General features: G+C 39.5%; 4 protein-coding genes across 5 annotated transcripts; 3 read left to right on the top strand and 1 right to left on the bottom strand.

Moving 5' to 3' along the window:
* The first annotated feature begins 10,511 nt into the window (after window positions 1-10,511).
* Window positions 10,512-18,428, top strand: opn7a (opsin 7, group member a). The gene is made up of 6 exons (XM_035906175.2): window positions 10,512-10,563; window positions 12,799-12,886; window positions 14,304-14,466; window positions 14,560-14,687; window positions 15,904-16,238; window positions 17,787-18,428. Exons 2-6 carry the CDS (start codon window positions 12,799-12,801, stop codon window positions 18,426-18,428), a joined length of 1,356 nt encoding a protein of 451 aa, XP_035762068.2. The 5' UTR covers window positions 10,512-10,563.
* A 1,550-nt stretch (window positions 18,429-19,978) lies between these two features.
* ripk1l (receptor (TNFRSF)-interacting serine-threonine kinase 1, like) lies at window positions 19,979-28,920 on the bottom strand. Of its 2 annotated transcripts, none has more exons than XM_006786424.3 (11): window positions 28,834-28,920; window positions 28,393-28,555; window positions 27,108-27,264; window positions 26,826-26,963; window positions 26,513-26,744; window positions 26,262-26,411; window positions 25,422-25,498; window positions 25,181-25,256; window positions 24,430-25,026; window positions 24,149-24,298; window positions 19,979-22,724 (listed from the first exon to the last, which is right to left on the bottom strand). In XM_006786424.3, exons 2-11 carry the CDS (start codon window positions 28,551-28,553, stop codon window positions 22,426-22,428), a joined length of 2,037 nt encoding a protein of 678 aa, XP_006786487.1. In that variant the 5' UTR covers window positions 28,554-28,555; window positions 28,834-28,920; the 3' UTR covers window positions 19,979-22,425. The 2 variants fall into 2 exon arrangements, with proteins under 2 accessions (XP_006786487.1, XP_035762067.1); XM_035906174.2 differs by having other exon boundaries at window positions 24,233-24,298.
* Window positions 28,921-31,263: 2,343 nt separating this feature from the next.
* Window positions 31,264-36,240, top strand: dusp22b (dual specificity phosphatase 22b). The gene is made up of 7 exons (XM_006786423.2): window positions 31,264-31,499; window positions 31,929-31,962; window positions 32,065-32,147; window positions 33,045-33,094; window positions 34,529-34,603; window positions 35,513-35,684; window positions 35,833-36,240. The coding sequence occupies exons 1-7, from the start codon at window positions 31,479-31,481 to the stop codon at window positions 35,971-35,973; spliced, it is 576 nt and encodes a 191-aa protein (XP_006786486.1). The 5' UTR covers window positions 31,264-31,478; the 3' UTR covers window positions 35,974-36,240.
* Window positions 36,241-36,978: 738 nt separating this feature from the next.
* On the top strand, window positions 36,979-45,519 carry irf4a (interferon regulatory factor 4a). Its single transcript, XM_035906110.2, has 9 exons — window positions 36,979-37,018; window positions 37,704-37,901; window positions 38,104-38,290; window positions 39,076-39,161; window positions 39,260-39,431; window positions 39,949-40,029; window positions 40,818-41,210; window positions 42,612-42,724; window positions 43,407-45,519. Exons 2-9 carry the CDS (start codon window positions 37,704-37,706, stop codon window positions 43,557-43,559), a joined length of 1,383 nt encoding a protein of 460 aa, XP_035762003.2. The 5' UTR covers window positions 36,979-37,018; the 3' UTR covers window positions 43,560-45,519.
* Window positions 45,520-60,948: the final 15,429 nt, after the last annotated feature.

Raw genomic sequence — 60,948 nt, 5'->3', positions numbered from 1 at the left:
AAAACTTCACCAGAAAGTTTTTCTCCATCCCGGGACAATATTGTGTAAGCATACAGGTACCGTAACTTCTTTTTGCACTGACAAAAACATGTTGGACTTATTTCAGTCAATAGTGGACACTAGTTGCACACAAATGTTTTGCTTTGGTAGAAACTTAAACAACTGAGTTAAATCAACACAACCTTTTCATATTCAGTAAACCTGTGCATTTTGAGTTCATATTACACGATTAAGACATGTTCAGATGGAGTAAGTTAAGCTCCTGGAATATTTTAATCCTTCACAATTCTGTCATTTTTTCAACACTATTCACTAACTTTTATCCAAATTCTACTTGGTCCCTTAAATACTACATGTTGTCTTCATATTGCCTACGGTTCAACAAAGTCTAAATTCTGATTACCATAAAAATTGAATGGGTCTACAACAACTACCATCCTCCTATCTTTATCCTAATTGCACGAGGGCTGGGAAATAACTCTAAAGTGATAGGTTACGAGGCAGGGTGCACCCCGAACAGGTCACCAGTCTATCACCTAGAAACAAACAACCATTTACACTTACATTCACGGATAATTTAGAATCATCAATTAACCTAACTCTAATAGCTTCATGACTTTTCACTGTGGCAGGAAACCAGAATACCCAGAGAGAAACCACTGCAAACTAGCCAGACTGTGGACTTGCACCCAGGACCTTCTTACTGTGGAGCAACAGCACTCACCAGCATGCCAACAATGTAGGAAATACAGGGAAGCTATGATTTCCTGTTGAATTTTATACAAATCTTTAAAGCCTGAGGCAATTGTGTTAAATACATGTGGGATGCTTACATAAATCCAAGGGCTGGCCCCCTTTTCTTTTTTTTTTTCTTTTTTTTTTTCTTTTATTTATTATTATTATTTTTTTTTTCTTCAGTGTGTTCCTCCTTCAATTAAATCTCAATCACAAACATGTGACTCTCCGAAATAAGGCTCACACCGTTAATTCAGCATTTTCACTCTGTACCACTGCTCCTTATCAGGCTGTGTGAAGCACAGTAAACAATTCAGTCGAGGCCTTGAGCCATAAACAGACATCACTCACAGACATTGTTTTCATAACCAAACTGCTTTAGACCCTGTCCCCTAAATCTACACAAATGCCCTCTGGGTGACATGAAATGCATTTAACCAATTAACAATCAATGGCTTCTTGTTGTTGTAACAGATTCTGTATTTGGACGTTTGTGTGCAGCATTTTTCGTATCAGCATAGCATTTGTTAGTAAAGCATTCTTCATTGCATCAGCGTGTGTGTATCACTCTTCATTGCACAAACATGTGTATGTGTATGTGTGTATGTGAGTGTGTGTGTGGATCACTTCTCAATGAATTGAATCAGCATTTTGATTTGTGTGCGTGTGTGTGTCATTTCTCAGTCAATCAACAAGTGCATATGTGTTCATATGTGTGTTTCTCTTGATTCTGAGTCAGTGTATGTAGATGTGTGTGTGTGTGTGTGTTTGTGTTCATCACTTTCCTGTTCTGGTGTTCTGGGTAAACCAGGGCCTGAAGCGTGCTCTGAGGTCTTGCCCTCCCCCTTTTCAGTCCGTTTGGGTCCATTGGTGCTGCTGCCCAAAGTTCTCTCCCTACTGGTTCTGGCCCCAATTGAGGCAGTCCTTTTCTCCAGTGTCCTGCATCTTCTCCTTGTCCAGCTCCTCCTTAACTTGACCCTTTTTGCTTCTGTAGCTCCTTCAGGGTTTGCTCCTGTGTTGGAGCTTCTCGTCAGGTTTGGCAACCTCCTGCTCCAGCAAGCTCCGGCCTGATTTTAAGTCCTGTATCTGGGACTCCAAGCCTGACTGATGGGTTCGATTAGCAGCCAGCTCCTCCTGAGCCATGCTCAGTTTCTGCTCTGATGTCTTGAGCTCTCACTGAGGGCAGAAACCTCAGAGTCTTTTCCGTACACGTCAGATTGAAGTTTATTGATGTTTTCCTTGCTTTGCTCCACGGCCTTCTGCAGCTCTGCTGTTCGGCTCTTCTCAGAGGTCAGCTCCTGACCGAGCCCCGACACCTGTGCCTTCAGCTTATGTTCTTCTGCTGCTTTTGTCCAATCTGAGGTGCCTTCTGACCTCAGTTACTCCTCGTGTCTCTGGCACGCCCTTTTTGCTGCCCGATCCTCCGTGTTGGTCCATCACTGTCCTGCACAGTTTTAATGCAGAGTTGTTAAGGTCAGCATTTTTTGCTTGGCCTCACTTTTCATCCGGGCTTAATAGGCGTCTCGTCACAGCTCTGTCAGCTGAAGCTGTCTGGAAATCTCCCCCGTGTAGTGAAACGGGCCTTGGATTTAACGTTCTCCGTCTCCGCTGCATGAGATAGCTTTCCTGCAGCACTGTTGACATTCTCAGGTTGTTGTTGTGAGTCCAGCTGCTGTAGCATTTGGTCAGGGTCACATCAAAGATGGTAGAAGGGAGAGCAAAGATGGTAGAGGGGAGAGCAGGAGTCCAGGTCAGCCTCGGCTTTCCGGGCCGACAAAGCAGCCTGTAATTAAGCATAAAGAGAAAAAACAAAAACAAAACAAAAACAGACGAACAGGAAAATGATGTTGTTTTGGCTGTGTTATTCAGAGAGGGGCCAGGCCCTGTGTCAGCCTTCTCCCCCCCTTTTTTTGTTTTTTCTCACTATATAATCAACTCATAACCCACCAAGTTGACAGGACAACACAGGTACACGTTAAAATTCTTAAGATCATGTTTAATAATTCAAAAAAGGAATTTTATTTCATTCAGTAATCTCTTGTATTATTCAATCAGAAAAAAAAAAACATGTCACAATTCGACTCTTTTAACCACTAAATTTATTATTTCATCACTGGTTTGTGATTTACCAGTGTCTGTCATTTTGAAGTCAAGTTATTGTCCTGCAACCCAGAGAGTTTAATTGTTAGTAGTGGATAGACTTTATCATTTAACATCAGGTGTATGTTAAGTTTCGCTGCTTTAAACTTGCTGGAAAATCTTCACGTGTTCATGAATGTAAGCTGTTTCTTCATTGCGTGTATGTGCGTTTGTGGGTGGGATATTTTAACTTTTTTCTCAAACAAGGCATTTCCCTAATTGTGTGTTTTTAATTTTGTTTCCCAAATTTTGATTTCCCACCTTAAATAACAGCATTCCATGTCTTCAGCCAGGAATTAGAGCTTGCTTGTGAGATTCAGGGACACATGGTGCCAAAAACAATTCAGTGAAAAACTTGCCTGAAAATTTCCAGTGATGGTAGCCGATAACTGGAGGAGAAGATGTCCTTTTAGCTTCTTTTTTGGGGTGGGGACAAAGTGAAAGGTCAAGCTGTAAAATTTTGAGCCAGAGCTTGGCCTGTCTGTCGTCCCAATTTTATTAATCTATCCTTTTGCTGCTGTACTCAGGTCTCCAGGTTGAGAGAAATCCACCTGTATTAAGAGACTAAAACATTCATTTACTATTTTTCTTAAAACATCCATTTGGGTCATCTGCCTAGATTTTACTCTCTCTCTTGGTGCATAGTTCACACAGTCAGGCAGTTGCCTTTTATGGGCATGCAAGTTTCCGGTCACTTACCCCCAGCAGCTGCGAAGCCGTCTCTCCCATATCAAAACTCAGCCAAACATTAAACATTCACCGTAGTCATTTAAAACTTTATTTGTAATATTATAATCAGCAAAATCAGCGTTTTAATTACAGGCATGTATCATTGTTTGCAAATCATACTTATAAAACTCAATAACACGCTAAACAGGAAGTTCTCTGTGGGCTTCACAGCAGCCACCTCATTTGCATGTTCACACACTATCTAAAAATAGCTCGCAGCGCTGCAGCGCACTGTCGTCACACACAGCCTCGTTTCACACTCAACTTTCTATTATATTACAAAGACGTCTTATATTTACAATCACTCTCAGGCCTGAAAGTTTTAGCGCCTACACAATTTTGACAAATTTAAGATAACGGGTCCAACCGAAGAAAGTCCAACTTTTTTGTAATCAATTAACCAGTATCAGCCTCTAACTGTATCTGGCCTCATCTCTAAAGTCCCTAACTCAATTTAAAGTGTCCAAAAAAGCGCAGATACCGTTCAACACGGTAAGTGGTGCAACCACTAGTTATTCTGGAGTGCCCCAAGCTCCACAGTGACCAACTGACTATCCCTCAAAGAGGACAAGGCCTAGGCGTCCCTGGCCTTGGCAAGCGTTACCTCTGAGCACTGCGCCTCCTAGTGGCCTCTAACCACCGTTCTCACAAAATTTATAATACTTTTAAACCGCCGTCAACTCTCTAAAACAAGAGTATGACTGACGCAGATGCAACGTTATGAACAATGGAGCCTCTAACTCTCAACATGGCCAACACAGATGCAATCCTTTAAACCAATGGAGCCTCTAACTCACAAAATGACCAATTCCCTATCAAACTACCTGAGCCTCTAACTCAGCATTATTTTCCTTTATCTTGAGCCTCTAACTCAGTATTATTTTACTTTACCTTGAGCCTCTAACTCAGTATTGTAACTTATAAGCTTATTTCAAGTTTCAAAACTCATGAGATTTTTCATCAAAATCAAAACAGGCCTTCACCAGTAATTTCAGTGAGTAGACTTTTAATTTATACAGTCCAATTTGGCACAGTTTGGATTTACATTCAACAGGTTGTGCCTCACCTTTAAATGTGCCGGCTTGCCCACTCATGTCAGACCACTGGCTCGTGCCTGCCCGTTCAACCACCTCGGACCGTCCAAACCTCCAAAACTTCCATCCCAATACCACAGGACGAGCCCCCAAAACTGTTACGGATTCAAATATTGAGGATGGATACAAGAGGAAAACCAAAATAACAACACTGGTCCGGCCGGGTCAAGTCAAACGATGATTTAATGAACACACGCGTGGGAGATGGACACCATACACAGACAGCATCAGATCTCAAAATGGTGGAGCCTTGATCAAACTCTTATAGCCTCTAGTGGCCCCCTCCTAATCATCAGAGCCTAAACATTCTTTCTCACACAGCGCCTAAGCTACGACCTTGGCTCCCTGTTTATCTGCTCCTGATGAAATGGGGCAGTATGCTCTGTTCTCTTCTAATCAGACAAATGAGACGATGACTTTCTGTGAACAGTATTTCTTATAACTCAGCAGTATAATGCATCATAAAACAATATCATTCATTCACAATAAATCAACAGTCTAATGTATTGCAAATCAGTTTACCAAATGTAATAATTATCACCTTCTTCTAGTTCAGGAGCATAATGCAAACTGAAACTACATAATAATTCACAATCTTTAATTAGGGGTCTAACATGGCATAAAATAATATCATAATCCCACACCCCGGATAAGTGGAAAATGGATGGGTGATAAATTGATGGATAAAATACACACACATATGCATACACATGCACATACGCACACCCACAAACATAAGAAAACAAAGGGAAAAAAAACATTTATTTCTAACATGCTTTGCCATTAAAAAGTTTGAGCTTTGTGATAAAAGATTTCTAGTTCTAAACATATACTTGTACACTCAATGCTTAATAGTCTTGAGGTTCTTATTGTCACTGAGAATAGCAATGTAGAACTGCAGGCTCTTGTTCTACTAAACTTTCAGAGAAACACAAAGACTCTACATCAGAACAGTACAGCAACAGTACTTTTAAAGAAAAACACTGAAAACTACATCTTACAAACACAGCAGTTAAGGACAAACCACAGCTTGGTTGCCATAATGATTACAGTACAGCTGTCTTTAAAGCTTAACATTGTGTAATGAATCAACTTAACATTAACAGTCTGTTGATTCATTACACAATCTGGTCACCCAATTTTGATGTTATCAGTCCATTGAATGGGTGTTGTTAACAGTAATTAGCCCCATAGATATAAACCAATATGGACTGTCTACACCTAATACGTGTTATCATCCACTGAATGAACTGAAGCAAGTGTTTTGGTTCAAAACTATAATTAGTCTAAGAAACCACTCCCTTTAAGCTGATACATCATATATATATTCATTCTTAGGTGTGGTGGCAAAATCTAAACCCTTATTATGGAATGGGTACACACTGGTTAGATCAATTCAAACAACAGTAACCTCCATAATTTGTCCACTGTTCAACAATAAATAAGCATTCATTCATACTCTACACAATTTTTCCTATTCTTAGTCAAGGAAAACCCAACTACAGTGTGTATCAGTGACAGCTGACATGCTCTGCAGATCATCAGCTTATCTCAAGACTAAACAGACAAACATTTGCAAGCGCTGAAAGTTTCCCATTCGCTAGAATGGAAACTGGACCAACCTAAAGAAAACCCGCAAAGACCCAGTAAGAACAGGCAAGCTATTGTCATGTCATGATCAAAGTCTGCAGCTTTTGCTGTGAAGAAACAAGATGCATGAAACCTCACGTAACCGTCTGCAACCAGTGATAAGCCCACTCTTTCATATTCAGCGAGCTGTGTTTTCTGCACCAGATCAAACTGTTTAATCATGAATAGTTTTCACTTTCCCTTTTAAAATATGGAAATTATAGTGATAAATGCAAACACTGGTAACATTTAAAGCAGTAATGTGCAACTTTGAAAATAACCGTCACAAATGCTGTCCTTTTTTCTTCTTCTCCCTTTCTAATAGCTGCTGTAATACTTTTGTATATGTTTAGTTAAATTCTTAAAATATGGGACTGAAACCCGGTATTGCCACATCATTAGTTGTACAGTCACATTAACCTATTATACAATCATTTTGTGCTGCATTGTTATCAGAAAGCATAAAGATCTCACTTCTTTTGCAAAATTACTTTTCCAGACCACTAAAAATGAATGCTATTGCCACAGTTATTGTAACAATTATGGCAGAAATCATTAATTTCATCACCTTTAAATGGAATATTTACAAATGTATGTGCAGGTCAAACTGCAAGATTGCTTTATTTTGTTCAATCAAGGATGCAAGTTGTACTAGAGGACTCGGGTGTTTTACTTGCACCGTCCTGCAGATGGCAATATAGCAAGCTAAAGACCCCTTGCTCTGATCACCGTGGTTCCTTGCATTAAGAAAACATGCTTTGGCAATTTCCAAATGAAAGTTTTTCTTTACCACTTTTGAGGAAAAAAAAAAATTGCTGTACGGACATACACATTCATGTGTCCTTGATAAGGGTCGTTTCTTTTCGAGTGCATTTCACTGTCCTTGATTGCAGTGGAACTAGGCCAAGCAAGACCAAGCAATCACCAAGCTGTCACACTCATGCAGCCTTTGTGTGCTTTGGTAGTTTTCAGCTATGGTGATTACATATTGATATTTCTTGGCTGCTGCTTTATATTACTTAAAAGAGGAGTTTGTGGGTTAGATAGAACTAATGGAGCTGAACTGATGCACCTCCAACTCTGGCCATATTTGTCTTGTGACTTACAGGCAGCAAAGAGGTAATATTTTATATGCAAAAAATATTCCCGGATGCAGAAAATTAACAATAATAACACAGAAGTCTGCAGCGCTGTCATTTCCCACAGAAGATTTTAGCACTGTATTACATCTCAGAAAATGCCTAATTTGTGACATTAAGACAATAGATGATGGTAGGTGGACAGCTTCTTGGTTGTGTGGAAAAGGCTCATGTGTATCCACTCATGTGGGAAGTATCTGCACAGCACTGTTAAAAAAAGTTTACTGTATGAGTTGTCTTTTGTGGTAAATTCTTGTCTGTCATAAAGAAGATTCTATGTTTATAAATTTGAATGGAGTTAAGCTTTCTGCCCATACATAATGCATCTGTAAAGCTTGAATAGAATCTATATTTGCTGCATATACACTCACCAACTACTTTATTTGGTGCACCTGTTTAGCTGTTCATTAACAAATATATAATCAGGTGGCAGTGTGCATTTAGACGTGTATAGACATGACCAAAACAACCTGCTGAAGTTCAAACCCAGTGTGAGAATGAGGAAGATAAGTGACTTAAATTATTTTGAATGCATCATAGTTATTTTTGTCAGATGGGCTGCTCTGACTGTTTTGGAAACTGCTGATCTGCTGAGATTTTTCCGCACAACCGTCACTGGTGTTTACAAAGAAACTTCAAAATGCCTCAGGTCAAAGATAAATGGGTAAATGGCTTTGATCAGAGGAACGGCAACAGTAATTCATATAACCACTTGTTACAAGGTATGCAGAAGAGCATCTCTGAATACACAGTGCATCAAAGCTTGGAGCAGATGGGCAACAGCAGCCACTCCTTTCAGGTAAGAACAGGAAACTGAAGCTATAATCACACGGCTCACTAAAACTGGACAATAAAAGATTGGAAAAACAAATAAAATATCCATGTGGTGTGACATCTCAAATGTTGTTTAACTATGAAAAAATATCATTTTGAGTCACACAGCATCATTATCAAAATGTCCTAATATATTCTACCCAGTCCTCTGCAGTCAGTGAATGTGGATGCAGAGTATGGCTTTACGTGATCAGGTAAAGTTTGTGTTAAGTGGTTCTTTTGTAATCTTTCTGTACCACTTTGATGTCCATGTTGGCATGTTTTATCCCATCATGGACATTAATTTCTCCCTACCCTCAGTGGCCATCTCAATTAATTCTTTTAGAACACAGTTATACCTTGAATGGAGCTTTCATCTCCAGCTTGTGTGTGTGTGTGCGTGTGTGTGTGTGTGTGTGTGTGTGTGTGTGTGTGTGTGTGTGTGTGTGTGTGTGTGTGTGTGTGTGTGAGAGAGAGAGAGAGAGAGAGAGAGAATTCATGTGAGAAAATAGAAAAGCTAGTGGCACCCAAGGCAACATTTTCACTGAGTGTAATTCTTTTGAGGATAATTTATTCCTGCCTTTAAGATGTGGAAAAAAATGTTTCCCTTTCTGGGGGGCATGCGATATTGATTTCTAATTAAAAGCAGCATACTATTGCTGAAATTGGCAACTATTAACTTTTAAAGTGAATTTCACAGATTTTAAATGAAGCTAATGCCACAAAATAACCACAGTGCTGGAACAATAAAGATTCTGATTTAACCTACTCACCCCCACAAGTTTACAGGTTTGTGCAAGGAAACAAGGATGGAAATTAGGACTTAAAGAAGTTAACCACTTCTTAGAAAGTCTGGCTGGCTGAAAGTACTGATCACTAAATTGTATGTGCACAAGCTGTGCCACGTTTGTTTTGTCTACAAGCAGAACACCATGACAGGCACCAACCACCTTGCAGCTGCATCTCAGTGCAGAAGCTTCAAGAATGCAGGTGCTGAACATGGTCCATTCAGACTCAATGTCCCTGTCTCCCTCGAACGCTGTCAAAGCTCTGCCACAGGTGGGAGTTGAAGATCTTGCTGATGGGGGGTCTCTGCCAGGCGTTCCTAGCACACCATTACTATCCGTTTAGGCGCAGCAGGTCTGTCCAGAATTCTCCTCTGCCAGCTGATCCAATTCAACACCACGTGGTCATCAGTTGACAGCTCACCACCTCTCTTCACCTGAGCGTCCAGAACATATGGCCGCAGATCTGATGATACAATTACTAAATCAATCATCGACTTGCAGCCTAGGGTGTCTCGTGCCACGAGCACTAATGGACACCCTTATGTTTAAATATGGTGTTTGTTATGGGCAACAAACTGTGGTTTGTACAAAAGTCTCTGAGTAAGATGATAGAGTCCCCAGGTGGAGCACCTACAACCACCCCACTCAGGGATTCCAACAAGGTCAGGTCAAAATTGTTGTTAAGCGCATAAGCACAGATGGCAGTTAGGACCCATTCCCTGGCCTAAAGGTACAGGGAACAAACCCTCTTGGCCACCGGCAAAAACTCCAATGTACAGGCGGCAAACCAAGATGATACTACCCAAGCAAACTGCCGCATGGTAGGGTCTCCCATAGCAAATTTGTCCTCATTCACAAATCCACAAATCTCCAGGAGTGAAAGGGTCAGGGAACAGTTCACCATGACCAGGATGGGGTTGCCAGGGCCCCACCCCGGAGCCAGGCCCAGGGAGGGTGCCCAAGGAGGATGCCAATGACCGAGAGTATGATGGGCGGTCCTTAGTCAATAGAGCCCGACCTGGCACATCCTGAAAAAGGGACACTGGCTCAACCTCCTGTATGCCCACCACCTGCAGGAGGTGCTGTATGGATCAGGTGCAGTGTGTGCTGGCTGGAGATGTAACATATAATATAATTCTAATAATAATGGCCCAACATATTGCTCCAAAACTGTTAGCACCCCTGCAATTCTATGTTTCCTTTGCGGTCTCTGGACCTAACCACCTGATGCGTCATCTGCCTCAGTATAGTCTACTCACATGTTTTTTCACTTCCTGCAAGATTTTTTTCTTTTACACTGAGAAATATTTTTTTGCAGGTGGGAGGATTCTCAGCTTTAGTGACCAGTGCCCCCTTTGCCCCCTTGAGGATGGACCCACCGTATTGACGTCATTGATTGGTGCAGTTTTGAGGACTGGCGCTGCAGCCTGTTGTAGTGAATGAAGCTGGTCTCGTTTCACTGACTACTCATTTCCAGCCTGTGTGATAACGCACAAGGTAAGACGAAATGTATTGTAATTAGCTCAAACGAAAGACAAAATTATCAGAAATGTAAGTCTAAATTGTGACAATGTTGACTTCCATTTGTTATGAAAACCACCAAACCTGTAAACGTTTATTTGCAACTGGTTGACCTGCGGGGCTGGGAGACAGGCGCTGAACGATCTTTAGATGTTCTTTGAATAGCATTTGAATAGCATGCAAAAGTGAAAAGTGAAACTGAAAAATGGTGAAATTCATACAGAAAGACTGGATGATTTTTCATCACTAATATCACAAAGATTCAGCTTTTCATCACTCGTTAGGGGTGCATTTTCCTTTTATCTAATTTCGGTTAGGACATATTCCATCCCACCACTGCTTAGATAAGCGACAAAAACATGAATGTATATAATTCTACAGGCTACACTCCCTTTAAACTTACCTAATTTACCCTAATTAACTACCCTTAGTGCTTCTAAATGATGCTAGCCGTGTCTGTTCAAACCACCTGCCTTCTCTCTGAGAGAAGAAAAAGGGGGGAAGCATGGAGAAGTTTAACAGTGCAAACTCCTCTCTGTTCTTAGGTGAGTAAATGTGTGGGAGGTGATCGTTTGAAGCTCCCAAAAAAATCAGTGATAAACAACACGGGTTTGCAGTTTTGTGAGCTAATAAAGCGTATATAACGGTGCGCCTCTGTGAGGTTTGCGCCTTTACGCACGGAGCTGGATTATAATTACTGCTTTTATCCGGCCGTGCCTCAGGCACATCTGTGATCTGTTAAGGACAGTAACTTGAGCAATACTTGAGCTGCAGGAGGCGTGTTATTTTGATGTACTTTGGATTTGATGAATCTCTGCTGATCCATCGCTAAATTTGTCTTTTCACCTGTTCCATCCGCTTGCAGTTTCACAAATGAAAGGTACACACGCCAAATTATGTATTGACACTGCGTTCATATTAAAATAATAATTAATGAATAGTTTATGGACATTAATTATTTTAATTTTATTTTCGAATAACCTGACGTAAACCTTAAACGTTACACACTGTAGGTTTTTGTAGCACAACTGCCATCTAGCGTCAGACTGTTGTGCTTGACATGAACAGTAAACATCAGGATTGCATGAACACAACCACTATTGTTATTGATGTAGATTGTTTTTAATTGCACATATTAAGGTTCGCAGAGAAAAGCAGAGCAGTTCTGCAGTGTTGTTCACGGGTCTGTTGGATGTGTGTTTTCCTGATACGACTTGTTTATTGACCCTGATTTCATCTATTGATTTAGACCTGTCGGTCACTATCTGATTTTGGTTGCTGAAGCAGAATGGATGCATGAAAAATGGGAGCGCTGATGATACTGGCAGCTTATACAGGCATGTAAATATACAGGTCCTCCAAATATTTTACGATGCTGAAAAGAATTACACAGCCATGCATTTTGTTATTGTTTTATTAGTCCCCTCTGACACAAGCTTATGAAAGACATAATTCCATATGTGTATATGAAACAGCTTTTTTTTTAGTTGAAGAACATTACATGTGTATAATTAACCTTACATTTATAATATAAATCATTGTCAATGTTTTAATGTGACAAAATTCAGCGTCTCTCTCTAGATTTATTCCATGTTACTGTTTAAGTTCCTTATTTACACATCCAATGTCATCATTTCTTTGAAATCTATCTACTTTACATCCAGATGTTTAATCAAAGCATGTACTAATTATACCGATTGCTTGTTTTTCTTCTATGAGCTTTTTAAAACATAAATAGTGAAATACTTCAAAATAGTAAAAAAAGTATTGAATATTTTTTAATTTTCAAATGAAATAATGAAAAATGTAAATAATCAGATGAATATAATGAGATTAAAAAGTACATTAAGTATTAAGAGCTATGAAACTGCAATACCTCACATTATGGAATTACAGTAAATGTACCTGGATCCATTCCATCACTGGTGGTCTGTGGAGCTATATAGTAAATAGGGAAAAAAGCTCCCCTGTGTTGACATGGCTCTTTCTACCTGGGTCTGCTCTGAGCAGTTAGTGTAAGAGCTACTTTAAGGTAATGTGTGAAAACCATCTACTTATTGCACTGAAAGACTAAAATATTTGATGTGATGTTCTACAAAAACATCACAGTTTTGGATACGTTTTTCACAAGACACAATCAGAAGGTCTGAAATTTTGCACATGCAATATGTGAGAACAGTTAACAGAAAAGTTTCTAAAATCTGTTTACAGATGGGGTTGTTAAATGACGACATTGCATTCCACTCTAGCATACCAGCACCACTGGATATAACCGTGGCTGTGGTCTACTCTGTTTTTGGTGAGTTAAATCTAGTTTACAATACTATCAATGAGTTTTCTCCAAGTTCTGCTCAAGCTGAAATGAATAGCAGCATGAAGCAAGGCATCCTGCAGCGAAGCCTTGCAAGTTCACTTTTATTTTTAACTGTGTTGCTGTGTGTTATGCATTCCACTCCCACCTATATATACCCACATCCACTGTGTACTCATCCATCTGCATTTACTGTTTGTATTACAGATGTCATACATGTTGTGTGTATTTTTTATATATATAGAACCAGTGATTTTGTCAGTATTAATGAAGCTACTCTACATTTAATATTTTTAGAGAATCATCAGCAATTCTATGTATTTGTATATGTTGCTAGGTAAATATGATAAAGCAGTATCCAGTGTTATGCCTGTAAGACAGTAGAAGTGTGAGTGTCTTATTATTCTGTAGAACCATAATACTTTGAAAGTTATATATATGATGAAGATGAACGGCTTAAATTCAAACCAACCATCAGAATGAGGAAGAAAGTTGTTTTAAATGGTTTTGAATATCACATGGTTGTTGGTGCTGGACAGGTTAGTCTGAGTATTTCACTGATCTACTGGGACACAACCCACACAACCACCTCTATGGTTTATGGAGAATACACGGCATGTTGAACCTTGAAGCAGATGGGCTACAGAAGCAGAAGACCGCACCGGGTGTCACTCCTGTCAGCTAAGAACAGGAACACTGCCTGATGTGATAAGTCTTGCTTTCCGCTGCAACATTCAGATGGCATGGATGGGTCACAATTTAGCATAAAGAACATGAAAGCATGGATCCATCCTGGCTTGTATTAGATACTGGAGGTGGTGTAATGGGGTGGGAGATTTTGTTCTTGGGCCTCTCAGTGCCAACTGGCCATCGTTTAAACTTCACAGCCTACCTGAGTATTGTTGCCGACCATGTCCATCCCATTATGAGCACATTTCCTGATGGCTGCTTTCAGGCGGATAAACTGCCATGTCAGAAAGCTCAGATCATGTCAAACTGGTTTCTTAGACATGATCTGAGCTTTCTGTACTGAAATATCCTCCAGTGCAATCAGATCTCAAACTAGTAGAGCACCTTTGGCATGTGATTGAATGGGAGGTTTGAGCACATTATGCTGGTGCTTCGTTGTGGTACACTTTATCTAGTACACTTTGTGTTGTGTTTGTTTTAATGCACTTTATGTATTTACTTTATTATGTGGCTTTATGTTTTTTGGACAGATATAAAAGTCATATCTAATGTATTCTAGGCAAAAAGCATTATCCAATACGTTTGTCTTGTTTTAAACGGACAGCGAATTTGATGAAGCAATTTCTGAAAAGTCAAAACAAAATCCCTCCCATTGTCACCATCCCATCAGTATTTTATTCACATTCAGGGTTTTTGTTCTGGTTTATTTTTGCAGGAGTATGTTCACTATTTGGCAACAGCACACTGTTGTACATCTCTTACAAGAAAAAGAACATCCTGAAACCCGCTGAGTACTTCATCATCAACCTTGCTGTCAGTGACTTGGGCCTGACTCTGTCCCTCTACCCCATGGCGATAACTTCAAGTTTCTACCACAGGTACAAAACTTAGCGCCTACTCCTTCTCAATCATTGATCTTTGAGCTATGTCTTTGCTTTGAGCTGTCCTCTTTCTCACGCCCTCCCACACAGGTGGCTCTATGGGAAAACAGTGTGCTCCGTATACGCATTTTGTGGCATGTTGTTTGGCATCTGCAGTCTGACCACTCTAACCCTGCTAAGCATGGTGTGCTTTGTGAAAGTATGTTATCCGCTCTACGGTAAGTCTTCAAAGAGGCTGTTTTTGCTCAGTGAAATGACACGGGATTAACTACCCTATTCCCAAGTGGCTGATTGTTGATTTATCTGTGGAAGGAAATGAGCCCTCTGTAAAGCACTGCACATTAGCTTTTCCTTGTTAAGTGACAAGTCAAAGGGCTGCGCTCAATACGTACTGCTTGTGATGTTGGTTAACACTGTGCAACTGGGTTTTCTATTTGGTCCCCATCCCAAAAAAGTGCATTTCTTTCAGTGCCTTACAAAAAAGTAGGACAATTTAGTTGCTGGGACAAAAGTAATTTTAAAGTATGAGCCTACAAATAGAGATATTCACATTAATTGCTTTAAAGTTGTAATATTTAACCTTGCATATTTAAATAAGTGCTTATTTTATTTTCAGTCACTGACAGACATAATATCTGCGTAGTATATAAGGCTGACGTAACATCACTCGTCATTTGATGAACTTAGATTGCTTTAGAGGGCTCATCTTTTGTCTTCTGCTGCAGCTTAATGAGGCCTCGAGTCACCTAACCTCTTTATGTTCTACCTGAGCTCCTGTGGAAATTAGCAGTCTGTATAATTACCCAATGTACTTTTACTACTCCAGTGAAACTGGTACAGCCTACTTATCACCAAACTAAAATAAAAAAAGACCTGTAAAATGCTGTGGATATGCACAGAACCTTCTCTGGGGACTCAGCTCTCTCTGAAAAATGTTTAACCATTTTCACTTCTTAAGAAACAGGTCATTGCCAATGAATGAGAATAGGCATAATTAGCCTCCTGGAAGGAGAACTGGTTTTCCTGTGAGGCGCTCTTTCAGCAGACTGGCTTACAAGCCTGTGTAGAGATTGCAAAAAATTTGAACTTCTTCAGGTTACCTTATGTTATCTTTTGATAACATAAGGTAACAGAATGCAAAGGAATGCAACATAATAAAAACACCTTTCTTGGAAGTCCAAAAAAGCCATTGGGAAAAGCTAAACACTTGTGAATTCAGATGCAGTTCTTCATCACTATGCTGTATAGATGCTAGATTGTGGAGTATAAGCATCTTAGAGCACACAGAGTATTTTTCACATGGTAAAGCATCATTTACCATGCCATCATTTAAAGTATAAAAATGCACTGATCCACAAATGCAGTTGTGTGTCAGTGAAATAAATAATAACTCCCATTCACATCATAAAATATTAACACAGTCTGTTTTTACAGGAAACAGGTTTAACTCTGTTCACGGCCGTCTGCTTATTGCCTGTGCTTGGGTCTACGCCCTGCTGTTTGCATGCTCCCCACTGGTCCACTGGGGGGAGTATGGACCAGAGCCTTATGGCACTGCCTGTTGCATTGACTGGCGCCTGTCCAATCAACTCAGCACAGCACGATCTTACACTGTGGCACTGTTCATCTTCTGCTACATCCTTCCATGCTGTGCTATCTTAGCATCTTACACAGGAATCCTGGTCGCAGTGCATGCATCTCGCAGAACTATGGAGCAACATGCATTGAGGCCAACTCACATGAGCAGCATCCAGATAGTTATTGTTAAGGTGGGTTAAGGTAAACTTCACTTAAACACTTCTGTGGACTGTTCCACCATGTTCTCCCCATAATGTGCTACATGTGTGTTATGTGTTTAAATATGTTATATTGAATGATTATACAGTACTAGCCAATCACTTAGTAATAAGTAAAAAATTAAAGATTTAGTCAATTTATTCATACCTGCAGTTTTTTTCCACCTGCACTTTCAAGTTTAATTTAAAGTGCAGGAAGACAAAAAAACTTGCATAGTGTGATCACCCAGTTATTGGTGGAAAGGCCAGGGTTTATGGGTAGCTTATAAAAACACTGCCTTAGAGAGAAGAGTCCTGTTTCTCGCCTCGATTTGTTGTAGAAATTGACAGTGACCTCAATATATCCCCCTCATGATGCAGTTTCTCATTAAGAGAGAAGTTCTGGTTTCACTGTGATGGATACTGCTGCCTTTGCTGATTAATCATCATATTCTCTTCTCTGTAAGAACATCTGAGATTCATTTAAAAAAAAACTCATCATAAGGAGTGAGAAGAATACTTTTTAAATCTTTGTGGTCTCTGCATGTTCTCTTTTAAATACAAATTGTTCATGTGGGGGTATAGTGGTAGATCTCCTCACCCAGCTTTTTTCTTTAAATTGACAAAATTTGTTTTTTTTTTCCACCACAGTCTAGAGAGAATGGCAAGGGGTGTCAAAAGCACAAAATTAAATACAGGGAAGGCCAGCAGTGATTGCACAGGCTAACAAAAACACATGGGAGAAAATCTCAAAATGTAAAAGTGTGTCTTCATTTTCTTCCAAGGACACCATTATTCAAATTTGTCTTTACAACAAATAGCCGTTTGTTTCCAGTGCTGTAAAATAGTATTTGCTCTCTTCATGATTTTGTAGGTTTCTTTTTTAAATAGTATATTTGTCATACTTAGTGTCATGAAACCAGCTGTGTGCAGGCAGGAGAGAACCCAGAAGCAGACTCATGGAAATGGGACGTAACTCAAAAAATGGCTTTATTTACAGAAAGGGGAAATAAACAATACACAACTAAACCATATTTTACTGTTGTTACTATCTTCCTTTTCTGACATGCTGTGTTACTCATGTCAGAAAATGCAATAATACGACTCAAACCTTCAAGAAAGCTTAGCTTTTGTCTCATCAGCCCACAGTCCAGTTTTCCCTAAAGTCTTGGGGACCAACGAGATGTTTGTTGGCAAATAGAAGACGAGTCTTTCTGTTCTTTTTGGTCAGTAGTGTTTTTAAACTTGGAACTATCCCATTGATGCCATTTTTGCCCAGTCTCTTTCTAATTGTTAAATCATGAACTTTGTAACCCTTTCAGGATCTTTTAGCCTGCTTCACTTTGTCACACATATTATATTTAAGTAATACAACCTGTATTTAAGTGATTTCTTCATTCAGTAGTCTGGCATAAGGTAATGTTTTTCAGATAGTTGGGAAAGTTGACAAGTTTTACAGTTGTGTTTGTTTGTTTGTTTTATTAATTGGATTTGGTGAAAAGAAATGTTGAATTACACTTTCTGTGTTCTTTCTCCTGCTAGCTGAGTGTGGCTGTCTGCATTGGTTTCTTTGCGACATGGAGTCCATATGCTGTCGTATCCATGTGGGCTGCCTTTGGACACGTCGAAAACATCCCTCCCATGGCATTTGCCATGCCAGCCATGTTTGCAAAGTCCTCCACCATCTACAACCCAATCATCTACCTGATGCTAAGACCAAACTTCCGCAGGATGGTATGCAACGATCTGGGTGCACTATGCCAGGTCTCTATGAAGGGCTGCATCTGCAGCCAGTGCCAAGTAAAGTGCTGCTTAAAGCCAAAGATCAGGGTCAGACTTCGTGCACTCCACAGACAGACCATTCACTTTGCTTCATCCAACTCCCCTGCTCAACCACCAACAGTGACATTAAAGGGTCAGAGCTGTGAGAAGGGCAAGGATGTGTTTGAGTGCTTCAAACACAGCCCTCAAATATTTGGTGTCACTAAGCCAGCTGCCAGTAGAAAGTTATCACAGGATCGAGACATTCCAGTTCCTCTAACGCACGTGCAGGACGCAAAAAGTGAGTGCCGAAAAGAGAAATCCCTTATAACCACCTCATGGGGGAAAAGAACTTTAGAAAGGGATAATTTCTGTATAAATTTGGAGATGGTTCAAAGGCATGCAAAAGTGGCCTGGCCCTGATATTTGTTTAGATTTGTGAGCGTATTCACGAACTGTATCAATATTTTCAGGCAAGGTAATTGTTTTTCCTTTGATTATTTATCACAGCAGCACACCCCTGTGTATAGATAGAAACTGAGAGTCAGCACTTCCTTTACTGTAACATTACAAACAGTGTTCACACTGACCACTTGCAGGTACTGTAATAGTGAATGGTGCTTTGTGAATTATCTATGTATGTGATCTAGAAAATGAAATATTTGTGCATAATACTGTTTTTAAGTTATTATACAGTCTATCTCAATAACACAAACTTCAAATCAGTCTGAGTAGAGAATACTCAATACTCAATATTTTATGCAACAATATTTTTTTTACTTGTATATACTCATGAGCCACTTCATTAGGTGTATATGTATTCAACTGCTCTGTCATGCAAATACCCGATAAGCCAGTTACATGGCAGCTATTCAATACATGGTCAAGTCAACCTGCTGAAGTTTAACCTGAGCTTGAGAATAGGAGAGACAGGTGATTTTATTTGGTTTACAGAGTATGGTCTGAAAAAGAGAAAGTATCCAGTGAACTGCAGTCGTTTGGGTGAAAATGCCTTGTCAGAGGAGAATAGCTAGTCTGCTGTGAGCTGACATTATAGCAACAGTGACTTCTTGTTAAAACCAAGGTATGCAGAAGAGCATCTCTGAACACTGAAGCAGATGGGCTTATCATACTGTGTGTCACTCCAGCTAAGAACAGGAAACAGGCTACAATTCACACAGACTCACCTAAATAAAAAAAAATGAAAAACTTTGCATCCATTTATGAGCACAGTGAACCCATCTCCTGATGCCTGCATTCAGCAGGATAATGCACCATGTTAAAAAGCCCAGATCATCTCAAGCTGGTTTCTTGAACATGACAGTGAATTCACTGTATTCAAATGACCTCCATAATCACCAGATCCCAATCCAGTAGAGCACCTTTGGGATGTGGTTGAATCTTTTCTGTAAAGGTAATGTGAATCTGAAGCTGGACAGTTACTCGGGACCAAACAGACCATTTACATAAAGCTTCGTTTTTAGATTCATGGCTGATGTTCATTTACATGAGGTCATCCAAGGAATCTACAACAACGTCATCTAAATAAAATATTGTTGTCGGTTTTTGTTTTGCTCCCTCCCATGTTTTTCTTTTATGTCCTGTGTACATAAGTACATAATCAGATAGTCTACGGACCCAGAGAGCACTATTTAAACATCATCAAATCTGAAACTAAACCTGCATTTGTATGTAATATAAGTATGTATATGTGCCTTTGTAGCTCAGAGCGTTATCACTAAACCATCGACTTCAGGGACTGATGTTCTTTATCTAATAAACTCCCCATAGAAAAAAATTCTGATTTGCAAAAGTACACTAGCATCGTGTCGGTAATTCATTAAAAAGTCCATCAAAACATGAGTTTGAATTTCTTTTGGCTTTTTATAGTCTGGATTGCTCAGTTCACTCAAAGATCACTCAGCTCCAATGATTTGATTCACAATTTTTTATTGTTAAAAAAGTGACCTGTGTCTCACATCTCACCATGTATCCTGGCAGTTTGGGTATGACGGAAAAATAAACACACACTGGGGGCGATCATGGCTCAAGAGTTGGCAGTTCGTCTTGTAATCAGAAAGTTGCTGGTTCGAGCCCCGGCTCCGACAGTCTCGGTCGTTGTGTCCTTGGCCATGCACTTCACCCGTTGCCTACTGGTGGTGATCAGAGGGCCCAGTGGCGCCAGTGTCCGGCAACCTCGCCTCTGTCAGTGTGCCCCAGGGTGGCTGTGGCTACAATGTAGCTTGCCATCACCAATGTGTGTGTGAATGGGTGGATGACTGGATGTGTAAAGCGCTTTGGAGTCTTTAGGGACTAGTAAAGTACTATACAAATACAGGCCATTTACACAATATTTACTTGGAAGGAAAATGTGTTTTTCTTTGACATAAAGTATTGTGCAAAAGTCTCAAGCCACCCATCAATTCTTTACATTTTGCTATAAACAAGAACAGGGAACAGTGTAGAGCGATCTACTGAAACGTGCAAACATGGAAATACAGTATAGGAGGCAAAAACAGAGTTTATACAATTCTAATGATCTTAAAACCATGACTGAGATAGATTGCTGTAAACATCTCACTTGGTACATATTGATTTGAGCCACAAATTTTAAATTTGAACCCACTGATTTTCAACCCAGTTCTTGTGTTTCTTGTGTCATACCTCAGCCTTTTCTCCCCACTCATCTGGTGTAAATGTGTATTTTTTAGGCGTGCCACTTCAGTGTTTGTCCTCCATTTATCCAGTTTGCTCATATTTTTTTAAGGACAGACGCCACATCATACCGAGAGTTAGTTTTCAGCTAACTGCTCTTTGGAAATCCCCTTGTTGGTGCAAAAAACTATTTTATGTCGGTCTAACTGCTTTATCTTTGGTCTTTTTCACAGATCCAGCTAAAATGTGAAAAACAAGAATTTGTTCTTGCTGCTAGTAAAAAAAGCACATGTGCCTAAAGATACAACTAAAAATAGTTTCTTTCCTAGGGTGTCTGTTATGTGTAGACACAACACTTGCTCGTCCCTTGGGTTAGGTGCATTTCTTATGCTTGAATTATTCATTCTGCAGCGTCAGGTGACTTAAAAAACAAGAAAAACATTCCTCTGAAAGTGGTCAGCTACAATGACTGAACTGAAAATGAGTGAAAAACAGCCCATGGCAGAAGAAACACATAATAAGACTTTCAGAAAGCCCGGAGAGCTATAGCTCAGGACAAATCTTTTCACGCACAATATGAAGAGTGGCTCAAGAATATTGCACAGTACTGCACTGGAGAACGACACACTTAAAAATTAAAGCCTGTTGCTGTTTTTAAACATGATATAGTGACCGCCCGGGACTAGTTATCAGTAACCAACTTCATAAACATATTTGTCAGAGGATAACAGCTGTAATGAATATGATGAAGAATCTGCTAAACGAAAAAAATATTCAAAGTTTGAAAAAAAGGAGGGTTTTTTTCATACATGCATGGAGTTCTTTTGTAATGCTGAAATGTAGTTTGCATGAAGATGAAGAAAAAAAATTTGACATGCAGACCCTCAATACTGTCTCTAACTATACACAGACACACTTCTCTCTGTCTTTGGCAAGACGCTATAATTATGACGGAGAGAAAGTAACGTTTCAATCCAAAATGCTTATTATGTTTGAATGAATCACTTCATTAACATTAAAAGAATTGAATCACCAACTCACGCGTACTTTTGCTTTACCGTTATCAGATTAATGGTAGCAGTTTGGCTTACTCGTGACAGCACACGTTTTCATTTGTATTTCATTGTTTCTTATGACTGCTGATGTTTTCAGCTTGTCACAGGCTCATTGGCCTTACCTGTTCTGTGATTGTAGTCATTATGTTTGTGTTGGACTGGAATAAATGTGTACCACACACCATTTGACAGTCCCTGTACATGAATTCATTATTCTGTTAATGTGCACAAACCCACTGGCTTCTTCATACCAACCAAAACCCAACAACCTCGAAACGGTTCATATTGAAATTTAAACCTTAGCCTGAAATGAATATTTAGAGACTTGTCACCATATAGAGCAATACAAAAATCCACAATTTCATGAACCTGACCATGTTAATATCTTCTTAGCAGGCGAAGCTATATCACAAAGGCATTCAATTTCATCGAAACAGTGTTTAGTAACTTGTCAAAGACTATTTCCTAAGAAAGTTTAAAGAAAACTTAATGACAATTTTCTTTGCTCACAGAAAACTGACATTAAGCTCTATGTTTATCATTTTTGAAAAGCAGAAAAATGTATTTCAGATGAGGTGATAAGTTTTCAGTGTGTCCACCTCTACTAAAGTGATCCTTCAGGCTCAGAGCCATGAGCAGAGTTTATAATTGCGGCCACCGTAGATGATAAATCAATCAGAGAACCTGAGACACGTCAGTTGCTGTAAGGTTTATCCCAGTGAGGAAGACGAATTGCAGATGTCTAGTATTTTCTGGATGACATCTACCTTTATGTTTCCGTCTAGAGCTCGGCAAAGCTTCCCAACTGTACACCCAATACAGCCCTCCTTCATTTTCCAGCGCTCCAGCATCTGGTGCACCATTTCTGGCAGGCCATCACGATAGCAATCATGCTCTATGGTCTCTATATCCACATTGGTCAGACCCAAACGCCGTGCACAGCGCTTCCACTTGGTCCCAATGTTTTCTCTCAGCACGTCCAGGTGCTCCTCCATCACAGCATGGTCCTCTAATGGAAACACGAGATAAATATATTACAGAGGTGCCAGCAGCAACAGAATATGCTGCATCCAGCGAAAGAAAGAAAAGTTTTATGAGGAAGGAAATGCAATATATTTGTTAGAACTCAAGGAAACACAAAATGCGTTTTGGTGAATACAGTACTGTGCAAAAGTCTTGAGCCACCACTCTTTTATTTGTATCTTGCTTCCAAGGAGCCAGGAGTCAAGTGGTCTTGATCAGTAGTTCTCCAGGCTTTCTGACAGTCTTTCAAAGTTTTTCTTTGGACACTGGCTGCTTTTTCACAGATTTTCAGTGCATTCCTTGTACCTGACCGTTGTCAGAGGAATCTTTTTTCTTTAAATGAACCAGTGTTGTCTCCACATAGCTTATTTCAAATTTTATCTCTAGGTTCTTTGTTACTAGCAGTCTGTTCCAAAAAACACATCATTTGTTCACATTTTCTCCAGTCGAATTGATGAAAAATGCCAACAAACAGTATTTTTGCACAAAAAGATGTTTCCTAAAGACTTATTCTCTAAAACTTTGGCATATCTTGGCATTATGTTCAGTGTAATTTAAGATATATTAGAGATAGAGATATATTAGAGCCATTCTCAATGAAGGGAAACCAGGAGACGAGGCTGAGGTATTCCAAATTACACAAGAACTTACTGGAAACCAGTGACAACGCTCTTATGGAGTGATGAATTCAAATGTAAACGTTTTAAATCAGATTTTGATCTGCCATTCAATACCATCTGGAAAGCAACAGCTAAATTTGGAACAGCCTGATTTTTCAGCATGACAATGACCCCAAACACTGCATTACTGCAGTATAGGCCTACCTGGATAGAAAAACACTGTCATGGATTGAGGCAGTGTGGGATCATCTTGAGAACAGAAGAAAAGGCAGTAAACATCCAAAGAAGAGCTTTGCATGTACTTCGAGAACCCTGGAGAACTACTCCTGAAGACTACTGAAAGAGCTCAGTCAGAAGAATAAAGATGGTAATACCAAATACTGACCTTGTACAAACTCTATTATTGCCGTATATACTGTATTTCCTTTGATGTTTGCACGTTTCAATAAATTTCTGCACCTATTTGCCATTTTTTTCTAGCAAACCATGAAGAAATGAAGAGTGGTTGAAGACTTTTGCACAACACTGTAACACTATATGCAAAAATATTTCTTTGCTCACAGAAAAACTTAACAAACAGTTTTTCAAACTGTTTGTTAAGACAAATTAAAGCTTATGGGTTTCTAATGGTCACATGTGACCAAACTATCTCTGGGGTTTGGAAAGATGAGCCAATAAAAATCTAAATCACAACAACAACGTGTTCAACTACAGCTCTAGTAAATTAAAAGTGCATTTGTGATCTTCAGGCATGAAAAGTTCATAAACAGACAGAAATGTTATGGTTTACCATATTTCTGAATGCCTTCTTTGATGGGAGAGTTAGTTGAGCTGTTAGCAGATACAGATGACAAGCTAAGAGAGGGGTCATAACCTCTGATGCTCATTGTGTTGTTGCTTCCAATCTGAATCCCGCTGGCATTCTGAATGTAAAGGGGCCCTGGTCAGAAAACAAAAACAAACACATGTAAACACAACTGATCCAAAAACAAGGAGATAACACAAAAAGCTGGGAACACCCCTCAGGGATTAGATTCAGAATTTCTTCAAACACTTATGTTTTAATAGTACCCTGATCGTGCATCTGGCAACTCTTTGAAGTGGTCAAAAGATGTCCAGAGGTGAGGTCAGGGGCAGACGTATCAGACACTGGGTAAGTTGGCCAGGACTGCTGCCGGTCCAAGTGGGAGTGGGGATGTTGCTGGTTAAACGCTGACAGAGAGGGTGTGCTCGAAGACATAGGTAAGTGGAATGGAGTAGGTGTGGAAGAGGTCTCAAAGGCACCTGCAGAGGGACGATACCAAGGCTCTTCCTGGTTTGTGGGCCGCAACGGCTCAGCTTTTGTCCAGGAGAGTACAGAAGATTTTTCTTGTTCTGGTTGCCGTGCAGAGTGATCCGAAATGCTGACATTGCTTCGCAGGAAAGGATTTGCGGTATGGAAGGAGTTGCCAGCATCGGAGTGGTTCTCACAGTTATAACTGCCGTGTTTGTGGTACTGAAGCTCCCGATCCAGCTTCTCCTGCAACTCTGAAGGGCTGTTACTTGCCTTAGCATCTGTCTGAAGATGCCCTGGACATTGTTCATATTGGTTGCCGTGCAGATCCTCGATACTGGCTTCAACTGGCACGGACACGCTTCTGTCTGAACTTATCAACGGAGCGGGGCAATCTACAAGTTGAGGAGAGACAGTAAAACAATAAAGCTGCTCAAATGTTTTCAGGATTTCTAAACAGCATTAAATGTAGCACAGAATGCAAAGGAGGGGATCAGAAAATATACAATGCGTTTTTTTCTGACGACCGGGTTTACGGAGCACACTCACCTCCTGAAAAACTTTCAGGGCTCACTGATAAAGACTTCATCTTCTCAATAAGATCATCTGGGCCTTCGTATGAATTCTGCAATAATAAATAAAATAATTTTGAAAAACTAAAATTTTAATAACCCTGTCTTTAGGAAGATATGTTATACTATATATATAATGTTTGTTTTGATTAAAATACTGCTTAATGTCTGTGATTATTTAAAAAAAAATGATCACATATAGAAAATATTTATTCAACCTTTAGGTGAAGTAAATCTTCCTCTACAAGCGGTTCAAGGTTTTCCATGTAGAAAGGACGGAAGATGTTGTAGGCCTCTGCGAGACATTAAATAAGAGGAAAGAAAACTGACTCAACAAAACTCAACAAACAAAAGTGTTGCATTCACTTTATACACTCACTGGCCATTTTATTAGATACATCTGTTCAACTGCTCGTGAACACCAACAAGCAACTCGATGCATTTAGATGTGGAGACATGGTCAAAATGACCTGAAGTTCAGACTGAGGATGATTTAAGTGACTTTAAATCTAGTGTGTTTGTTGGTGCCAAAGCAACTGGTCTGTTTATTTCAGAAACTGCTGATCTACGGGAATTTTCATACACGACCAACTCTAAGATTTACATATGAACATGATCTAAACAAAGAGAAAATATTGTTATTGTATTGTATACTATTGATACTAGACCTCAGAGGACAATGGACAGACTGCTTTGAGCTGACAGGAAGGCAACAATTACTCAACAGAAAGATTAATTCACATAACCACTCATTACAGAAGAGCATCTTATCTGAATGCAACAAGTCGAGTCTTGTGGCAGATGTGTTAGAGCAGCATAAGACCACAGACTGAGTTCACTGCACTCAAACTGCCAGATCTCAGTCAGACAGAGCATTTGTTGGATGTGGTGGAACAGGAGATTTGCATCTTGGACTTGCTGCTGACAAATCTGCAGCAACTGTGTGATCCTATCGTGTTGATATGGACCAAAATTTCTGGGAAATGTACCTAATGAGTGTACGTGGTTTCATCAATGAGTGCTATTTTGCTTATAATTCACAAATACAAAAAGGAAACCTTTAAAAGTCGGCCGTTCCTCAGGATTGCGATCCCAGCATCTTTTCATGAGCTGAATTATTTCAAAAGGTGTGTCTTCTGGAATAAGATCCTCTGCCGGTCGGTCACCGTTACGAACACACTGGCTGATTTGGTCTTCACTCCTGGCATCTGGGCATAAAAAGATGCTTTCTTTAAATGCTGTATGCAGTGGATATGCTGCATCTGGAAATCTTTGGCAAACTTTGGGATGTCATGATATCACAGCTCACTTGCATATGGCTCTTCCCCTGTGAGAATGACCCACACCACGATGGCAAAACTGTACACGTCAGACTTCTCAGTGGAGGGATTATGAATACTCTCCAGGTGCTCCGGGGCCATGTAGCTCAGTGTGCCAGCTCCTCTCACACCAGTCGATCGCCCCATACGGCTCTTCCTGCGAGATTCCTCCTTGGTGAGTTTACTCCACGTTTGGCACGTGGCCAGACCGAGATCTGCAATCTACAAGAAATCCTTCACCATGACTGTGAATGCCAGCAGACAGAATCCTACATGTGTCATGACCCAGAGAGTGTAATGTACCTTGATGTGAAAATCCTTGTCCACTAAGATGTTTTCTGGCTTGATGTCCTTGTGTATGATACTCTTTTCTGTGAGGTACATCATTCCCTCCAAAATCTCTAGAATGATTCTTCCCTTGATAGATATCGGCACACTGACCTGAAGAACAGAGAGATTATAGTGTAATAATGCTTCAGTTCATGATAAACTGACAAAAGTGGAACTCTTTAGGGCTACACGCTGTAGATGAAATCCACAAAAGCTGTGTTTGTTACAGGTATTTATTGATTTAAGCCTACTAACGGTCTCCAGCATGTCCAGTAGGTTGCCTCTGGGGATGAGTTCCATGACAAGAGAGCAATCTCGATCCTCCATAATCACACCCAGCAACTTGACCACTCGCTCATGGTTCAGGCTCGCCATGATCTTTCCCTCCTCCAGTAGCGATTTTTTACTCTCCCTGGAAAGTTTGTTAAATGTAATAAGAGAAAGCTTTTGCATAGGAAAATTGACAATGTGAGCATATTCTTACCGACTTCAATAACCCAATTCTGATATTTAAGCATGTGTGGGCGTGCAGTAACAGATAAGTAAGAAATATAGTCTTTAATTCTGTGTTTCTGTTACCATTTATAATCATACAGACAAGCCAGAGCAGTGATTCTGTTTCTAGTGCTACAGAAATACATTTATCATCTTATACTCATAAGGATTAAGATAAAGACAACATTTTTTTAAATTATGTTAAACTTTTTTTTTTGGTATTTGGTGGAGCTGATTGAAAGTACTGAGGCAAGACTTTGGATTGGCATGTGACTCACAGCGCATCTGAGATACAAACAATAAGCTGACAAATAAAAATATCAGCAACAATTTTTATAATCACTGTTAATATTTTGTATTTATAAATACATAAATACAATTATAAATGCATTTTGTATTTATTTACATGCAGACTGTTATGGGGACAACGCACTACATTTGAAATTTTGTCTCAAAAAATAAAACGTGAACAGATATTCTTCACAATTTTAAAAAAAACTAAATAGTCAATAATTAAAAGAATAATTAATTCATGGGAAAGAACTGTTTTGTTTTTGTACAGTCCAGGCATGTCTCACAAGAAATCTTATGGCCTTGGACCTAATAGCTAATTTAGTCTGTGTTCTTAGTGCTAGACTGAGTATTATCAGTAACTTTAAAAATGTACCCTTTCAGGAACGAGTTTTCTTTAAATTTGTGTATATGCGGATATAAAAAACTGATTTTGGACTTCTTCGGCATTGAGCTGAATCAACCTGTCTCTATTTCCTTGTTCAAAAGGGAAGTGGTAGTGTCCAAGGTAGTGTCCCTTTTCACAGCACACTACCTTGGTATTGACAACCGTAATAACGAGTACATTCATTTACATACATGTGTATTCATCTGTGTTATTATACTTTCTGCACTTTTCTTACTCTAAAAGTGTCTCGCTTGGTTGCGTGGAAAACTTCGCGGGACACATGATTCAAGTTATCGTTGGACGAAGGGGAATACCCTTGGGTAGCACATGCAGTAACATATTACAACAACTACAACAACAACTTACTCGTTGCGCAGACGTCCAGTGTACATAGTCTTTAACACCACCTGGCCCAGCGTCACATGATAACATAAGTAAACTTCTCCAAAACCTCCGTAATCCAGGGGTTCTTTTTTAATGAGATCCGTCGACCTCATGTGAAGTGAGGACTCCGGCGCGGTGGCCATCCCTGGGAAGAATTCACAGTGTCACATCGGAAAAACCAAAAAACCTACAGCTCAAACAAAGCCGTGACAAAGCGCACAGGACACAGTTTAATTTGTGAATCGGCTAATCAACCATCCGTAACAATCACAACACTGTGACAGAGGTCAGCTAACAACACAGGCTATCCCAAAGTGTCGGCATCTTTAACTGACTTACTTCCATAACTTAATGAATTACTCGGGAAACAAAACTGTAGGGGGAACACCCCCATTCACTTCCAGTATCAAACAAAACAGTTACCGAAAATGTGCTGGAAAGGTCCAAGTAAAGCAGTTTATTTCTATTTCCGGTATTTCCTCGACGACCTACTTCAAAAGTGAAACGCGCAAGATAAAAAGAAAAAAAAACTACAAACAGGCTTATAAATCGATGACAGAAACAATCCAGGGGTGCTAGTAGATTCAACTATGTACTGTCGGAGATGCCTTTAACACAAAACAGAAATACGGGATAAAATTATTAATCTTTGTGTGTGTTTACTTGTCTTATCTGTTGTGTTGACATTGTTTTTGCTTTTTCTTCTCTTCTCTTTTCTTTTCTTTTCTTTTTTTTTTGGGGGGGGGGGGGGGGGCAACATTCTGCAATTTTTGCCGATCGCTGTAAATCGTTGCGTGTGACGTTGGTGCCACCTAGTGGTGAAACTATTTGCAGGAGAGTCCTGTTCATATTTCATGATGGTGACACTGATGAATCGCTCTAGCTGGATCTAAACGGCAGTTGTCATAGGAGGAAAAAAAATGTTCTCATCGAATTAAAAAACTTAAGATGTAAGCTAAGCTAAGTTAAGATGAGGACTTTGACGTTTTATTTTGTTTGTTTGCTTTTGTTTTTTTAAAATAATAACAACCCCCCCAAAAACAAGTTAATATGATGGAGTAATTAAAATTAAGCACTGACCGAAAAAAAAAAAACCCAAGTTCATTGATAAATTGAATATTTATGCGAAACTAGAGCGGGAAACCACCTGAATTGTAGCCACTGACAATGTGGGCGATGTACTACAAGTAGGCCTACATTTTGGGCAGCCTATCTGTGAACGCCCACACTATAAATTCCTCCTTTTGCACACCAAAGCCACATCAAAGCAGTATCATATTTACCTGGCTCATATTGTCTCCATTTTATTGCCTTGCAAGTTTTTTTCTTCAACTTTTTTCTGTTAACTACATTTATTGGTGGTAATTTTCAGGTTATATGGCAGTTGAGGAGAAATGGAGTGCTCTTACCAACAATTAAAAGACAAAAACAAGCTGGTGAGTGAAATTACTGAATTCAAGCTTAAATTCCACCTACTTATGACTGCTTGGAGATTCACATAGATGACCTTGTTTAGTGGCACAGTATCGGGACAGCGTTCTCATTCAGTTTTGGCACTTTACAAATGAGTCTAGGTCCAATAGTCTGTTGACTCTCTCCATAAACTCAACTTACTTTATGGCAAAACTACAAGAAGTGATAAAAATATCTGATGTTGTCTCCTGAACAGTTTTCTTGTGAATCCAAGTAACATTTTAGATTGATTGATTACTATTAGAGTACATTCACCAGTGTGCAGAGCTCTTAAAAGCAATAAAACTAGGGGAAAAGTATACATACCCTCATGCATAAACCGGATGGGTGGACTGATAACCAGCTTGCATTACTCTGTGTAGTAAGTGCAGATGCTTTCCTCCCATTCAAGCTGTAGAGTAGAGGCTGGCAGTCACAAGCTGCCCCACATAGCAAAACAACACATTACCAGGAAGTTAAGTGAACTGGTGTCTGCGGTGTAAATGTGCTGTCAATGTTGGGCAGTGGGTAGCAGCACTTCCTGTTGATGTCTTTATCACAGTAATTATCAGTAGAGATCTGACATATGCCATCATTTCTCTGTAATAGCAGCACTGTAGAGTCCCGAGCCTGTCGTTGGTTTCTCAGTGACTCCTTCAGCAGTCACACTCTATTTCTGTTCAGACTGGTTAACTGCCAGAATGCATCTAGTTGATTATGTCTGCAGCATAGATTAAAGTTTTTTTTTCTAACAAAACGTGCCTTCATATGTTGTTTGAAAAATCATTTGGATAAGCGCGATTTCTGGAAGAGCCTTTTCAAAGGTGTCACAATAAAAGTTGTCTTGTTGATGGAGAGGGCATCCACACTGGCTGGTCTGTAGGGGAAATCAGTAATATTTACTGATTTTTTAATAAATAAATCAGTAAATATTTTATAATTCACTTTGTTGCAAACAGTGGTTTTCGCTGTGTTTTCAATCTATTTTAGTTATTTCAACCTGTTAGATAAAAGGAATAAAGTCAAGGTCTCTTGGTTGAGGGTGATAAGTCACATTCTGTACTCAACAAAGGAGTGGTAAGTGCAAAGGAAATAAAGACAAGTATTTTGTGAGGTTTTGGTTGAAGGTGAGAAGATCCATTCCTGTCTGTCCTGGCTGCAAAGCATCAAAAAGGCTGTGTTGTTATCTATCTATCTATCTATCTATCTATCTATCTATCTATCTATCTATCTATCTATCTATCTATCTATCTATCTATCTATCTATCTATCTATCTATTTATTTATTTTTACATGCAAAATTATCAATATTGATTAAATTACTGAGCGTTTGTTGATTTCTTTAATTGTATTTTTATGTGGGGCTGTTTAACTCCTCCACACACATCTACTACAGGTCTGCAACGCCCTTTGCGTTAAGAAACTACAGATCCCAGCATCCACCTCGGGAACCTCGGGCAGCAGTGCTCGGCTCGCTCGGACGCAGACCTACTGCGTTTGCTCCCCTTCAGCGGGTTTGGGAAGGCATCGAGACGCCGGATACGCGTTTTCCAGCGCCGAGGCTGCAGCGTGTGACATTTCTTCCAACTCTTCTCCTGTGAGGCGGGTCTTTCAGCATGGGTAATGGCATCAACAAGGTACGATTTTCCTCTCTTCCGTGCTCCTCAGGTTGGAGTTATTGTGTGAGCGGTGCTCAGTGTTTTAAAGATAGGTGCTGGTCATTTTTGGATGTTTCATAGAATAAAAAGTTTGGTTCCTCGTTAACTTTGCAATATTAGAAAATGTAGCATCGCTGTTAGAATACTTAATCACAGCCCAGTTCAGTGATCAAACTAGAATTATTTTGGCATAGTTATTGTTTTGTTGTTGTTGTTGTTGTTGTTGTTTTAGTTATTATTATTTAGTGGCTGAATATTTATCTATTCAGATCATCAAATGACACAATTTGTAATTATAACTTTATATTTTTAGGGTTTCATTTATCTTTGTAGCTGACTGGTCTTTAATCAGTTTGCACCACCTCAGTATCAATCATTGGTTTTGATCGGTATTCTTTTTCCTTATAGGTCCTTCCTGATTTATACCTGGGAAATTTCAAAGGTGTGTCTCATTTTCTCTTTATTATTATTTTTTTTATTGACTTCTTATATGTGTGCAGATATAATAACGCTGTTCGATTGTGCTGTTATGCGTTTCTGTCAGATGCAAGGGACAGAGAACACTTAGCCAGAAACAACATTACACACATCCTGTCGATTCATGACAGTGCAGCTCCTATCCTCCAGGTGAGAAGCTCTCTTTGCCTTATAATGCCTCAGCACCCAGGTGTATCATAGAGGTACACATATTGAATTTCTAATAAATTTTTAAATAGAGTCATCAAGCAAACAAGCTGAGCAGATTGATTGGCTGAGAGCAGTCAGACACCCTCCACAGTTGACCCGGTCTGTCAGGTTGTTCAGGAACCACTGTGTATCAGTAGCTCTTTTCCTTGAGCAAACAGCTCTCATTTCCGTGCGAGTAAAACATACACAGGGGACTTTCTTTTACTCATGTGATTCTTTAGAGTATCATGTAAAATGCCAGTCAACAGCAGTTGGTTTGTCAGTGTGCTGAGTTGTGTGCCTGCGTGGGTTTCAGAGTAGGCGGTTGTTCTTGTCTCAACCAGCTCGGACTATGCGGTCTCTCTTTGTTATTCTTTTTTTTCTGGATTATTGATTTTGACGCTTTAACATGTAGAGACACCCCCCACCCTGCCAATGGTACCTCCTGAACAGCAGGGATAGAGAGCACAAACTATTTACATTTAAGAGAGAAATGCAACAGAGAGCCCGAGGTTGGTCTTGTCATGGTTTCTAAACTTCCAAGATCCCATCAAGCATCAGCGGGATAAGTTGGAAAAAACCTGATCGGCTGAGGTTGCCGCAGGACACCAAAGAGTTCCCAGGTCCATGACCCGACAGCTCAGAGCTAATTTAATGGGACAACAGAACAATTAGGCTGGCGTTTTTAGTATAGTGGCTAATCAGCTTTAGTTACACAGCCTGCCCTCACCATAAGCAACACACATCGTGAATCACTGATTGTGTTGGTGACATTTATTATATTCTTCATTCCGTTAGCTGATCTGTGTTAAATATTTAGGAGAACGTGACATTTGACTAGTATACTCTGTCCACCAGGAGATGACCTATCTCTGCATTTCAGCAGCTGACCTTCCCACACAAAACCTGTAAGTACCAAATTGTGCAGCACAGCAGCGCGGCACAGAACAATGAAAAGCTGAGGCAGAGTGAGAGAGTACTACATCCATTTGAGGCTTCTTTGTGTGGGTGTCTGAGGTTCATTTTCTCCTAGATAAAGTGTAAATGATATGCTTTCCCCAAGCTAAACATTTATTTTCTGACAAGAGCACAGTAACACAAATGGACTGAGCTCTTGGCTCTTATTTTGGTAGGTATGTGTGACGTTCAAATACACGCAGTTATTTTTATGTGAAACTAGAGAAGATGGCCAAGGGTGGTGCTTGTGTGACAATAGTCTTTAATTATATTCACACTAAAAGCAATGACCAATGTCTTGCAGCTAAGTCCTTGAATTATAGCACGATTGTTGGCAAGTGGTATGCTGGCTAGCTAGCATAGGTATACACAAACACACCTAAACATGTTCAGTGCTGTGAAAAAGTGTTTTCCCTCTTCCTGATTTCTTATTTTTATAAATGATAGTTTTCTTTATTAAGGGAAAGTTATCCAAACCCACCTTGCCCTATTGAAAAAATAACTGCCCCTAAAACTAATCACTGGTGTTGCCACCCTTTAGCATCACTGTGGAGAAATGTTGGCCCACTCATCTTTGCAGAATTATTTTAATTCAGCCACATTGGCGGGTTTTCCAGCATGAATGGCCTGTTTAAGGTCATACCAAAGCATCTCAGTCTGATTTGACTAGGCCACTCCAAACCCTTCATTTTGACCCCTTCAGTGGTGGACTTGCTGGTGTGTGCATAACCCAAACGTGCTTAAACTTCAAGAACTGACAGCCAGAGATTCTCCTTCATGACTTTTTGGTGGAGAGCAGAATTCATGTTTCTGTCAATTATGACTAGTTGTTCAGGTCCTGAAGCAGCAAAGCAGCCCCAGACCATCACACTACCACCACCATGTTTGACAGTTGCTATGATATTCTTTTTATGAGATGCTTTTGTTAGTTTTACACCAGATGTAACAAATTTAACATGTCTGGCAGTAATCCAGGCTGGATGTGGAGTGAAATTCAAAAAATCTGAAACACATAAGTATGACAAAAACACACAAAAGAACTCAGGAAGGGAGGAAATCTTTTCACAGAGCTGTACATGTGATATGCTACAAATATGCACACATGTGCACCTGCCATCTTTACCACCCCCATATGTCTCATACCTCTAAGGTTTTGAGAACATGACATTTGCTGTTCGAGACCTGTTGCATGAAATATGACACCAGCTACTTGAGATGAACACACCCTGATCCTCATGGGGAGAGGATGAGCAATAGTTTCACATGCCAGTTACAAAAACATGGCAAAGATAAAATAACAGCATATAGTCTGCGATTTTGTGTTAGCATAGCAGTTTTTAGGTAGTCAGGAGCCATTTTTACATTCCTTTTTTTGTACCCCACAGATCTCAGTACTTCAAACAAAGTATTGTTTTCATGCACGAGTCCCGCCTAAAAGGAGAAGGCTGCCTAGTTCACTGGTGAGACCTAGATTACTTGTATCTTTACCTGCAAGCTAGAATTTAGGTTCACTCAAGCTTGAGAGGTGAAATTTGAATAACGGACCTACATAGATTCACTCTGTCTGTCTCAAACAGTTGCAGACTACAAGTTTAAATGTAGTTAATTTAAAGCTGGAAAAAAAACCCCAGATCACAGCAAACAAGTGCACAAATGAACTCATGTGTGACTGCTTTGCAGAAGAGATTAAGTGATAAAAACCTATTCTTGAACTTCCTAAAACAGAGTACAGTAACAAGTCTGACTGCATTGTGTTTGTGTACTAGGGTAGCTGACCAAGTGTTCACAGGGTAAAGTTATATTTGGCTAGACAGAGGGTCTTCTCAGAAATACAAGTGGCTATTTTTAAGAGCTGCTTTTACAATGCCTTCTCTAATTATGAATGCTTAGTCCCTTGTTCATTGCAAAGGCCAAAACTTATTCATTTATTTTATGTATCTCACCTTTACCTTTGCTTGCAGTATAATTGTGCAATAAATTGTGTGCACAGAATACACAATTATAAATATTCCTGGTAACAAATCTTTCTTTCCAGTTGCTGGACTGGACTTCCTGAACTTATCTTCCTTTTTAAACAAGATGTGCCGTGTTAAATGCAGTGATTACTGTCAGAATTGGACTTTCATTCCACCTTATTACCACCACTACTTCTTTGCACGATAGTTTTATTTGCTTGTGTTATTAATAAACAACTGCACACTCTGAATATTCATCTACATTTTTCTAAATGAGGACAAATCGCTCAAACCAGGACATTGCGCTTGCTTGTACAAATGTAACACGAGCCAGTTTAGACAGAAAGTCATTTGCTATCTACAGTAAATGTGTCATGGGTGAATACTGACAATGATTTATTGCTCTTCATACAGTTTGGCTGGTGTGTCCCGTAGTGTCACGCTGGTTGTAGCTTACATAATGACGGTGACAGGATTGGGCTGGCAGGAAGCCCTGGCTGCGGTGAAGGTGGTCCGGCCGTGCGCTGGCCCAAACCTGGGTTTCCAGCGGCAGCTCCAGGAATTTGAAAAAACTCAAGCTGAACAGGTTGGTGGTAACAAAGCCAGCATATTGAAAATGAAGCATGAAAAGACAGGAAGTATACCCTTGCAATTCAAACTGACATCATTGTTGTTTTGTATGTAGTAAAATTGCCTACGTTGCTTTTAACAGACTTAACCTTTTCTTCCTATAGTTCAGAGAGTGGCTACGGACGGAATACAAGGAGAATCCTTTTAATGATGAAGCTGATATACGTGACTTGCTTGATCAGGCATCTAAAGTCAAGGCTGAAGCAATAGAAGAACTTGCAAACACCCCACCTGGAGGTATCTGATGAGCTGTTTTGATGAGGTCTTTGGAGGATTATGGAAAGACAAGTTACAGACCCATCTGGAAGTCTGTGTTTGTATCGCAAATGGAAGGATTCTTTAAATATCATGGACAGAAAATACTGCAAAAGACTATTCATTATTGTGTACAGTCCACAGTCATTTTTAGTGTTGATTACTTGATGTTCCTGGTACTGTTTTCTTAACTTATAAATGTTCTGAACTGTGTGCTGTTATGATTTCATATTGTCCAATAAAAGTAATGAATTCAAGTGTTTTGTGAGGTTTCTGGTCAGTGGGCTGTCATGCTGTAGGTGATAAGACACACTCTGTGCTCAGTTTACAGCTCTGTTTCCTGGTTGTCTTCCTGTTTGTCTGTGTTCGGGGGGAGGTCATGCATGGTGGCATCAAAAACACCAAGATAGAGTTCTTTTAATCTGTCTTTTTTGCAGGTGTCGCAGAGACTAAAAGAAACTAAAATACATCACTTTTGTTTTACCATTATGAGATTTTATATGCAGCAGTCTCCTACACACTTCAGATAGCTGGGGAGGAGCATGGGCAGCCACTTGATGGCGGTATTATTAACAAAGTCCTCCTATAATGAGAAGCATTTTGAATTCAACCATGGCTTTTCTTTTGACGATAATTAATTAAACCCTGTCATCATCTACCTCTGCTAACAAATAGCACATGAAAGACTTTAAAGGCGTTTCCATCAGCAGTTTTATTTGTGGAAAATAGGTTGGACGTGCGGACTTTTGCAAGAATAAATTGGTGGGGAAATATTTTTGTGAGCGTAGCTTACAGGTAATTGTTCCATTCCGTCCCGGTGTCTGCTCAGGGTGTCTCTAAAGGGATTCCCCACCGCAGCGCTGTGTGGGCGCAGAGTTTCACAGAAATGAGCGCCCGAGCGCTTAACATCTCCTCTTGAACTTCTCAGAGCCCGATAGGCTCCTCCCTTTAACAAATTAAGACGCGATAACGTTGAAGAATTGGAACCCGAAAGCTTCAAAACAGATTTCAACGGTGGACCTGACATATTCAAAGGTAAGCCAGATCAGCGCATTTTATAAAGAAAATTCACACAACCTCTCTGTCTCGCTCTTTCTATATATTCTTTCATCATAAATATACATGTAAATATTTAATATTCTCATGAGACCCCACAAGTTTCAGTCAGGTGAAAATGTCAGCATTTAACTACATGGGCAAAAACATAAACTAGTTTGTGTAATTTTGGCATTAAATTAGAGTTATAGCTCCTAAACAATACAGCATTTAAAAAAAAACCCCGCTACACACCTCTGTAAACCTGGGATTAAACTCTTGCGGATGAATCATAACACTTTCTTTCTTTTTAATTTATGCACGCGTCTCATATAAGTCACACTTCTCTGACAGAAAAAGGAAATTGTGCCAAACGTGATTGTTATATTTACTCACTTGAGCCAGATCACGTCCTTTACTTACGGCGTGACTGCATGAGGAAATTCTCTGCGAGCTTGAGCTCACTAACAGGGCAAATCTTTCATTAATTAAAAAAAGGATGACTTTTCGGTTTAAAATTGCAACAAAACATGTTGTAAGTGGTCGAATCGGCAAATTAATAATATCAGATTTGGGGCGAGGACTAAAACTTAGAATCAAAAATAATAAATAATCTAGAACGTTTACTGCGCCCACAGGTCTTATATGTGTCGAGTTTGATCTCATTTTATCTCAGTTTGCACAGATGAACCTGGATGAAGACAGTTGCGTGTCTGTCAGTTGCGGCAATGGCAAACTGAGACAGTGGCTCATCGATCAGATTGACAGCGGGAGATATCCTGGCCTGGTTTGGGAGAACGATGAAAAAAGCATCTTTAGGATTCCGTGGAAGCATGCAGGAAAACAAGACTATAACAGAGACGAGGATGCTGCACTCTTTAAGGTCAGACCATCCCATCTTTCTCCTCACAGTGCACCTAAAACATCTCACAATTGCATTTTGAACGCTTTGCATAAATTATTGCAACAAAAAGTATGAAAAATGTAAGCTACTAAACATGTGCTATTTCATTCCAAACTCCTGACTTGCTTTGCCATGACTAAAGAGGAAGTTTAAAGAAAAATCTCTTCACTGATTAATGCAGGCATGGGCGATGTTCAAGGGAAAATATAAAGAAGGTGTAGATAAACCAGATCCCCCTACATGGAAAACCAGACTACGCTGTGCCCTTAATAAAAGCAATGACTTTGATGAAATAGTTGAAAGAAGCCAACTGGACATCTCTGAGCCGTACAAAGTGTACAGAATCATTCCAGAGGGAGCCAAAAAAGGTAAGTATTACATATAGTTAGATATTGTTCATGCAAAATACGCTAAAGCTGTGTAGAATTACATGAAGCACCACTTTTAGTTACCAGTGTAGGACATATCACATGTAGCTTGGAGTAAAATGGTTGTATTTGGATTCCTGTGCAAGTAGTACAGGCTACAAGCATGCCATAGCCATACCATTGATTCACCTGCACATACAGAATACTGCCACATTTCACACAGCAACTTATATTGTTTATAGTCTATGGCATTTTTTTTTTACATACATATGCACCACTGCAGTTGTGATGAGGCAGGAAGCACAAAGGAAGCCAAAGCATGTACCAAAAAGGCCGTAGTGCTTTTTTTAGAGGGCTTCGGTTACTCAGTGCAGGGTGCACATAACACAACCAGACGACCTCCAGCCTTGCATAACTAAGTCTCTGCCATCATACAACGCTTTTTGTCACACCAGAGCAATTCTTGCTATCTGTGCTAACACTTTATTCTCCAAATAAACAAGATTCAGATGAACTCAATCATCTGTTGCACTAGCTTTGAAAATAACCCTGTCACTCAAATTAAAATAGCACAGCTTCACAAGTGTGCAAAACGTATTCACAGTTCAGCCCTGCCAAAATAAATTTGATTAGTGTGGTTTGTGACATATTGCACCTCACACATTTTTACAACTCTGTGCAATAAAGCATTGTTGTTCTGAATCTTTCTTTTAACACTATTTCTCCTTTATTTTTAAATTGATTATTTGGGAAATCATCTTTGGGTTGTTTTTTTTTTTTTACAGGAATGAAGATGACCAGTGTGGAGGAGACCTCACCACATGCAAATACCCTTAGCTATATTCCTCCATATACATCCCTGCATAATCAGGTCAGCAGATTTTGTGGCTGAGCCTAGCACATACACGGGAACGAAATGTTTCGGTTTAATGACATACTTTCTGAGTGACCACTCGTTTGATCTTTCAGGTACCTGGTTTTATGGTTTCTCAGGAGAGAAGGGACTGGAGAGATTACCACGCACCTCCAGAACAACAGCCTCTTCCACATCACCACGGGCCACTTCCAGAGCTGCAGTATAGTCAGTGCCACTATCCATCATCAATCAGTCGGGCCTGGCCAGGGTCACACTCAGAAAACGGTATGATATTCACCTATACATGTTACACTTTACAGATATGACATTCAGAATGGGCTAGCATTTTTCAAAAGTTTCAGTGATTTCTGTTCCAGACTGAATGATGTAAAAGATTAAGTATAAAGGGAACTTCCAATCATGTCTTTTTATTTTGTAATATAATGCTTTTATCCAGTTGTAGTTGTAGTAGTTTAATTACTTTCAGTCAGAACATTATATTTTAAGCATATCAATATACCATTAATCAAAAGCAAATCTTAAATAACATGTAAACAACTATTTAGCTGCAGTATCTTCCTTACAAATTATGATATATATTTGATGTTACCACCTGTAGGCAAACCTGGCTTTAAGAGTGATTTTCCACAGTTCCACACTCATGCACTAGATGAGATACATTCTTCATACTTCCTTTGTTACAAATAAGAGTTCAAAATTATTCTTCCTGCCCTTTTAAATTTTTGCATGCTCCCCTTCTAATCATTGCACGCATTTATTTTATTTCATTAATTTCATGCAGGTATTCAGCTCTCCTTCCACACCTACTTTTCAGAGTCTCAACCGCCCATGTATGCAGTGGACCATAACAATGCCATAACAGGTAAAGAACTGTTTCAGGCCCATTTAAACAGATACTCTTACTAACTCCTATGCTTGTTTCTAAATATTCACTAATATACACTACATCTATTTGTGTGGCTAGGTAAGAAACTACAAACACATTACGCATTTAGTATTTCCATTTTCTAAATCTCAGAACATGAAACACGTCTATTTAAAATAGACAAAAACTCAGGGTTGAGAATATTTGGGGAAAGGTTAGAAGGAAATAAGCAATACTCTATATGCAAAGACTGCGAAAATAAAAGTTTTATTCAAGCTTAGCAATTTTCAAGGCCTACATTTTATCAAACAGTAAGACTCAAATTTTTAGAATAGAATAGAATAGAATAGAATAATCCTTTAATTGTCCCACAAGGGGAAATTTGGTTGTAACAGCAGCCAAAAAGACAAATATACTACAAACAGTACACAGGACACGGAACAGAAACATACACAATTTTTCTTACATATTTACATTAAGGACAATGGTTACTATAAACAGAGAGTACTGTACAGTTATTAAATTAAATAAAAATAATTACAGGTAAGAGGCAAACCAGGTTGCAGTGCGAATTGGTTAATTAACTAACTTATTGCAGTTACAGCATTGATGTAAACATCTATGTTTGTTGGGAGCAGTTCTGATTGTACAGTCTGACAGCTGCAGGGAGGAAGGACCTGCGGAAACGCTCCTTCATGCATCTAGGATGCAGCAGTCTGTCACTGAAGGAGCTATGTTCTACATGAGCTACATGTTCCTGATGTATGCTTTTCTCTTTCCTTCAGATTTTAGCCTGCACGTGTCCCTATTCTACAGAGAGACTTTGGTAAAGGAAGTTACCACCACTAGCCAGCAAGGATGCCGAATCACTTCTTCCTCCTCTCCCTCCTCTTCCTCTCCTTCTTCTCCATGCCCAGAGGACAAGTTTCACAGTGGGGCAGAAGTCATTCTTTTCCCATTCCCATACCCTGAATCTCAGAGACAGGGTGCTGAGATGCTTCCTAACATACTAGACAAGGGAGTGCTTCTGTGGATGGCAGCCGATGGGCTGTATGCTAAGCGCCTGTGCCAAGGCAGAGTATATTGGGAAGGACCTCTGGCTCCATATTTGGATAAACCCAACAAGTTGGAGAAGGAGCAGTCATGCAAATTGTTTGACACCCATCAATTCCTTATTGGTAAGTGATATCTGCTGTGCTACAGTGTTTCCACCTAAAGCACACAAAAACGCCCACGAAAAGTGATGCAGTCCAATGCAATATTTCTGCTTTAGTGAAACTGTAAATGTTAACTTTCTGTTCTGTTTGTGGACCACAATGGTGAAAGTGCTCTTCAGGGCTTTTATTTAAGTTAGGTCAGAAAATCTTTTCACTGATTAATGTCTTTTTTTTAAATAGGAAAAAAAGGTCTTTAGAATTTGCACAGAATATGTTAACCTTGAGTTTCATGATGAAAAAACATTTTCTATACTTATACACTGGTTGCCCACTGATAAATCCATTTAACAAACATATGCCCAGATCTGGACTGTACAGCTGCTTTTAAATGCCAAATAGGTAAGGTTAAAGTAAAAGTGTTACCATGTAAAATCCTGGCTTTCTCCATAGTTTAGTAGTTTGCTCTATAATGAAGCAATATTACGGATCCAAAATCTGAATCGTCAAAGAAATAAGTAACTAAACCTGCCTTATACTGTAGAATTTCCCCATAACTGTTGGCAATTTAGACGTAACGTATAGCACACACTGACTGCCTTTAAAATATAAGAGCTATAAATATATACCGAAGTATATTAGTAAAATGTGTTATTTTTGCAAATTAGTTATTTTTCTTATTTAAAACTCATAATTTGAGGTGTTTTTATTCCATTATGCTGAATTGTATTGCAAGCTCTTACAATATTTCTTATAGGACAAAATGATTTCACGAGTTTCCATTCAATTTGCTATTCAGATCATACAGATTACACACACACTTGTTTTCAATAGACATTTGTGTCTATTTAAGCCATTATATCTTCTGCTCCATCTTTTCTTTTGTCCTAGCGTAGAGGATACTCGTATGGAAAAAAAACAATCGGTCATTAAATTCCTTGACAGGTTTGAATAATTAACATTGTAATGGTAAACAGCTTCAGTTACTTAAAGCATGTCGATGGCTTTTGATCATATTGATAGTGGTTTTGATAATGGAGATGACAATGAAGAAGGTGGAGATAGCTGCAGGTGGTGTGTCTGGGTAAGTCCCTCTTAAGTCTTGAGGTAGCATTAAGAAGCCAGTCACATTCTCAGCAGGGGGCCGAAGTATGTGGAGTCCCCACCCACCTCCTGTGGTCCACCACACTGCAAGATAATGCTTGGTGTGCCATTTTACGTTAAATTTTGCGTCATTCTCATCAGTAGTTTCCAGAAAAGTCATCATGATTAAGGAAAATGTCACGTTAGCAAAAAGGGGATTTTAATGTCTTTTTTAGTAACCTGAAATTTAAACATGACATAGCTGAGTACATATTGGGTTTTGTGTTTATTACACCTCATTTTTTTTGTTATACTTTCTTACCTTGTTCTTTTTTCTAACAGAACTTCAAGATTTTGCCCATAATGGTCGTCATGTACCAAGACACCAGGTGGTGCTATGTTTTGGAGACGAATATCCTGACCCACAACGCCCTAGGAAGATGATCACAGCACAGGTACATAAAACTTGCTTAAAACTTTAAAACTTTACCCAATAAAACAAAAAACAAAGCAAAAAGAACAATAACTGTAGGTGATGAAAACAGATTTTAAATTATCAATCAAAGTAGTCTGTATTAATATTAGAAAATGCATATTTTCAGAAAACAAGAGATCTGAATACCATCCTAGCAGTATCACGACATATTTGGTCAAAAGCGTACTGACATTACACGTCTGACTTCCTCAAATCTTTTTTATTCCACAGAAATGTGCAAACAGCTTTTAAAATGAACGCATAAAAATCATTTAATTGGAATCAGTGTAGTTACACAAGAGCCTCTGCTGTTTATGATACTGGAGCTAAACTTAAAGCTATATTTCACTTGCTTTTTTAGATTTTATTTGTAACTGAAAACGGCCTGTTTCTTGGAAGTTGCATGTTAGTTATACCATTAGATGTATAACTAAGGTCAGCAGCTTTCATTCAAGCTAGCTAACTAGTTAGCTAACCAGACTGATATATTATTTCACCATTTTTGATATTAATTAGGGTTTATAGTCATGATTTTTGGGAGGGAAAAATCAGAAATGAAAGCCATAAAGTCTCCTTTTTCCACTGGTTGTTTTAGCAATCGTCTTTGCTTGTATAGGTACGTTAACATACATGTTTCATACATCGTCATGTTCTCCTTTTAGGTGGAGCCTTTGTTTGCCAGGAAACTCGTGTACTATTACCAGCAGAACAATGGTCACTACCTACGGAGCTATGAACACATCCAGGAACAAAACACCTCTCCTACAATTGACTATCCCTCTTCCCAGAGACCTCTGCAGCATATTCAGGAGTGACATGCATACAAACACACACACACACACACACACACACACACACACACACACACACACACACACACACACACACACACACACATACATACATACACATGCACACAAATGTACAGGACTGTGAATGTAATGCTTCAACTTTTTATCATCGCTTGTGACTGCAGTCCTGTGTACAGTAAGCGGTAGAAACTGTCACGTTAGCTAGGGGTAGAGATGGGGAAGACCCTGTTTTCACTTGCACACCTATGCATCGTAGTCTTTGTGTCTGTGACTGTGGAGTAAAAAATTTTTTTCAACAAATATTATTGTGACAGTGTGAAGGATGCGGTTTGTGGGTGGGGGGATGAGGAGAGCGGAGGGCAACTGAGACAGGAAGTACTAGCACAGGTGCACAGGAAGAATGGCCCCTAAGACAAACACTGATATGTTAAAGCGATAAAACAACATGAATGAATAGTTATTTAGTTAGTTATTTACAGGTAACAGCTGAAAATGGGATTCTTGGTCTTATGCAGTTAAGTGGCACTGAAGACAATAGCCAACTCTACTTCTTAGCACAATGTATTTCTACATTCGACTACAATACTTGATATGGTAAATAACAGTTGCTAGATAGGGAAGTGAATCATAAGATAGTGTAGTCCAATGTATTTCCCAAATTCTTAGTTTTATTGATAGAGCTGGAAGAAAGTGAGAGAAAATTATAATACAGATGCACAAAAAGCCTTGAACACTGGTTCTCAATCTCAATCTGGTTCTCACGCACCCCTCCTGCAAGATGTTGCAAGATAATCTAAGGGGTCAAAAGCGCTGATATTTGAGTTTCTACAGATTTTTTTTAAAAAAAGTTTCAAAACAGCCTTTTTGTAACCATGGACGCTGGGTTAAAACATCATTTTAACCCATTTCCCCTATTGAAACGTAGAGAGATACAGCATTCTGCATTACAGGGCTTACAAACCATGCTGTTGTCCATGAGCTGTTCTACTGCTGGTCATGATTAGCACTGAACTAAGTGAACTGACAGAAGCTGACTGGAAAATCACACTCATCCCGTAAGTTGTAGGGAAACTATACCTGTTCCTCTTGACCTGAAACTAGTGGCCTAATAAGTAGGAAGGAAAACTACCTTTGTGGTCCAAGTGCCGGTTTACACAGAGAGGAGTTCTCTGTTTCCCATGCCTGAGGGTAGATTCTGACACACAAGGTAGTCAACGAACGATATTCATGGCACGAGATGGCACTTTGTGAATCGCTAGGCAGTATAAGATGAATAATGCCAAAATGAGTCGAGTGGAATTCCTCACGCTGCTGAAGCCCTAGAGGTTAATGCTGAAGGACAAGGGATAAAGGTTTTGTTATGTTTTTCTTCTGTGATCCAGAGTTTCAATCTCTGCATTTAGTTCCTTCACACTTAAACCACATTACTTTCACAATGGCTTCAAACCTCTGACCAAAATGTTTTTGGTTTTTTTCATGAATCTTAAATAATTTTCCCTCTTAAAGATCGCTCTCCTGAAACTGCCCGATTGTCCACTGCATGCAATTGTGTTTCACATTACTTCACAGTGAGAAATGTCACATAATCAGAATCAGACAGCTTAATGTACAACGTGCTGTTGTGTGTGTGACGAAGCACATGTGTCCATGTGTGTAGGTGGGTACGTGTGTGTCACACAGTTGCAGAATTACTGTTATCTGGAAGTGACATTTATGGACTCAGGACAAAACATGTGACTCCCCCACCTACAGCATCAGTGACTCAAACACAAACACACACCCTTTTCGCGTCACAGGTTACAGTTACAGTAAAAGCAAACTACAGATAAAACCACACGATTTTCTTTAATTGTTATTGTAAATGTTTTTTATTAAAAAAAAGGATAAGAATCAGATATTAACATGGATATTATTTTAATATAAAACTGCCATGAGAACAAATTTATTTTGGAATAAACTTTTTAACTACTCATGTGTACTGTGCTTGGTTTATGTTTGAGCTCCCCACATTTGCAGAAAAAGGGTGGATGAATAAAAGTCACATTTGGTTAGAAAAACAAAAAAAGAAAAGAAAAGAAAAACACATTCACACATTTGCCATGGTGTTTCCCCCTTTGCAGGAAGCCACATAATTTGTAGTCAGGCTTCAGTTTTTCCGCCTTTATGAGCCGTTACTCCAAGTGACATTGTCTAAACTCGCAGCTTGAAGCTCTGGAGCTGACAGTTTAGTCAGCTAATGCACACGACATTGTTTAAAAGACTTTATAGAGGAAAATGAAACCACATGCAACACATCAGCTGCAACACTTTCTCCAAAAGAGAGTGATTCTGTTTGTTCCGTCTTGACTCAGTGACTTGACGAATCTGACTGTGCTAATAATGCAATATGAGCACGATATACACAAACTAATACTTGATATTTTTAAATTCAAAAATGACATTGCAAAATACATCACAGCAATCATTGTAACACTGTTGCGAATTTATCCGTGATACATGTGTGTATCTGACATCCTTTGATTCTGTTATTCAGAGTGACAGAAGTTTGGCTGTGTCACAACGGCTGGGGTTTATTTATTAAATTATGTGAAAAAAGACATGATTTAGTCAAGGCAAATAAATAGGTCCGCTCCCATTAAAAGTTAACAATGTTTTGCTGACATCTGCTGGTTGGTGTAGGTTCAGTTAAAAAAAAACAAAGCTATTGGTTTATTCTGAAGAACTAGTGTCAGAAAAGTCAAAAGATAACATCAGCAAATAAACTGTAAGAATACAATTTAATCTCACTCCATTACTATGTAACTTTTAAACACCTGTCAAACTGCAGACATGAGGCTACTCACCAGGAGTGGCTGTAGTCAGAACACACATTCAAACACACACACACACACACACGCACACACGCTCTATCTATCTATCTGTGTGTGTGTATGTGTGTGTTCCTGTCTAGCTATCTTTGTGAGGACCGAAATCTGCATTCTACTATACTTGTGAGAACCAACAGTCACTTATGAGGACACACTCACAAGTTTGAAGGCCTTTTTGAGGCTTAAATGTGGTTTTAGTGTTAGGGTTACAATTAGGTTATGGTTAGGTTTAGGGTAAGGGTTAGGGTTAGGCATTCATTTTCATTTTTAATGGTTATGGTTAGGGAAACCATAATGTCAATGGAGGTCCTCACTAAGATAGCTGAACAGGCTTGTGTGTGTGTGTGTGTGTGTGTGTGTGTGTGTGTGTGTGTGTGTTTTGGCTAAAAAAAACAATTCTTTAGTCTGAAATTCTGAGATTTCTTTTCAAAAATATATATTTTAAAATATGTATTTACTTTTGTAAACATGTATAATTTTTTGATACTGTCAAAACTGTTCTAGGTCAAATTCTACCTTTATATATTAAGACTGATTTTAGATTAGCTACATGTCGGTCAAATCAAGGAAAATGATAAAATGTAAAATTGTATTTTTTTATGGAACAGTGGTGACAGATATTGACACCGTTTAGCTGAAGGATTGTGGGGGAATCTCAAAACAGTGAAATAATAACAATCATCATATATGGGGAACGTAAGGAAAAGAGAATATTCCAAAATCTGAGGGTGTCTATAGACGTGGTGCCTTGACACAGACAGTGTTGAAATATGTTGGTTCAGTGGTTAGTGTTGTTACCTCAAAGCAAGAAAGACCCCGCTTCAAATCTCAGGGGCCCCCCATGTAGAGTAAGAATATTCTCCCCTGACCTGCATGTGTTTCAGTTTTTCTGGCTCTCTGCAACAGGTAGGTTAATCACAGTGGGGATTGTACACCGCCTATTGATATGCGGTAGATAAAGTGCTTGAAATGTACAGCTGAAGTTTGACTTTTAGTTAAAAATACTTTGAGTGGACAGAAGATCTAGAAAAGTGCTATATGAATGCAATCATGTTACATTTGGGCCTGCAAGCACAAGCAGCCATGCTAGGTAAGTAAGCTAAGTAACCTAAAATTCAACTCAAATTCAGAATCAGATCCAGATCAAATCAGAAGAGTGGTTGTAAGACTGCAAATGTGCCTGAACTGCCATTTCAGTGAGTGTGGGAAACAAGCCCCACACAGTCCCACAAATCCCACACAGTCCTACCACTACCGCTTTAAAAGTACAGAGAGTTTGGAATAAGCAGGTTTTGTGGTCTGTTAATCACTTTTGAATTAATAATGATAATTATAGTAATTAATAATATATTGTTTTTTTTATGATATAGCAGTGTTTAACCTGGTGGCTAGTGGTTAGACATTGGTTGTATAATGCGAGCCGACAACCAGTTGGTGTTGGTAGCAAATACTTTGATAAATTGTTGACAGATTATTATTTGCTCACTTTTATCATGGAACAATACAAGACAGAAAAGCTGTTCCCCTCGTGGCCGCGTGCAGCGGGGCTGGAGGATGGTCTGTGCTGGCGGACGTAGGTTACTGGCCTGGTGGCCTGGCTGCCCCTGAGTGGATTCGGGGCGGGCGTGGGGGTTTGGGGTTCGGGGGTGCTTCGCCTCCGTGCTGGGGCTCTGGCTGGGCCTTGGGGGCTTCGGTCCTCGTCGGTGTGTCGCCGAGGTTGTGGGCGGGTGGGTGCACGGGGGCTCAGCCCTGGCGCAGGGGGCCTCTTGTGCATCGGCCTAACCGGGGGGCTCTTCAACTGGCAGGGAGGTTGTTCCATCTTTGCAGGAGTCCACTCTGCAGGTGGGGGAGAGACATAGGAGAGGTGGAGAATAAACTTAACCTGGGTGTCTGTGTCTTGTGTAGTCTGGGAGATGATTGAATGTTGGGGTGGGTACAGTTTCCTCTGTGGTGGGGTAGGGTGGGCTGCCCCGGGTCCTGTGGGGCTTGGCGGTGCTGCTGCCGTAGGCCCCGGTCTGGATGGGCCTGGGCTCCCTTGCCTTAGTGGATACCAGAGGACGGGGGTGCCTATTGGGGTCAGCGGGGGAGCTGGCCCTAGGGAGGGACACCCTCCCCTCCCTTCTTTTCCTCCCCATCCCCGGCTGCCTCCCTCTTCCCGCTCCACCACACCCACCCACACAGGTAGGGCTTTGGGGTGCGGGTGTGTCACCAGGGTGCAGGGGAGACATTCCCCCCCCTCTGTCCTCTTCTGGCCACCTGTGCCTCAATTTTATCTCACAACTTAGACATCCACATTACTTACACTCTCATAACACACACACATATATATATATATACATAGGGCCTTGAGGGTGGGCACGCTAACGGCATCCAGTAGACGGTCTGTGTATTCAAACCTACCTCTGGCGCCGGTGCCCACCTCTCAATTTTAAATCCATGTAGACATTGAGGGTTCTCGGGAGGGGCCGTGCTAACACCTGCTGCTCTCTGGCAGCAGCACCATGCTCTCCCTTGTTTTAAATACACTTTAGAGCAACACGCAGCAACACTACACTTGAGCGGGAGGAGGAGGGTATGGGGTCTTAACACACCCCCGTTCTCTGCTAGCCATCGGGGCGGGGGGGCTGGGAAGAGATGCTGGCTGTCCGATTGGCCTCCCTGCTGCTGCGGACAACACCATCGCATTAATCTAGTTAAGTGTAAACAGCAGCAAATACCAAATATTGAACGTTGTTGTGCAGCATGTTACCCTTCCCTCCCTGCGGAGGGAAGGGTAACATCTCTTGGGTCTGGGTGCCGTTTCCCCCTCTGGGGGCGAGGATACCTGGACCCGGGGTATAGAGTATGTTTGGGGAGTGTGATTGTGTGTACATGTCCATTTACGTTTATTCCTACGTTGGGTGAGTGCTGAGTGTTTGTATATGTGTGCATGAGGGTGGGAATGCATGTTTGTGTCTGTGTGTGCCTGTTTGTCTGTGTCTATATGTCAGGTCGGGTCTTAGACTCCACCTCTCTGGGAACTCCCAGGCCCTCCAAGTGTGGAGGCCTATCTCCCCTCACCACACTCCCTGCCGGTGACTGATGCCCTCAGGGGTCGGTGCATTGTTGGTTCTTGGTGTCTGGGGCTGGGCGCTCAGGTCATGTGCCAGCTCACTCCCGGTGGCTACTTGGCGGGGCCTGGCGCCTGCTGCTCGGTCAGGCCTCTTCCGGGGCGTGGAGGGCCCTCGGGCCTCCGGCCTCTGTGCCTGCGGCTCGGTTCACTCTGGCACAGCTGGCTGCCGGCGGAGCCGGCGGGCACGCCGGTGCAGCCCCCTCTAGTTTCTGCCTGGTGGCTACTGGGTGACCCCTCGTCTGGGGATCCTCAGCCCTTCCCATGAAGGTGGCACGGATGCCCCTCCGGTGGTCCTCCTTGGGCTCTTGCACTCTGGGGCCTCTGGATGTCTGGGGCCTGGATCTACCCCATGCCTGCTTCATGCCCTGGGGGACAGGGCTATGGCTCTCTACATCCTCTTGCAGACCATTACATGGGGAAACCATTTGAATACAAGCGCGCCGATCCACACAGGTGTGCACACAGGTGTTCGCTGTTCGTAGACTTGAATCACACCTTTCTTGGCTGCTACTTCAAAGCACATTGTGCGCTGTCTGTCCTGCGTGCTGCACAACAACGTTCAATATTTGGTATTTGCTGCTGTTTACACTTAACTAGATTAATGCGATGGTGTTGTCTATAGTATGTTGCTTTGTTTTGTTTTGTTTTTTTGCTTGTTTTCTACTCTTTTTCTCTCAACAGGTGATCCCGGAGATATTTTTTTTCCCCCCCTTTCTCACTGTCCCTCTCCCCTTCTGTTTTTCTTTTCCTTCCTCTTTCTTTCTCCCTTTCCTATCCTTCACTCATGTCTGTCCCGTCTGTAACAACTGAAAATAAAATAAAATAAATAATAAAAACAAACGTTGATCAAATGGACCAATACGGCAATGCCATGATGATCCATTTGGCAAAATAAATCCATTGGGTATCCTTGTTGGTCTTCAGACAACAATTCTGACGGCTAAAGAACCAAATGGGACAGGCAAAAAAAAAAAAAAAAAAAAAAAAAAAAAAAGACAGAAAGGCTGTTAGGGGAGGATTATATAGCTATTGGTTACTATTACCATGCCATTTATTTTTCTTTGTGTTATAATTATTATACCATATTATAGTTAAAATAATTTTTTCATCTGAGCTACAGAGGGCATGGGAATTGGCACTCAATAAAATCTCTATCAGTGCAATTAATCAGTTTGAATTGTTTTCAGATGCCTGTGTTTATGTGAGTTGCTTCAGACAACGCACTTGACCCAATATATTATGATGGCAGGAAAGCAATAACAGTTGTCGGATAAGGAGCAGCAAAGTAATGGAAAACAATCATCTGATGACTTCAGACAGATAAGTGTGGATAAGCAGAACAATGTGGTGCATCTGGCGGTGATGCAAAGACTGTTCTGTCTATTTAGTTTGGCTGGCAACTTACAAAGGCTTTGGATACAAAGGATGTCATACTAAAATGTCACTAGACAAAGTAAGAAATGCTGCAGTTTCAACGTAATCTCCGGAGGCACAGAATAAACAGAAAAGTTGAAGGTTTTCAAATTGAAACAAAGCAGGGGCTTCCAAAATGATTGGGCACTGAAGATGGTGTAGTAAAATACATGACCAGCAGGGAGTGATATATCATTGGTTGTCTAATTGATGTCTGCATAGAGCTATAGGACCTGAGACTCTGTTATAATGCGCATGCATTTGTATCTAGGATTATTAATTTCCTGTACACATTTTTAAAAGTGTCTAATTCCTCCCTTTATTTAGATTAATTAATAAATCCTGCTGTCTGGATTTGATGCCAACTTGTAAAACAAACTACTGATGTTCAGGCACTTATATGTTCCTGCTCTCTGAGCAGAGACTCTTTGTTTTATGTGTCAAGTGACAAACAGGTCTACTGCTGACAGAGAGACAGAGGTGGTCAGAGTGACAGTAGGCCTTATTGCGTGAGAGTGAGCCAGGCTGTTCTCAGACTCTGTGTGGTCTGGGTGTGTGGTCTCCAGCTGACAGGCAGGGAGCAGGACGGGAGAGCCCTGTAGATTTTCTATCTGTGTGCATTTGTGTGTGTGCGCTCATATGTTTACACTATCCAGAGTCAGGACCAGCCTCTCTGTAGCCATGGCTTGACTAGAAAGCTGGGCCTTCCACCACTTCGTAGTCCTGGTCTGAAAGATAAACACACACTGCCACCACTTCTTTTTCTGTGTGTACACTTATGGGGCCTAAGAAACCTTTAAGTTAGCAGGTCTGTAGTATACATGCATGCATTTTTTAGAACAATACACACACTGATAAGTGATGCCCACATGCATTTATGCTCAGCCTGTCGAAGTAGGACATCAGTTTCCTGGCATGAGACTTGATTTTGCATGTGGTATTGACAAGAAAAGTCATTCAAACTGTTTTTTTACCCTATATTTGTTCCCTGTTTTTAACATTCAGAGAAGTATAGGATGCTGCTTTATTTTTAATAAAAACAAATCAATGCTGTCATGCTCTTCTTCTCATGAGTGTTATTTTTAGAGGACAAAACAAATAAGTCCGATTTTATTGATCACGAGATGGAATTTCCTTGTAAAACCTCTACACGCACATGCACATAGCATAGTCAACCACTGGGCTACTCTACAGCTCTATGCACCTCTCCCACAGAGATCTCAGGGGAATGCTTTGTAATGCAGCACCACTGAGAACGCGCCATGAAAATATAAATACAACCTCGCCGCATTTCACCCATGTAAATAAACAAGGCCACCCAAATTTCCAATTAGTGCTTGTGTTGAAGGCAGGAAATGGGGTAGACAAGAGGAGACCACACCTCCTTTTTCTAGCCTCCACTCCCGAGATGGATCCAGGTCCAGGTCCAGGTCAGAGACATGGGGCAGTGGCAGAATGGACGCCTCTGGAAACACAAAATTCAATCCTCCACTTGAGCCTGTTTTTTTTCACATCCTCCTTAAGGGTGGGACTCACTTAAGCATCCACAAAATTCAGATATGGGATGGGATTTGACACTCATGCCTGTAAAATTGCCTTAATTTTGGTAATACGGAAGATTACTTCATATTGAACAGCCAAGCTTTGCGCCCGCTTGTTTTATCAATCCCATCATGGTTATGAGGTGATTCCTATCTGGCTTAAATGAAGCATTCTCACTGTTTTCTACAGCTTCTTGGAAGAGCAAGGCACAGTTATTACGCAGCTGAACCCAAAGACCACCCAGGAGATGTGGTCCAGTTGTGAAAGGCAGATGCAGGGTCCTTATTGTGATAAGAAATTCAGGCCTTTTCTAAGGAGGGATAGTCCTTTGGTAGTGTGGAGATTTTCTTGATAACTCAAATTATCAGTCAGCAAACATCATGGGGCCTATTAGCTAACATAAGCACATCTTAGTGTAATTACCCCAGAGAGTCAAAGAGCTGTGTCATGAAAGTCACTTTCACTCCAGATATGGTTGTAAAGCACATCACATTGTTTCTTAATGGCTATAATTCAGTCGGAATGGGCAGAGCTCAATTAGGGAGTCTGAGAAAATTGTGCCAAGGTTTAAATTTTTTCTGTATCCATGCAAAGGAGTTGCAAATACTGAGTCTAGCTTGGATGGCATCAACAGAGACACCCGAAAAGTCAGTCGTTGGAGCAGATCCTTCAGCGTCCATCATCCATTGTTCGGTGTTTATGTTTGATTGGTCTGTGACTGCAGTGTCTCTTCCCTCACAGGCTCCCAAACAGCCACACAGGAAACAGGCAGTATAAACACGGTGCTCAGCAGATCCTCTCTTGCCTTGACTGAGCTGCAGAACCACAATGTAAACACATGGAGACACTGGCTAGTCATTTTGAAAATGTCTGTAAAACTATGAGCCATCGCTCAAGCAGAAATTTTACCAGTGCCTCGTGAGAGTAAGAGATTTCAGAAAATTATCCGGAGACAGCGTTTCTTCTTTTTGTGTCAGTGAAATGCAGCAGGCAATTCTCCGAAACAGCATGCCGTGGATTTGACTGATTTCTCTTGTATTTTCTAATGAGGCAGAACAAAAGACTTAACCTCCTAGGACCTGTCGTCCACATATGTGGACATCACATTTTGGGTTATTTAGACCAAAATACTCAATTTTGCTCTACATGGGCCTGATATTCACTTACGAGGACATTATACTGCTACTGTTCTATCAAAATTTTAAATGAATATCCTCATATATGGCTCTTATTTTTCTTAAAAACAAAAATAAGATTAAAAAAAATCTGGTAATTCTTTGTTTTTACATTCATTGGGCCCCAATATGCCCAAATATCAAAGAGAAATTAAAAATGCATGCAGTGGAAGAGTTCGTGTCTTAGGAGGTTAAACAACTGAAGTACTCGTGTTCTGTGTGGCTATACTTCCATGCACTGAGCCAAATGCTAAATGAAAAATGGACTGGTGCTTATATTGTGCCTTTCTACTCAATTTTAGGACTCAAAGCATAAAATTGTAAGCACGGACACCCAGAAGTTATTTTCTCACAGTGAGAACAAATTCTAATGTTTAGCTCTTTGCATCTAATATGCAAGTATATGATTATTTAATGATTGGTAGTAAAAACAAAGAACAGTTAAGTTTAATTGAAATGTCCGTTTTGTGGGTAACTAGCTAAAAACCAAAGGTGCTAAAGTGAATGCTAAAGGAAAGGAGTTCTTTTTTTCTGGGAACCATAAGCAAAAATCTTTTGAGATGTTTATTTGTAAAACCAAAATTTCTGGCCTGCTTGTGCCGAAAGGGGAAAATCAAGGGGATAACTATTGCCATTTCAATTTATTCTCAAATAATTGTAAGTGTATAAATTAATAGTTGTTGAGGTATTTTAGCCTCACCATAGATAGATATAAAAAAAACAGAGATAAACTACAAGTGAACTGTATAAAGTAAACTATAAGGCAAAGATGGAAAATAATAATTTCCTTAAATAGACAGTCTATCCAGCTTATCACTCTCTATGTTTTGTCTTATAATAGTGCTGTTTTGTTGAGGAAGAACTGCACTGTTGCAGTTATGTTCTTCAAGGTGTAAAAATTAAAAGCATAGGCTAAAATCTTTGCACTGTTAAGATAAGATTTCTTATTAAATGATACTTACAGCTTTTTGGCCCGCTTTAACATTTAGACCTTTGAAAGCCCTTTGGGGAATGTATTTTTAGCAGCACTGTGGTGGTTTTAACAACCCTGGTCAGAATAACATGCTGCAGATTGGTAAAGCAGGGAAACACCCTGGTGCTGGATTAAACGGCCTGCTGAACATCAGCAGCAACAACATTGCAATGTATTTAGCTAGACAATATTCATTTGCTGTGTGATGATAAAGCTTACTGTTAAGCTGGTTTGTCAGTGTAATATGAACGGAGCTCTTGTGCTCTAGTTTACAGCAGTATACAGTAGTTTTAATGGGTTTTTTGGACATAATGTGCACTCCTTGTGCACTGCAAATGCAACACTTTAGAAACATTAAAAACATGAAGTGTGTTGTGGCCATATATGCAAAAATAAAGCTTGTTTTTCCAGTGTAAAATGTAACCACTACTGCTGAGAACTTTAGAACTATTTTAAAAATAGAAATGATTAAATGTGAGTCTGTAATGCATGTTTTACTGTTAATACCACTTATACATTTATCTATTAATTATTATTAGGTTCCCTGGTAGAAGAAAAAAGCAAAAAGCTTAATAACTGAAAGTAGAAATATTATAAAGCAACTGACATAAAAAAAGTTTTATTGCTGTTTAGTGTTAATGTGTTTTTTTTTTCAGATTTGAAAAAAAAAAATTTTTTTCCACTATAAATATAAATAAACATGTTTCCTCTTATTCAGTGTCTTTGCAGGTTCTTAGTCATCTGGGTCATAGTAGCTGTGAGTGCCAGCATTGATCTCATTAAAATGTTTCTACTTGATTCAATTTAATGCACACAAAGTTACCTACAATGGTTCAGTTACACTTAAAAAGAGAAAATTTTTTTAATAATTATCATGCAGCCAACTTAGAGTCCATAGAAGCAGAAATACTTTACTGACACGTCAGCCATGAAACACACTAACAGTTTTTCCTTTGTACTTAGAATTTGTTTGTTTTTTCACCCTACATGACTAAATACAGGTTTGATTGCTTACTGGTAACAATAGCAGTTTTAATATATTTTTAACTTGTAAGATTTGGAATAGAAGTGTTATGTATATTTATTTTTGGATAATGTATTAAGGCAGTTTATTCTTTTAATTCAGTAAAGTCAACGAGACATTTACTGTAATAACAGGTTAACTGTGCAACTTGTTTTACTTCTGGGCTGTTCATAACTTAAGGTGGACTGTTTATACTGTATAATTCTAATAACTGCTATGTGGTTGGACTTTTCCAAATTTCACAATTTTTCAAGTCAGAAGTATAACAAACTTGACAAAATAACATTTTTCCTTTTTTGTTTAGTAGGTTTAAGGTTACACATTTTCAAAAAGGGTAAATAATGCTCTTTCATTTACATTTTATTATTGTTTTAATATGTAATGTGCACAATGGCAACATTTTGATGCGGTCTGACTTGATTGTTTCAAGATCAGCTATTATTTGAGTTACAGTAAATTTTGAAAAACTGCTTTTTACTGTTCTTGGCTCTTTGTGAGATAAGGCAGTGTAAGGGTGGCTACAACAAGGGACACTTTTGATCTTAAACTAGACAAACCAACTGTATGCAGTTTCCAAGGCTTTCATTGTGCCCAGCAGGGGGCATGTTTTAACACATCATTTTAAACTATTTAAACATAGAATTTAATATACTGCATAATTTTGGTTTTAAATCACGAAAAATAGGCATACATATTCTTTGCCTTATTCCCTGAATGTCATTCAGAGAATTACTTGAAAAGGATGGACATACGTTTTTTTGTTTTCATTTCTGGGTACAGCAGGCAATGGAATATCAGACGTTAATTAGATGTACACAATAAATGACGTTCACTGCACCACAAAATATGGGATGTTTGTCCTGCCCATACAAACAAATGGAGCCGAAAGAGCATATGAATTTTCCATAGTGGTGGGAGTGCAAGTGTATGTGTGGGTGTGACAGAGTCAGTATGCCACTTCAGTTTGGACACAACACTGGACCTTTGATCTTCCCACTGTGTCCCTGCCTGCCTTGCTGTGGCACCAACAAAGCTTATCTGTACACTACTGGGGGACATCTCCCCCTAACCTTACACTTATGTCGACTAAACTCCAGAATTTACTGTGAAAGCTCTTGTGCACTGTTTCTTGTTTTTCCAAATGCCTCCTGGTTATTGTCAATTTAAAAATCCCCCCGTGCTAGCTCAACAAAACCCTTTTTAAACAAGCAACGGAAGAAACTCTGTCCTTAGAGCGCATAAGTTTTAAAACACATATTGTGTTCAACATGACACTACAAATTTTATATGAAATGTTCATCTTATTGAGTAAGAACACATTTCCACAGTGACAATCCATTTTTGGGTTTAGTTGCTGTACTAGTGCACATGTTAACTTTACATAACGTACGATAAGATAAAAAACAAAAAACAAAACGAAACCTGAATTTCGAAGGAACTCTCTTTGTAAATATAGAAATGTAACACAGTAACCAGTTTCATCCATAGAGTATGATTTATGGACAGTTTCTAGGGATACTGGCACTGGAAAAAATGTAACCTCAGGTACTGAGGTTGGAGGCAAAAATTGATTTATTGGTTGACTAACTGATTTCACTCTGGTTCACAAGCTACAAGCTACAAATAAACTGACTGATGAATACTGACCACAACAGAACAACTAATGTGCAAACAACCTTTCATATCAAACTGACTACAGTGGTAGATCAAATAATAGGAGCTGCTATTGTCACCCAATGTCAAGTCAAAGTCATTATGCAACATCAATTCAAATACATTTAACCACATGTACATAAAATCCTCCATGACGCATCTCTGAGCCTCACCTTCATACTGCACTAACTAGTCACTAAATTGCCTTTGTCCATATCAATTGTACTATAAATGTTTAAATAACTCACACCCTTTTATAACAAAAACTCCAACAATGGTAAATAATATCATGAACTCACGTGACTTATGACTCAATTTACTGTTTGTTTTCTTTTTTGTTTTGTTTGTTTGGTTGTTAACCATTGGTCTTACTTTTCTGCTGTATCTTTCTCATATTCTGACAACATTTAAAGCATTTCTTACCTTAATATTTATACTCTAAAAGTCCAAATTAACCTCAGGGATTCAGACTTTTTTGTGATTTCTGCTGAGACATTCTACATGAAGCTTTGACCTTAGAGGACCAAGAAAAAAAGTGAAACAGCATCAAAACGTGCTTGTTGGTCATATATTTAACTGACTGTTTCATAGTTTTTAACCAGGTTTGCAGCCTACACCTCCCTGTTTTTATCTTCTGTTATTGCTTTTTCAGTCTTGATTAAAGCAGACTGATTAATCATTTATTATTAATCATTATTAAAGTAAAGTTCTCATAGTACTATAAGAACTATACTATTATATTTATAATATAGTAAGAACTAAAGGAGTGGCCTTGGGTTTAACTGGGAAGTATCTTTTAATAGGGTTATCAAATGCAGTAGGTGGATCATTAATTCAACAAGTGTTTTAACTTGATAACAATGACAAAAATGTTCTCTCCTCCCTGTTAAAATGTCAATCTAAGCCATGCATTAATTATCCCAAAAGTCCTGTTTTGCTTCTTGTCAGTGTTTCATTTATAAATGAAAAAAAAGAACAAAGTTAGAGATGAGGTTTACACCTTACCTTGTTGTGGTTTTATTAAATATCCTATCTGCAGGATTTAGTTCAAGATTCTGGGACTCTTAATTTATATGTCCAACTCTAGAGGGCTCTGTAGTCAGAAGTGCAGCCCACTGCAGTGCCTCTATAGCGTGACTGAGCACAACACAGCTGTCAAGATGTGTGGAAAGGCCTCTCTGCTGTCCTCAGCTGCAAAAACAGTTAGCAAGAGGTTGCACACAAACACACTAACGCACACACACAGACACACACACACACAGATCCACACAAACAATCGCAGACACACAAAGAGTTGTTTCTTTATTATATCTTGGGACTTCTGTCTGTCAATGAATAAGTCCTGATCATGTAACAGGTTGCTGTAAAAAGTTGTATTTAACACAAAACATTACTAATGGTCTAAAAAATGAGATTAGCCTGATGTATTCAGAGTTTATTTTAGCAGGTGCCCACAACATAAAACCTAAATATCATTACTATTATTTCTATCTGCTTAACATATACATTGACAACAGCTAATTGAAAAGGGCATGAAACATGATACTAGCTGTAGCTTATTGCATTTGCTTAATAAAACAAGAAGTGCTTCAAAATCACAAACCTCCACCAAGGCAGCACACTCTCCGGGCAATATTTGCTTTTAAGGGAATAGCATTGCATTTTCTACATATTCATCTTGTTTTCTTTGTTCTTTTTCATTTAACTTTAAAAAGTTTGTACAGTAAAATTAAGTGCAAAGTGCAGGCTTTTGTTATCTACTTTGTTAAAACCCATTTTTACATACTTGACATACTTTTGAGAAAAAAAAAAAAATATATATATATATTTTTATGTGGATAAGGTGCATGTGTAGCATTCATTCACTGTTTAGTACATTTGTTTAGTAATAAATATGAAGCGGAAAAAGTGTTGCCCCCAAAAAACTGACCTTCAGATTAATGTATTGACCTTGAAGGAGAGGTCAAAGGTCAACTGTGACACAATATTTTAAATCTTTAAACCTGGCCCTTCCTATATGTTCAGAATACACACCACATGTAAGAATCAGAGTTTCTAAGTTATGAGTTTAGTTTGTTTTTTTCTTTTGGGTCAGTTTGTGACCAATAAATCATCAGGTTGACCTCAAAGTCCTCATGGATGTAAGCCAAATTTTAATTGACTGCAAACATGACCACATTCTGAACCTTTATAAAGTTTTAGCAGAATAATTGAAAAATATTTGCACTATCGTGTTTAAAAACAGAATGATCACATGCATCGAAGCAAAACATTTGCTACTTTCATAAGAATAAGAAAGAAGACAACAGGAAGCATAGAATGACACAGAAGTTCACAGTGTAATATGCAAAACTAGTGGACGTAATGCAGCTGAAAATTAAACATTCCTCAATCTGCAGCTAAAAAGGATTAGGATTCAGCAATAAGGAAAAAACAGTGAAGGGTCTCTTTGAATACATGAATGCTCTTTGCTTATGTAGGGTCACCTCTTGTATGTAAGGGAATAAATGAAACACTTTACATAACAGCCAAAGTTTAACCAGGACATGTCTTGTTAAAATTCCACACATGGCAACAAAAGAAATATTGTTTCCCAACTGCTGTACCATAGAGTGCAATAACGCCCTAATTACTTTCCAGTATAAAGTGAATGTGCTTAAAGTTCAACCAAGGCACTGCCCATTTTAGTTCAACAGCTTGATAAGATAGCATTACCCGACATTATGATAAAATGTGAAGGGAAGGAAGAAGTAGCAGAAAGAATGACTATATATCAGGTATCATTAACCTCCTAAGACCGATCTCTTCCACTGCATGCATTTTTAGTTTCTCTTTGATATTTGGGCTGATTGGGACCCAATGAATGTAAAAATAAAGAATTACCAGATTTTATTTTTTTTTACCTAATTTTTGTTTCCAAGAGAAATGACATCCACATATGAGGACATTCGTTTAAAAATTTCAGTAGAACAGTAGCAGTATAATGTCCTCGTAAGTGGATATCAGGGCCTAGTAGAGCAAAATTGAGTATTTTGGTCTAAATAACCCAAAATATGATGTCCACATATGTGGACGCCAGGTCCTAGGAGGTTAAAATAGAAAATATGTGATCACTTGTGGGTTTTGGGTAACAACAAATATAGAGACATGTATTGTATATATATTTTTTATATTATACCCAGAGAAACAAACAACTATTCACACTCATATTCACATCTATGGCCAATTTAGAGTCACCAGTTTACTTTATGTGCATGTCATTGGACTGAGGGAAGCAGCTGAGGCATCCGAAGAAAGCCCACATGAACGCAAGAGGAAAACTGTTAGACGATGGTTATGTTAACAAGTGAGTCACTAAACAGATAAACAGTGAGATTTTTGAGCTAAAGGCAGTTGAGAAGTGGAGGGGAGTGAACTGAAACTATAAAGATAAGGCCATAAAAGTAAAGCATTTGGACTAGTGGGGGTGTCAGGTGAACTGTACACAGAACCAATCTCTGTGTGGACCTGGCAGATCATTCCTGCCAGAGAGTTGGGCTATGAGTCCTGGGCAGAGTCAGACAACACTTTGTTTATGTCCTTAATCCCACATCGCGTGTCAGACAGCAGTCATCCATGTCAACACCAAACCCA

This window comes from Neolamprologus brichardi, chromosome 18 (genome assembly GCF_056152115.1).
Source record: "Neolamprologus brichardi isolate AB-2024 chromosome 18, ASM5615211v1, whole genome shotgun sequence".
NCBI lineage: Eukaryota > Metazoa > Chordata > Actinopteri > Cichliformes > Cichlidae > Neolamprologus > Neolamprologus brichardi.
The sequence above is the reverse complement of the archived record's forward strand: the minus strand, read 5'-3'. Positions and strand labels throughout refer to the sequence as shown.

Coding starts and splice junctions, on each gene's coding strand:
- opn7a (XM_035906175.2), top strand. CDS start 12,799: ATGGGGTTGTTAAATGACGACATTGCATTCCACTCTAGCATACCAGCA. Junction 12,887..14,303: donor TGTGGTCTACTCTGTTTTTG/GTGAGTTAAATC, acceptor TTATTTTTGCAG/GAGTATGTTCACTATTTGGC. Junction 14,688..15,903: donor AGTATGTTATCCGCTCTACG/GTAAGTCTTCAA, acceptor CTGTTTTTACAG/GAAACAGGTTTAACTCTGTT.
- ripk1l (XM_006786424.3), bottom strand. CDS start 28,553: ATGGCCACCGCGCCGGAGTCCTCACTTCACATGAGGTCGACGGATCTC. Junction 26,745..26,825: donor ACAAGGATTTTCACATCAAG/GTACATTACACT, acceptor GATTTCTTGTAG/ATTGCAGATCTCGGTCTGGC. Junction 25,027..25,180: donor CCCTGAAAGTTTTTCAGGAG/GTGAGTGTGCTC, acceptor CTCAACTTGTAG/ATTGCCCCGCTCCGTTGATA.
- dusp22b (XM_006786423.2), top strand. CDS start 31,479: ATGGGTAATGGCATCAACAAG. Junction 33,095..34,528: donor GACCTTCCCACACAAAACCT/GTAAGTACCAAA, acceptor TGTACCCCACAG/ATCTCAGTACTTCAAACAAA. Junction 35,685..35,832: donor AAAAAACTCAAGCTGAACAG/GTTGGTGGTAAC, acceptor TTCTTCCTATAG/TTCAGAGAGTGGCTACGGAC.
- irf4a (XM_035906110.2), top strand. CDS start 37,704: ATGAACCTGGATGAAGACAGTTGCGTGTCTGTCAGTTGCGGCAATGGC. Junction 37,902..38,103: donor AGGATGCTGCACTCTTTAAG/GTCAGACCATCC, acceptor TGATTAATGCAG/GCATGGGCGATGTTCAAGGG. Junction 40,030..40,817: donor CCATAACAATGCCATAACAG/GTAAAGAACTGT, acceptor TCTTTCCTTCAG/ATTTTAGCCTGCACGTGTCC.